This window comes from Micrasema longulum, unplaced genomic scaffold (genome assembly GCF_059751315.1).
Source record: "Micrasema longulum isolate JH-2025_06_02 unplaced genomic scaffold, ASM5975131v1 h1tg000683l, whole genome shotgun sequence".
Lineage (NCBI taxonomy): Eukaryota > Metazoa > Arthropoda > Insecta > Trichoptera > Brachycentridae > Micrasema > Micrasema longulum.
The window spans coordinates 157,930-230,018 of record NW_028277879.1 but is presented as its reverse complement, the minus strand read 5'-3'; the positions used below and the strand labels follow the sequence as shown (position 1 = coordinate 230,018).

Here is a 72,089-nt window from a genome sequence, read left to right as displayed (position 1 = left end):
AATGGTTTATTAAACATTTTCGGTATAATGTTCAACATTGCGTAAAACTGTTAATTTCTAATCTTTTGTCGGGTAGCACTTAGATTAAATTACTGCCTCGATTCATCGAGGCATTGGGTCCACCAAACGTCGGAGATTTGCGGGTATGATAACCCTGAACCACGAGTGGATGATGGCCACGATCAACTCCCTTTCATTGCTCGGATTCCGACGTATTTTATTTTCACTCACAAATGTACAATAGGATTGAGGTCAGGGGTGTCAGGACTATTGCCAAAATGGGGTAGGACAGTGATACGATGGTCACTGAACCATTTATGGTTGCTTCGTGCGGTGTGGCATGTCGCATCATCCTGCTGAAAAAAACACTGCTCAGGATACCCTTCAAACAAATCATCGATGGTGAGCAACAAAATTGGCTCCAAGACCACATCTTGATATTTTTGCTTTGATATTACTCACAGTGAGTGTCAAACGTCTAACACTATCCTTTGTCATGCTCTCTCACACCACGACACTCACGGGGTGGTCATGGAGCCGTGGTGCACTCAGGCAACTAATCTTCGGTCGGTCGACGACGAACAAATCTGACGCCGTTACTACCAAAGATGTAGATTCTACTTTCGTAACTTCTAATTACTTTCATGGACCAGTCATCTTCCGTACAATCCCCGCGTTCTAAAGCACAGCACAGACTATTTTGTCTCTGGTTTTGATTCAAACATGGCTTCTTTCGAGGAAACCTCACATGCAAACTATTTTTACAATGTTTCATCCTGATCGTTCGGTCAGCAGCTTGCACTCATGAGGTCTTCAAGATGGCGTTTGTGTATTAAGACGTTCAACATAGACAGTCAGCAGACTCTGCGAACACCTAGATCTGTTAATTTTAACAGTTTTATGAATCCAGTCGCTTCGTACCGTTGGAAAATTTTCCTCACACGAGACTTGGCGATATCTTCGTAAGAATAACCTTCTTCGTGAAGTACTCGTATTACTAATATTAATCGATGACCGATCAGCACGCTTGGGCATATTTGGGGCCATTGTTCTCAATATTCGAACTTTCGTCGCATTCAAATGACATAGGTCTGAAAAGTAAAGTGAAAAGTAGAAATACTTCAGTAACATAAGTTGACAAAAAGTATTATAAAATGTCTTGTAACAGTTGCTAAAACGTTCCTAATTGGTTGGCACAACAATCTCACGTGCCCTGTTGTTAGCTCACATAGAAAAAGTGCTATTTTATACAGCTAATGCACAAAAATGCTAATCTGAAAATTGGTTGGCTACGGTGAAACTCATGTATTATGTTTTTATTGAAGACTATAATAACAATTTAATTAAAAAAGTATGCTTTATATCAAGTAAAAACATTAAATATTAAAATAATAACATAAAATTACTGATTTAGAATAAGAGAACCATTTTTTTTACTAAGATAGCTAATGAATCCCAATTTTACTAAAAGTTTCCACAATTTGTGCCACTAGTGTATAATTCCAAAAAACTTATACATAATTAAATGTCTTAACAACTAACATAATATTTTTCTATGTAACCAATAAATTAATGTTGTTTTGTTGTGTATAAAAAGATAGCTTCTATTACAATTAATACTTTTTGTTTATGCATTTATAGTAGTCTTGACGATACTACGTCTAAATGGGTCGGCTCTTTTATGCAAACTTAAAAACAAAAAAGCTTGAATATAATAACATTTGGTCACAAACCAAAAGAATGGCACATTTGCGAAAAAATATACACTTTGTGTTTTTATAGCTTTCTGCAAATAATGAAACACGTGATTTTTAGATTTCCAAAATTTTCATAATAAAATGAAAAATCTGTGAAAAGTTGAATCGTGATATTTGTGTCACATTGTGTTTTAATGCCTCGAAGTATTCTCAATTCTCAAAAAATAAGAAAAATTTTAAACAATTGTTTTGTTTATTTTAACAAAGTTCAAAATATGTTCTTAATAACGCGTATAAATATTTTTTATGATTTTTTAAATATTTCAAATACGCCTCCCTGTTTCGTTTGGTGAATGGTGTGTACCCATGGTGTAACATTTATTTACAATTAACTTTGGTGTTTGATGAACTTTTGGATTTTGGAAGCGCTGAGATGGTTTGTAACGGAACTGTCACATGATGCTAAATAATTATAATATTCAATTTTTGACTCAGTTGGGAAACGAACTAAAAGATTCATGGTATTCTAAAACGGTAACACAGCTTCTCACTTTCCATAATTTATTTGTTTAAAAACTATTTAAAATCTATGTTTGTATCTACCTAATATAGAAAATGAATAATTAAATGGACACGTTACTAGTGCGTAATAAATAGCATTTCACATTTGGGGTAATTGGCTTCTTTGCTATCATTTTCTAACGAATTTTCATCATGATAGGACGTGGCGCTATGAAAAATAATGCCTTCATGCCAAAATGCTTCATTTAGTTCAGTACTCAGTACTGTACTACAGTACTGCTCTGATTTTTACCGCGAGTAAGAAAATATTTTTTATATCCGATTTCCAGTATCACTAAAGTTACAGCGTAACTATTAAAAACAGAACAGATATATCGTTTCATTCGTAAATTATATTTTTTCAATATTTTTATTAAAGAAGGTAAAAACATGAACAGAAAATATAAAAGGAAAAATAATGAAACCCACTAAACCGCGAAACCGCCTTGTCAGCAGATTTTTTATTTTTCCTTTACAAAGTGAAACGTTAGAGAAATTATTTAAATTTAAAAAGTAATATAAACATTATTAAGAACTAAAAGCACACCTAATTGTGTATTTACAAAATTTTAAATATCTATAGGTATCTAGTAACAAATTTGAGCCATAGAATAGCATTTACGGGCAGGCACCCTTGCTTTTTAAAAAGTTCGGGTACCTCTTCCTTATCAATTCTAGGTGATCTGTTAATTAATTTAAGAGCCGAGGTTTGTAAAGATTGAATTTTTTCAATGTTGGTTTTACAAGAAAGGCCCCAACTGGTAATACCAAGTAATAATAATAATAATAAATACAATCCAATTTATGGAAAAGGCAGATAATGGTTTCAAGTTACATATAAATAAATAAGAACTATCCTTCTTGTATGAATGCATGTGTATCGTGATATATTATGATATCTCATTTTTAATATTGTTGGGGGCTATGCAATATTTTCTATATATGTCGGATGTAGTTGGTATAGGAATAACGTGTCTATTTATTATACGTCTCTTATTCAAATAGACAATATGAATGCCATTATGTCTGCTTAAATGGTAAATGAAAGAATTTTAGATAAGTCAAATGTATATAAAATAAGATATGGGCTTTATATTTATTTATGACATGTGATCTTACTTATTTTAGGTTAGGTAATGGATATCTATAAATTGCTGGTAAATAATATATTACCCTAAAATTGAGTGCGCCTATAATTATTATCGTATATGTTTATTTATTTTATTAGTAAAACTCGTGTGTGGGTTAAATTAATGTTGGAATTAATATAAATTTATTTCGTTTAGAAAATCATAATTTAAAAAACAAATAATCGCAAATTTGATGGAATGAAAACTTTTGTATGGCCGTTTACCTAAAATGTGTACCGCCCATATTTATACCACAGTATAAAAAATAACATTAAAAACAAAAATCTTTGAATATACAACTTTGGTTAAAACGTCAATCATAAATAAACATTTAGTTAGTTGAAAGTTTCGTTAAAACATTACGAAATAAATTCAAAAGTACAAAGTGTTTTTAATTTTATTTACCTAAGTAAGTTGACATTAATTTATTATAATCGACAAATTTTGACCGGTTCGAATAAGGTATTTATTCAACTTTGTACTAAATAATGTAAGTTTTTTAGCATTTAAAATGTATACTTTATAATAATTAACCAATTTAATTAAAAATTAACATTATATTTAGAAGATATAATTATAATCTGTAATGGTTGGCAAACGTTTGCGTACCATGCAAGAGTTCTTGGATTTAATTCCCGGCATGGTTGACATGAAATATTTCCATGTTTATAAAGGTGTTTCGCATAACAATATTATTTTATAACCCCAGGACTGGCACCTGTGGTCGTATTCTGAATCATCCCTACCCCCTAGAGAGTGATTATTTTAAGGTTTTTTTTAATGTGCTGACACTGTGCCACACTGATGATTAAACGTCAAATGGTGTATAAAACTGCTTCAAAAACGTAAATAAAACTAATACGGTTTGTTCAATTTAACCTAATTAAGTGTTTTGGGTATTGCTTAAGGTCGCAATAATGTTCTAAATGAAAATCATCATGTTTAATTTCACGTGTTCATATTTTTTGACATTTAATCATCAGTGTGGCCATATGTGAAGCAAAAATTAATCTCATGGAAAAAATAAATATCCCAAATTAACCACTCTCTAGGGCTCTAGGGGATACAGAAGATTCATAATTGCACCCCTGAAGCGTAATCATAAGCGACTTGTCATCTTTTAACAAAAAATATTAAGAAACGCTACGGATGGTGCACCAATGCAGTGACCTATACAGCATTAGGTTCAGAAAAGAAATAATGAAATGAATAACAAATGTTCATACTTAGTTTAAGTCGTGTTTGCTGTAAATATCGATCGTCATTTTTAATATGTCAATTTTATGTACCTATGTATACAGTATGTGCACCTATTTCTGAGTCTCTTAGGAGTATACTATTTCAGCAGTCAGGTGGCAGAAGGGACCATTTATAATTTTATTTATTTTTCTTAATTTTCAACAGTTTTCATAAATATTTCAGAACATAAAGGAGAAAAACACAAATATTTTAAAAGGTAATTAATTATTGAAAACTGGACAAAAAGATACAATATTTTTGTTTGTAGATTGAATCAAAGTCGCATTTCAGCTCTCCTGGAGAGTTTTTAAAATTACAGAATGTCTTTTATTTTGATATTGTTAAATAAACTTCAATTATGTAAAAAAAATGTAGATGCACGTCTACATTTTTTTCAGAGTAATAATTCGCGACCCGCTTTGAAAAAGTCATGCGACAAGCGGGTCGCGAATTATTACTCCGAGGACAAGTGTGTATTGTATATGTCGCCGCCAAATATAAATCAGTCATTCAACAGAGCGCCAGCGGCTCAGCTGTTCATTAAATGCCGGCATTACCTAAATGGCTAGGCCGTTCGTTGAATGAACGTTTAACGAAAGGGTTGAACGTCGCACGGCCTCTTTGATTGTAATATAACAATAATAATTGTTTTACATTTTAATTTATTTTGTTATGTGAGTTAGGTTAAGTTAGGAAAGGTTAGGTTAAGTTTTATAATAAAAAAAACTTTTTTTAATTATAAAACTTAACCGAACGTAACCTTACCTAACCCGGTGGCTTTTGGTTCGACCATCTTCAAAGGGCTAGCTTACAACCAGCCAACACGTTGAACGTTAAGTTATCTTAATTCATTCAACGAACCGCCTAGCAATCCAGCTAAATGCTGGGATTTAATGAACAGCCTAGCCGCTCTTTAGAGTGGCTGATCTAACTTTTTGGCAGCGACATATACATTTAAGCATAGGAAAAAGTCATGTGACTCATTTTAACCAACCAAAGATAGATAAAGTTCAAAAGTATAATGAAATGATTTATTTATTATTCTCTAAGGCTTACAGGGTGTCTACCTACTTCAAAAGATAAAAGTGTATTTTCTATAAGATGTGTGGGTACTTCGTGTCTCATAAAAAATGCACATGCAAAAATATACATACTTAAGAGTAGTTTTATATTTTTAACGAAATAACCATGTATGTAAATGCGTATTTTAATAATATGCATATCCATGGCTTTCATTTTACCTAAATATTTAGGGGGGAAACTATTGATACTTAAAGAATTTGTTTCGGAAAAAACTTAAAATCCACCTGTTCCGTAAAGTATTTGAGTAAATCAGTAGCATGTGATATCTGATGTCAAAATAAATTGTTTTCGTGAAAAGTTTTTCTTAAATTTTAAGTCAAATTAAATTCAGTATTACATTGAATCACTTTCGTAAAGTGCCCTTAATTTTTGTAGGGTCAGGGTGCCGACAATTGATCACCCTTTTTATGGAAAGCTATAATTTTGTAATGTTTTGAACGCGAAAGCTGAAATTTAGTTTCACCGTAGCCGCATTGTATTTTTTTAGATTTACTAACATTATAAAGAGTTACAGCGGTTTTATTAAAAAATGGAAAATGATCCATTATGTACCGTTGGGTACAGTGGATCACAAATAAATCAACAGTGGATCATTTTTTACTTCTTACAACATAGGTACCCATTATATCATGATTCACAGTGTACTACTGTATTTGATTTACTGTCCCCTATGCGGCCATTTTGATTTTCTAGTCAAACAAACACAAATTACTAAATGTTATTAAATATTTGTAAATAATCACTTACCGACTTTTCTATGTCTACCGGTTTCGAGACGCACCCGTCTCTTCGTCAGCACACCAATTAAACTAAACCGGTAGACATAGAAAAGTCGGTAAGTGGTTATATACAAATATTTATTGGCATTTAGTAAAATGTTTGACCACAAAGTTAATGCTATGAATATTCATAATAAAAATTACTAAAATTGTTCATGATAATTATGATGTTATATGTAGCCAAAATACACGCAGTTTACAATCAAATCAATTCGGTAAGGTATCCAGAATAAAATATTTTTATTGGATTTAATTCTACATGTATTTTAAAAAAATATATGTGACGCGTTTCGTCTTGTTAGGACATTATCAAATTCAAATTTATGTTTGCAAGACGAAACGCGTAACATTTATTTTTTTTAAATACATGTAGAATAAAATCCAATAGAAGTGTTTTATTTTAGATGCCTCACCAAATTTTTATTTGCAATTCTACCAAGTATATGCATACACAATAAATAAGTAAAAATCAATGCCGTATGAAAATGTTACATCTTAATGAGACAAGAAATAAAGAAAGCTTTCTTTTAAAATTTAGTTTAGTGACACAAAAAATAAACGGACGCACCACTCGTACGTACTGTCACAGCGGTAGCGAATGGCAGCGGCTGGTAAGCCGGCTAGCGATGATAAATATGTTTACCCTGTAAAACCTTTTTCCGGCCTCGTGGTGTAATGGTCAGCGCGTTTGCCTACCATGCAAGAGGTTTCGGGTTCGATTCCCGGCATGGTTGATATGAAATATTTATTTAACAGAGTGTTTTCACACTTGAATTTCATTGTATTTCATAGTCCCTGGACTGCACCATTAGGTGCGGAAAGGAAATGATGATGATAAAACCTTACAGTGAGCAAGATTAAATTTTAGAGCTTATACTTTTACGTTCAGCGTACTTGCTCCACTGTACCACCCGAGCCGCTGTCAGCACCTTGACCCTACTCCTATTCTATTACGGAAATGGCGTTATGTAAAAATGATTAATAATAATTATAAAATTATTCATATTATTCAAATAAAATTTTACAAAATGAAGCTATCAATATCATGTTACTATTAAAATAAATCTTAATGTAGGTACTTTTTTTATCATATCGTCGTTGCACATCAAATATGGGCTATGTGACTCGGAGCACATTCTGAGAAAATCATCAAAATGCGACTTTTTGTCATAAAGTAATTAATATTTTAAATAAATATATTACTTTATTGAAAAACACTGTATTTTTCCTACTTCGTCCCATACACAGAAGTGTTATTTTCGGTTTGGTTTTTTTTTTTGATCGTTTTTATCGATTTTCTCAGAATGGGCTCCGAGTCGCGTGGCCCATATTTGATGTGCAACGACGGTATATATAACTACTTCTCATTTGAAGTGCCCGTTAGAGAGTTCTTATACGTAATTAATATAGGGATTATCCAATGAAATTTCATCGATAGATCAAAATCTAATTGATAATATACGTTACATTGCTATTGAGACTGATTTCTTTAGGAAATGAATAATTATGCGAACGAATTCTAAGAATATTTGAGAATGAGGAAGCTGTCAATGTCAAGAAAATAACAAACTGTTTTATTTCCCGTTTAAAAATATTGTTCTCTTCGTATTCAATTAACTTAGTATATTTGGTATTGTAATTATTTGTTAGATAGGCAATTATTCTTAAATATGCTGTGTATTTGTTGCTTATTATGGTCTTAAACACCCATTAACATCCAAAGAAGTATGTAGTTTATATTTTATTATTTATCGTAAAATTAAAGAGATCAATTCCTATTATTGTTATAAATATTTATATAAAAATGCATTTATTGATTATACAAGTTATTATTATTAAGTATATTTTAAATGTATTTATTTCGAAGAGATTTTAAGGTACGTACTCATCATTATAAGTTAAGGATTTGAAAGAAATGAGTATAAATGTATGATTTAGTTTTTTTACCATTTTATTTTTAAAATATGTATTTGTATCTACGAACCTACTACTATTATTGTCGCCGTGTAAAATTTATTCATAATGTTATTTTTCAAACAACAATTATAATTATAGATAAATATTTTTAGCAAATACCTTTTGAGAATATGTAAATACCAAATATAAATATAAAAGTAGGTTTTATATTTCATTTGATATGTGTATTTTAGTGATATTTTAAAACAATCATTCTTAATCAAAAATATTGTAAAATGTTTATATTTGAAGCACTTGCTTTATGGTTATTCATTATAGTTAAAAAACTACTTCGTTTTTAACCACTTATTATTTTATTTTTTGCCTACTGGTTTCGAAGCACAAGCTATTATATTATCCTATTTTCTTTTTTTATTATATTTAGTAGTAATAACACTAGAAATAAAAAAGTTATTTTTCGAAATTATATTTAGTAGTAATAACACTGTTAAAAATAAAATAGGATAATATGCATTAGTTAAAAAAAGCTCGTGTAGCTTCGAAACCAGTTAGTAAAAAAGTAATAATATCGAAGTGTTAAAAACAAAGTTGTTTTGTTTTTATTTTCATTTTATATCTCATGATGTTATAATCAATACATGCCTACATTGATATATGTATATAAAATATATTTAAAAGAAAACAACGAGATTTTATGAAGGTACCTATATTGATATATTGTAAATAAAACTTTATGATTATTTATTCATTTCAATTATTTACCTACCTTTTAAATTAATGTTTTTATTGTTCCTGAAAATAAAGATGTTCGTAAAACAAACAGAATGATTTTTTTCCCGTTTTATTGTTTTTTTTTAAAATTACTTGTATATTTTTAAAAAATCTAATCGTCATCATCGTTCCATATTTGCACACAATGCTGCATAGAGCGCTCCATTATAACTGGAAATGCAGCGTACGTCGAATACCTGAAGGTGAGGTGATCAGTCTTACGCTTTAGGTGCCAGTCCAGGGACATTGAAATACTGCAGTGTTAAACCACCTTTAAAATAAATATTTCGAGTCGACCCTGCCAGAAGTCGAACCCGAGACCTCACAACGAAAATTGGTCATACGACAAAATTCACTCGTTTATATCAAAACCGTACTGGATTTTTAACCGCGTTGCGCATCCTTAATGTACAAATAAGACATATTATTATCATAAGACATAGACATATTATTTAACTTGAAAATTTTGAATCGGAAGAATAAAGTTTATGGACAAAGAACTGGGTTGTGGTTCTATGGCTAATGTTGCGGGCTCACGGATCAGAGGTCCGAGCTTCGAATCCCGCTCGACCACGATTCGATACCTATTTTCTAATAGTAAGTCGTTTACAACTCGTTCAAAATAATGAAAATAAATCATGAAAACGCAAACATTTTATTTAAATAAATATTCAGAAAACATCTGCCATAGAAACAATAACAAACATTGAACTAGTCACATACGAGGGGGGACCCAAAAAAAACGGTAATTTTTACACCAAATTTTGATCACCTTCAAAATATTCTCCCTTGACCACAACGCACCGCTGCAAACGATCCTTCCATTGTTCGAAACATTTTTTTAATTCACTTATCAGGATGTTCTTTAGGCCTTCCAGCGATTTTTGTTTTACCTCCCCCACAGTGGCAAAACCTTAGAGTAATAATCAGTGCAGTAGTCGGGCCGGAGCGCACCGGAGCGACGCTCCGGTACTTTTTATCTGAGCAGAGCGGCGCTCCGGCTCTGGTCAGGAACAAATGTTACGTTTCAAAAAATATCTACTTAAGTATCTTCAAACAATTCGAAATAACAACAAACGTATTTATTGACGATAACTGGCAAAAGTCTAAACATCTGTGTGTGTGTCCCTCCCCCCCCTCCCACTTCACCATAGTGGTGGCGGTGCGCTCCGGTACTTTTTTAGTTAGGACTACACCACTGGTAATAATGCGTAACTTAGAGAGAAGCCCTATCACTATGTTTCATAGAACGCAAGCGATGTTGGTTTGTTGGTTAGCAACCATTTTGTTTTGTTTGACAACAAACACATAACGGTTCAGTCGGATGCTTTTGTCGGCATGCTTGGCTTTGTTTATAAATAACTTGGATATTTACGTTATAATAAATAAAAATCGACTATGGTGAATTGCAGTATATTTGGTTGCAGAAGTAGAAGGGTCAAAGGTGCTAAAGTAGTCCGTTTTCACAGGTAATTGATTCCGAATATTTTCCCATGATTAACATTGATTTATACTCGTATATATATATTTTATCTATACTACAAAATGGATTTCCCAATGGAGAATTTCAGAATTGGAGATTACAATTATATCCACGGAATGAAAGAAAAATAAATTGCAAGATTATTTTTTCTAAATGATAAAGGAAAAAATGATAATGAAGGTTTAGGGAATCTATAGGCATATAAGCTCTCAAGTGATAATAATTGTTTTATAGTAGTGTGGTACACGTATATCGTATTTATACTTTTTTAGATTAAAATTAATCAATACCAAACATTTATGTGTTAAATTGTTTAATTGGAGGAGAATACGGCATAAAAATGGAAAAACATATTTTTCAAGTAGGTACTAAGATATAAATTTACTGAAATATATAAAATATATTCGGGTTGGGGGGAACACGGGAGTGGCTAGTATTGCGGACTCACAGATAAGAGATCCAAGGTTTGAACCCCACTCTACCCCAACATGATTCCCATTTTACAATAGTTAGTCATTTAAGGCTCATTAAAAAGGGCTCCAAAATACAACTATTTGGATAAATCATAAAAATATAGTTACTTCTTCATTTTTCTATTATGGTTGTTAGTAACCGAGCATTTATTTTTTAGCATTCATCCATCACGACTAACAACAAATTTTCTTTTATTTGTTTACTATAAATATCATTCGCTTCGTCATATGGCACATTTTTTAATTCAAACACTACTTGAGAAAAGTTTCAATATTCCAAACACTAATTTTCGCATCAAAAACAGCGCAACACTAATCATTTCTACCAAATTATTGCCTATAGAAAATACCTGAAATTGTCTTTGCTTTTTATCTACGTTTACTCTCTGCCTTTGTCTCAATCTTGTCGATCTAGTCTTTTGTCGTGAACGTAAGGTCGAGGCGGAGGATAATTTTTCACAAAATTTTCCGTTTCTCCTCCAACATAAAAATGGCTAATAGTGAACCCGTGGTTTTTGATTTAGATCCAACGATCGAAGATGTTAGTCCGAAAGATTTGAAAAGGTGGTTGTGATATTCATGCTGTTATACCTAAATAATAACTTTATTATATCATTTTACAATGACAATGCCTCATGACTGGGGGTTTCCAGTGGTTTTAAATCATAAAAATAATGCGTAAATCAGTTATATTCAGTACAAATAAGGATCTAAGTGAATAAATATCAATCGTGTCTGTGTGTTTTCAGGGAGGCTGAGGATAAAAAAGAACATGGTAACCAGTTGTACATAGTGAAAAACTACAAAGCAGCTCTTGTGCAATATACTGCTGCCATCAACTTTTGCCCTGACAAAGCTTCGTACTATGGGAATAGATCAGCTTGCTATGTTATGCTTGGCCAATATAGGGATGGATTGGAGGATGCAAAACGAGCTGTCATGTTGGACAGTACCTTTGTTAAGGGTTATGTCCGCATCGCCAAATGTTGTCTCGCTTTAGGTTTGTTTACTTCAATATTAATACATCGGTAGTTTTTTCTAATTTTTTTTTTACCTGAAACTTGAAATTCCCATGTGGAGTAACAGTACATAATTTTCAAATTTCTTAAAAGTTGCTTTTCTTTTCTATGACTTCAAAATCGTGAACAATTATATTGTCCAAAAACATTTTATTATTACGCTACCCCAAAAATGATTACTCGTTTTAGATTGCTTGAAAATATAACATGGCTTCATTGTTATTGTGGTAGAAAAGATTAAATATGTTGTGCTGTGGTTGAATATTCTTATACCCTTGTTATCTAATGAAGTTCTTATACCCTTGTTATCTAATCTACAATACGGAAATTTTCATTAATAGTATTACTTATATTTTATTTTATTTATTTTTTTACAATATACGTGAGAGGTAAAACAGAGTATTCAAAAAATAATTACATAACAATGAAATACATATTAACAGTAACAATAGTAAACGGAAAAATCCCACAAAGGCATGGCCTGTTCGTGGATATACAAGATGTGTTTATGAATTTTTGCTCCTATAATAAATAGACAGGTATAATATATTTGTGTAAATATAAGAAAGAGAAATTATTTATTTCTACTAAATATGCATTTTTTGTAAGGTAAAAGGCGCTGTATGCCGTGTACATTAGTAAATAAATAAATTATCGCATATTTTTCTATATTGCACACATGTATAAAATAATTAAACAAAATGCAGTAATTCATCATTTTTTAATGAAACTAATTTCAGTAGAATTGCTGATACATTCTTTTAAATTGCTGTGCCTGATATCGCTAACACATCGTAAATCTGCACCTAAATATTTAATACATACAATAAACAATTATAATTGTGAATTTTCTAAGATTATTTTTGTTGTATATATTGTTTTTGTTCATTCAACAATCTCTCACTGAGGAAGTTCAGTTCTACGGGAAATTTGATATAAAAAATGTTTTCTAAAAATGTTTTGTAAAAATTGAAGCATTTAATTGTATGGCGAAATTTCTCAGAAATGTATGAAAAATTACTAAAAATTGTTTTATCAAAAATGAAGTACGTCGCAAGTTCTTTTGAATCAACCAATCAATTACAGTGTTGTTATGTGTTGTGATCTCAGAGTAATAAGCTGCCACAGCCGTAGAACCGCCCATACGGGCAAAAATAATTCTAGGATTATCATCACGAAGCTAGCTATTGTTTACAGCGAAACAATCGGCTGTAAGTACTCAGGTCAAAAATCGCAAGCGCAAACCGAAACCGTCTGTTACGTGTTTGTTGTTAAACAATAAACCTTACCAAAATTTTGCAACATTTTCATTCTATGTAATAGAGCGAAATGCCATCTCTACAGCTGTGACACCTTATTCCTCTGAGGTTGTGATAGATTTCAGGTTTCTGGGCATCCATTTCTTCAACATTTAGTGTATTTTTACACTATGGGGCTTTACTTTTAAATGTCAGCACAACTAACCTTTACTTTTAAATGTCAGCACAACTCACCAACTCATGACATCACAGGCGGAGTAATTTCAAAATCACAAAACTTATGATATAAAAACATAAAAAATATTTTTTGGCTTAGTTTGAACTTCCTTATTTTTAAATTTATTTTTTCTCTTAAAATTATCACATCCCAGTGTTTTTTTCCATAAAGTTTAACAATTTTTTTTAAATAATTCTCAACTATTCTAGAAATTGCTGATTTTAAAAGAACTTTCAAATGCAAAAACCCTCACACAATTTAATTCTGAAATTATAAGCACCTATACATAATCTACTCAAAAATACTTTTTATATTAAGTACTTATATTTTCAATTTGAGAATAGAAGTTTTATTTACATATTTTTTTAAAAAAGCATCCACAAAGAAATTGCCAAAACATTTTTGAATTTAATGATTTGAAAATAATCGATTAGATCGATCTAATCACTTTATCTTGATAAACCAAAAATGTGTAAATTAAAAGACAAAACTGTATAAAACATTAAATGTAATTTGTTAAAATGCTTTATGGAAGTTCATTATAAAATATTACAGAAATAAAAGACATGATACTCGAATTAAAAAAATTGTATTAAACAGTGACATGTATTTTAACAGTTTTGACAGTGGTTTCATCATGGTCTCGCAGATTTGTTTCCAATATGTTGTAAAAGCTATAAAACTGGTCACTGATTATTCCAATTTTGTGGATTTATCATCATCATCATCGTCAAACCCTCAGCCACACCCAGTGGTGCATTGGGCACTGATTTGTTCAATCAAATGCAACATATCTCTATACGTGAAGGTAAGGTGATCAGTCTCACTCTTCAGTTGCCAGTAAAATAATTCTGTGTAAAACCACCTTTGAAGAGAAGTATTTCATGTCAACCCTTCCAGAAATCAACCCCGAAACTTCAAGCACGATAGGCAAATGAACCACTACACCACGAAGCGAACATTTCTCCACTCAATTTCCTTTTTTAGGATTTTTACCTGAGACCAGCCATCAAGTCATATATACTTCTCCAAGAATCTTAGATTCTGATTCTATTTAACACACAGAACTGTATTCTTCATCCGCCCAGACACAGGCGAAATTGTGAATTCACTTTTATTTACTTAATTCTTTTATTTCTACACTAAAAAACTGCATATATTAAATTAACGCTTTTATGTCAGGTGATTTGGTGGGAGTAGAGCAAGCCATAGCACGTGTCGGGGAGATGGGGGGAATGGACAGTGTGGCTGCAGAAGTCACCGCACTGCAAGAAGTGAAGCGTCTCCAGGATGAAGGACAAGTTTCATACGATAAAAAGGACTTCCGTCGAGTTATGTTCCTGATGGATCGCTGCCTGGAATACTGTCCAGCAAGTTACAGGTATATTTATCCCTCACATTAATTTATCTTCCTTCCAAAATGGCCAAATTTATGTTTTTATTTTTATTTTATTTATTTGGATAACCAACAGCTATAATTATCTCATATTTATATAACAAAACAAATAACAAATAAGCCAATTACAGGTTTTCACAAGTAGCATCACAGTAAGTTAAAAAAGATTCTCGAACATAAAATGAATAGTAATTAAATGTAAATTTAAAAGAAAAGAAAAAAATACTATGAGTTATTTCGAAAGCAAACGCCGTATGTTATTAAGATTATTTGCAAATAAATCTATGTTAAATGATTTATTTATTACATTAAAATTATTAAAAGTTCGCCATAAATATGAATTTTGCCTATAATTAGATGAAACAAGAGGTATGTGAAGAAGAGGGTTATTTCTTAAAACTTTGGAAGGAACATTGATAGAAAGTTTGCAAAGTAGTTCAGGACAGTCAATTGAACCAGAGGCAATTTTAAGTAAATAAATTATATCCGCTATTTCACGACGTTTTTGCAGAGGCAGTAGGTGATGTTTTTTACATATATGAATATACTGGTCAGATTTAAACTCAAGTTTCAACCAGAAACACATGAACTTGACGATTTTTTTAAAAAATATTTTCAATGCGTGATATCTGCACATTGTACATAGGATTCCATATTTGTGATGCATATTCTAAGTTGCTTCGCACTAATGTACAGTAAAGGATTTTAAGTGTCTTTGCCATAGTGAACGACGTAGAGCTACGCATAACAAAGCCAAGCGCATGCGATGACTTTTTTATGATGCTGTCAACATGGGCGTCAAAAAGTAATTTACTATCATGGAAGACACCTAGATCCTTTACACATAATGAGCGTTGGAGGTTTTGACCCTTAAGCACATAGTTAGTACGTAAAATTTTTACTTTGCGACTAAATGTAATAACTGAACACTTAGAAGGATTAAGGTCCAAGCAGTTGGAGTTGCAGTAATCCTCTAGACGGTCGAGATCTGATTGCAGATCAAAGACGTCAGCTGGGGTCTTGATATATGGAATTACTTTATTTTCTTTAATCTAAAAGTAATGTTTTATATTTTTATCCTTATGTCCCAAAAACACGGAAATGAATCTTCTCAAGACACTGAATGGGCGTAAGGGCAAATTGAGTTGTAACATCTTTAATGATTACTGTGTGATTATTGTTCATAAAATGTATATTTATTACATTTGTAAATAAATACATATAGAGTGTCTTAAAAGAACAAAGTTTTTGTTAACATGTGACCTCTTATTTATTTGAAATAGGTCAAAACAATTGTAAATAAAATTTCATGTAATTTGAACGATGGGAACCCGTGCGGACTTACATCTAAACTTAGTCAGTACTGTATTTCAGTATTAGGTGAGCGCACACCTATGTGTCAGTGTGCTTATAAGGTTTTTGTAAGTAAACATTTAACGAGTAAAGTACCCAAAACATTAAATAACGGGTTCAAAACTTCTCTGTAATTGTTCTTGACTTTTACCACTGAGGAGTAACTGATCAGAGATGACTATTGAATGTAGATAGAGCTTTCTATTGTATTTTTTGGTGGTAATACAAAATAATAAAATATGACGAGACCTTTCGGGTGCCATCCACCGAGCTCTCGAGTATCATTATTTAGTTTTCAGCTAAAATTAAACACCAAGGACAAGACAGCACTTCTGCTGGCTTATCGTAACAACCCGTGTTAAAGCATGGCGTCAATGCATTTTGGCTGTTAAAGCACCCTGCAATTGCAACTGCTATTGTTCTTATGATTTACCCAAGTATTTCATTTTGAGGGCCATTTTCAACGAGTTGTAAATAACTCACCATTAGAAAATGGGAATCAAGTTGGGGTATAGTGGGATTTGAACCACGGACCTTTGATCCATGAGTCCGAGACATTAGCCACAGGACTACAACCCGATTTTATCGTTATGTGATTGGTTTTATGATTGGCGATCATGGCTATCTCCACCTTATTAACTGCTATCCTATAGTGAAGTGGTACTCTTTCCGTATCATCCTGATTATTTCGACTTCTGATATGTCCATCTTCAAGTATTTGTTGAATTTGGTCATGCAGTATCTTCCTCGGTCTTCCTCAATTTCTGCATCTATCAACATTTGTATCATCATTTTTTTTAGCTATTGAATCACTTTTCATTCGCTCTACATGTTCAAACAAATGCAAAACTCTTTTATTGATTGTATCAATAATCAGCCTTGCATTACGTATGGATATCGACATTAGTGCACCTATCATTCATAGTTTTGCTACACATTTACCTGAGAGATCGCATTTAGCCTGCTTTTATCCTTTTTTTTTTAGTTCCATACTTTACTCCTATACATCAGGTAAACCAACCTAAGGTCATCTAGTAAGTAAATACATAATAAAATGTAGATAGTTAAATATATATGTATATATTTAAAATTGCATTCAGTTTGCTCAAGTACATTGATTTCTTTCCTGATGCAATATCTGTATTTTGCAATTATTGTGTTTTTTCAAATACTTTTTTTTGTTTTTAATAAATATATTTATGATAAAATAGTATATGTTTCTTTTCCCTCTAAATAATATAATAAACCTAATTCAAAATACTTCCGATTACAAAGCACTCGAAAACTACATACAAAATAAAATATTACTAATCAAATTTATCGGAATTTTATAAATAGAAATATCAATTGTTCCGAGACAGCACTATTAGAAACGGTTATCAATATAATAACCACAAGTGTAAACGAGATAGAAGACTGACTATTTTTATTGGTTATTTACGTTCCAAATCCAAAAGGTCTTTTGTAAACTAGCCACGTCGGTTCTCATCGTAAAACTTATTATTGGCACTTGTAGTGTATTATCTATTCAGTGCATATATCACTATATTTATGAAAACAAAAAATCTACACCAGCAAATAGTTATTTTAAAGAAATGACGTATTTCACAAGCGTATTGTTAAGTGTCCCCCTCACCACCTTTTATTGATGGCAATAAAACTACTTTAACAGTTTCTTATTTTGTAAGGTGCTAATTAAAATAATTCATCAATCAAACAAACAAACCACTACGCCATTTAGGATAGACCGCCATATCACTCTGTCTTTGCATACAGGCCTCGCTTCCTTTACATTCACACATCTTCTCATGCACGCACGCCGATTATTCCTACTCTTGACATCTCCATCTTCAAGTATTTGATAGACTTGATCGTGCCATGTCTTTCTCGGTCTTCCTTGTTTTTTGCATCCATCAACATTCGCATTGTAGATCATTTTAGCCGTTCCTTCACTGTCCATTCGCTCTGCATGTCCAAACCAACGCAGCACCCCTTTCTTGATTCTGTCGATAATGCATGTCTCAATCTTACACGGTTCACGGATCTCGACATTTGTGTACCTATCATACATCGTTTTGCCACACATTCGCCTGAGGGATCGCATTTCGACAGCATTTAACCTACTTTCATCATTATTTTTTCAATCCCATACTTCACTCCCATGCATTAGAGTTGACACTAGAACTCCATTGTGAACTGCTATTTTTGCCTCCTGCGATAAACATTTGTTTGCCAAAGTAGATTTTAGTGCACCATTCACCCTGTTCCCGGCACTCACCCTCCTTTCAATATTTTTCTCAGTCTATCCATCCCTAGTTAACATACTTCCCAGATACACAAATTCTTCTACCTGATTCAGAATATCTCCGTTCACACTGATCTCACATTTAGTTATATTTTCACCCTTTTCAAAAACTTCACTTTTGATTTATCAACATTCATAAGCAAATCACTTTTCTTGCATACATCGTAGACTTTTGGCACCAAAAATTGCAAATCTTCTTTGCTGATAGCAAGACGCAAGGCATCATCAGCATACAAAAGACAATTGACAGTTAAATCGCCCATTTTTGATCATACTGTTATCGATGTATATGTTGAACAAACATGGTGACATTGCACATTCCTGTTTGACTCCTTTAGAAATGTTAAACCACAATGTGAATGACCCATTGACCTTCACACATGCTGTGCTCTCCTTGTACAGTGACGCAATAGCCCTTGTCAGGTTACCATTCACTCCATACTCCGACAAAACCTTCCACAATTTATCTCTGTCAACTCTATCAAAAGCCTTTTGCAGATCGACAAATGTGCAGAAAAGTTTCAGGTGTTTAGCCAGAAATTTTTCTGTTATATTTCGCAGAGTAAAGATTTGATCCATACATCCTCTTTCATTCATAAATCCACTTTGTAAATCCACACTCTTTCTTTAGTCACTTTTCTTACTCTCTCAATCAGTATTCTGCCATATATCTTTCCAACAGCGCTCAAAAGGCTAAAAGCTCTGTATTTTCCGCAATCCACCCTATAGCCTTTTTCCTTGTATAAAGGCATAACAACAGCTGTCCTCCAATCAGGTATTCCTCCTCTAAACATAGGTTAAAAAGCTTATGTAGCCATACAAAAATTATTTCTCCACACGCCTTTATAAACTCTGTGGCAATGTTATCATAACCTTGCGCTTTCCCATTCTTCATATACTTAGCAGCTTTTTTTTTTTTTTTTTTTTTATTTGAAAATTTATTTATAAACCCTTACGGATTATTACATTTAATTTCTTCCATACTTATCGCTTTCGAATGGTCATCTGCATTTATTAATCAATCAACTCTGATTAATAAATGCAGATGACGATTAATATTTATTGAAATGTTTCCGTTCTTACATATAGTTTTTACTTATCATTATTTAACTCAAAACTATTTATGGCTAATAGTATATATAATTAAATATTCATTTTGTTTTAGAATAAAAATACTGAAATCGGAATGCTTGGCATTACTTGGACGATGCCAAGAATCCCAAGAGATTGCCAACGATGTCTGGCGAATGGATAACTCTAATGCTGACGCTCTATTTGTTCGTGGAATGTGTTTCTACTACCAGGTACCTTGAATTATCATCTATCCAAAATGTAATATCAGTAAACCGAAATATCATTGTGTATGATTATTTCAACATTTTATTATTAATTATATCTTGTTTAGGATGACGTGGAACAAGCCCTGAAACATTTCCAACATGTCCTGAAACTGGCCCCAGATCATCGTAAAGCTATGGAATTTTACAAAAAAGCTAAACTTCTTAGACAGAAGAAGGAAGAAGGTTAGTTATTGTATAATTATTCTGGGCAAGATCTATTTGCTACCTTTTTCAAATCTGTTTTTGAAAAGCCATCAGATTTATCGAATAATCTAACGGATAGATGAACTAATTCACCAACTAACATCAATAGCATAGAAGTTTATACTGATTTAGTTTTAAAGTACATAGAGAATCTCGATTCCATATAGGGAGCTGAACCTGATCTAATTCCACGCATATGTATAATTAGCTGTGCGGAACAACTGGAAAGTCCACTTGCGTTGCTTTTTAATAAGTCATTAACTGATGGTATTGTCCCGAAACCACGGAAAACTGATTTAATTTCTCATACTTATAAATCAGCGGCCAAAAATTATAGACCGATTTCCAAATTATAAATTTTTTCAAAACTATTTCAGAAGTTAATTTACGATCAAGTATCTAAAGCACTTTCTTTTAGTATTTCACAGCATGGTTTATGCTAGATCTACCATAACCAATTTAGTTTATTTTACTAATTGTCTTCTAAAATATATGGACAACTGATTATAAGTTGATTCAATCTACACGGACTTTAGTAAAGCCTTCTAAAGTTATATTATAAACAATTAAACTAATTGGCATAAGTGGTGATTTATATTGATGAATGTGTTCTTACATTGGAAATAGGTCACAAGCTGTAGTAATTTCCGGGTACAAATCCAGCTGGTTTTCTGTTACTTCTGGCGTTTCCCAAAGATCAATTCTAATTCCCTTTTCTATTTAACATATTTATCAATGACATTCAGGAATGCTTTCTTCATGCCAAGTCTGTACTCTTTTACTCTTTGCTGACGATAGTAAAATATTTCAAATACGGAATAATATGTTCTGTTTATGTAGTAGCAATATACAAAACATTCCTCAAAGCCTCAATTAATTTGTCAGGGAAAATTTACTCGCAGATCAGAGGTCCAAAGTTCACTACCCTACTCTACCCAAACTAGATTTCTATTTTCTTATTTTCAATTTTATTTATTTTTCACTAGTTGAAAATGGCCCCAAAATTGAAATATTTGGGTACATAAGAATTCAAATATTTATTTTTCAAAAATACATTTAAAAAAAAAGTTCTATATGTAATTTCAATAACAATTCTTACTGTCTATAGGTAATGAAGCTTTCAAAATGGGTAAATGGCAGGATGCATATGACCTGTATAGCGAAGCATTAGCAATCGATCCCCACAACAAAGTTGTCAATGCCAAACTGTTCTTCAACAAAGCAACCGTTTGCTCCAAGTTAGGCAAAGTTAAGGAAGCCGTTCTGCACTGTTCCGATGCCCTCAACCTTGATGAAACATACCTGAAAGCATTACTTAGGAGAGCCAAATGTCACACCGATCTTGAAGACTTTGAAGAAGCTTTAAGAGATTACGAAAAGGCCTTTAAAATGGACAAAAGTCCAACCAACAAAAGACTACTCCACGATGCGAAAATTGCTTTGAAAAAATCTAAACGTAAAGACTATTACAAAATTCTAGGAATCGAAAAGAATGCATCTGAAGATGAAATTAAAAAAGCATACAGGTACCTAATAAAAAATTTCATTAATGATTTGTGTATATAAAATTATTTTTTTTGACCAACTTTTAAAAAGCTCATTCTTGTCAGTTCATGCTGCTTAGATTGATAGAAGATCCAACTTTTTGTGTGTAACAAAATTTTCACATGTCAAAAACTTAATGTACCTGAGTTATTTTTTCAGCATAGTAAACGCTTATGTTTCATCCCATTATCAATGCTGTGCTATGTAGTTTGGGATGTACTAACAAATCTCCATAATCCTACCCGTACGCATTGAACTACTTATTTTACACTTCGAACGTGTGAAAATATGATTTGACATAAAGAATCAAGACAATTTGGCATTCTTTTTGGACTAATTTATGATAAAATTATAAACAAATGAATTCCATACTAAAACACCTACCTCTTGCTCATCTGCGGCCGGCGCCATTCTGTTGCCCAAGGCCAGTCAAGTGTTAAGAATACTGCGTCATACACTACACGTTTGTCTACTCTTCTTCTAAGTCTTAAATGAATTTTTTACACTTATTTAACTAAACACTTAATATAATCTAATGGTTTTGTGATATTTTGACATGACACCAAAGGCAATGTTACACTCGACACACATTATTTTTGATAGGATTTGTTTTTTAGATTTATTATGTGACTGCAAACAAACTCTACATCATCGATAGGGTCTAAGAATTGTTTCTGCGCTAGGTATAGTTCTCAGCCAATGTTTTAATATTTCAATTTTCATAACTCTGTTTAGGTTATTAGATTGAGAAACAGATGGAATGCTTTTGAGTAAGTTGAACACTTCAGAATTATTTGTCTAATTAATTCTAACTGAAAGTCTGCTATTAGAACTTTATAAACAAAAGGAGTTCATGAAAAATTTATACATGAAAGCCGACTTTCCTGTCCCACTTTATTGATTTCCTCATGGATGGCAGATTACTCAACATATCTTTTTCTTCAAATCTAAACAAAACAACGGTAGTGTTTAAGTTATCAGCGCAGATAATGTACGATATGGAAGGGGATCGATACTGAGCATGCACAAAGTGTCCTGCGTGAAATTAAAATAGGTACATGCACGATGTGGAAGTTGGCGGAAAGATACACTGTGACATTGGTTTGGTTCTAAGCCAAATTTTCAATAAAAATCACCAAGTTTGGGACAGAATCACATAGATGTCTACAGAGAAAGAATCACATGTCCATCTCAAAGCATTTTCAAGCGTACTTCATATGTTCGCAATAAAGGTCTAAATGGCGTGTCACCGTAGGATGTCACTAGCGCTGAAAGAGTCAATATAAACTTGAAATTTAATTTTTCTTACTTTTAATTATCAAAATATATGTTATTTTCTACACAATACAATAGTTATAAATCCTGAGTATTTTTTTTTTGTAGAAAACGGGCTCTCGTTTTACATCCAGATCGTCATGTTGGAGCTTCTGAACCAGAACGTCTCGAGCAAGAACGGCGCTTCAAAGAGTTGGGAGAAGCTTATGGAGTTCTCAGTGATCCTAAGAAGAAAACCCCTTATGACTGTGGACAAGACTTTGACCAAGGTATTTAACTAACACATCTCGCAATCTCTTTCACCACAATTACACAATATTGCTATAATGTCTACAACCGTTCTGTTGTATACTAAATTATGGCTGTTTATTATTTTTTTTAATAACACATAAAGGCAAATACAGTAAAACTCCTTTTTTACGTTTTTCAAGGAAGCGAATAGGAATAGGAAAAATAAGCGCATAGGAAAAAAAGCCATTTACATAACAATAAAATTAGTGTTCTAAATCATAGGTTCCCAAAGTTGACTAGGCTCCGACCCGTCTAACAAAAAATTTCAGTCTTGGGACCCACCTCTTAGCTGTCTTAGAGAAAAGAGGACATAAATATTGGTAATGCTCAGATTCCCTAGTCAAAACGAGAACTACTTAATGCTGTTTTATTTGTTCTAATTTAAATAATATTTTTTATAAGTGTTACCAATATGATTGAAAGACTATTGGAATAAGAAACACAATTTTTTTTTTTTTTAAATATATTACTTAAATACCTACACTTGCAAGGTTTTTTTACAAAGTTATTTCAATGGAAAGGATGTATTCGTTTCTTATTTTTCTTCATTATAGTTTTATCATCAACTTCAGTTACTTTTAATCGCATCGAGTTTGATATATCCTATTTATTTTGGTATTTAGTTTTAATGTTAACCATAGCCGAAAATCCAACCTCACTAGATATGAGGTAGTAAAGAGGAGGAGGACTTTCGTAGCTTCATCATTCATAATTATCAGCAACTGAGAGCCAGAATTTCGTTAACTGTTTACGATTGAAACTATTTTTTGGTGACGTATCTTCTGATAAATCAATGAGTTCTTCACTTGCCTTTTTGACATACTAGTTGGTAAGTCGTCTTTTGAAATGTGTTACAAATCCAACGTAACGAATCAAACTTTTTCGTCTCTTCCACAATAGTTGATAATGTTAATAAAAAGTTGATAACAGTGATAAATGACTGAAAATTTTAGACAGTACGCTCAGGCTGCACTTGGTTTTCAATAATACAAGTTTTAAGTTTTTCAAAACAATCATACTTAACATTCTCAATACAACTTTTCCGCAACATAACTTTTTCATGAACGCGCGAATTTGAATGAACTGCAAAAATGTCTGATCCGTTTGATCCTTGCAAATACAAATTAAGTTCTTTTCATTTCAAAAAAATATCCGCCAAATAAGTGAGCCCGAGAATGAATTCTTCATCCAGTAGATGTTTAATTTATTCAGTTTTTCCTTCCAAGTAAATTGAAACTTCATTACGCAATTCCACTAATCGTGTCAGTACTTTTCCCCTGGATAACCAGCGAACTTCTGTATGCAGAAGAAGAGATTTATGGCGGCTACCCATTTCTTCACACAGTTTTTGAAATAGGCGGGCTTGTAAGGGTTTTGTTTTAATATAATTTACAATTTTCACAGCTGTATCAAGTACTGTTTTGAAATCATCGGGCAATGCTTTGGAAAGCAGCGCTTCTCTGTGAATGCTACAGTGTGTCCACAAAGCACAGGGACTTTATTCAAGAACTCTCGTAACCACACTGCTATTTTTCCCGCACATAGCCCGCTCACCGTCAGTGCATATACCGACACAGTTCTTCCACTGTAAATCTTTTTCTTTTATATGGGAATCTATTGTATTGAAAATTACCTCAGCTTTTCCACGACTTATTGGCTTGCAGAACAAGATCCTTAAGCTAATGAGATACGAGGCATATACAGCATTTTCATCAATATTAACAAAATGGGAAACAATATTTGTTGAAGATTTCATATTCAACAATTTACTTTGAAAAAACTCCACTGCTTGTTTTTATAGTGGGAATGCTTTGTTTCTACATGACACATCAACTTACTTGAGCGCATACTTTCGTTTGCTAATATATAGTAGCAAATCACACATTGAGGACGCGGATCTATCGTATCATGATTCCAAGTGGTCATATTTTCTCACAACTTTCCGTCGCTTGGTTTGGAAGTTCGGAAGTCAAACTCCTTGCCACTTTTGTCACATAAAAGATCTTCTATTTTTCCATTGCTTTGTTCACACTTTTCCATTATTATCTTACAGGTTAATAATTATTTTTGTATATATTACAATGATTTACACACACGCTGTCTAACACAACACAATGCGAAATGAACTTCGCAAAAACAATAGACATCAATCTCGCTCGGGACGTTTCGCTAGGGACGGGCTCACGACATGTGTTTCGTTCGCCGCGCTGTCGACGACTGAGCTGTCAGTATGGCTGGCACTAACTCCAGCGCCAGCTGGCGATATTCCACGACTGCTGCTATCTGTAGTGCATTGGCAATTCAAATTATTATTATTTTATCACAATATTTTCCGTAACTTAAGTTTATTTCAATTTTTTAGGAATTATAAATAGCTGAATGAAATATCAAATTTATCACTTTCTATTTTTTTAATTCATGTATACAGTGGCGAGGGCCCACTCAGTATTTTGACCTATTTTCGATGATTTAACTAAAAAGATTTTTATATTTTGTATTTTTTCAAACATTTTATTATTTTATAAAAAATATCTATTTTAAAAACAAGTTTCAATAATTTTACCTGTAAATACTAAAATTTGACAAGAAAAAAAAAAAAATTTGCATACAATACATAAAATGATTTTTCCAATAAATGTGGGGAAATTTTATTTACATGGTATCCCTTTTTTTTTTTTACATAGTATTACTGAAAATCAATGGAATTTCAACTGTCATTTTTAAATTGCGGAAAAAAATATTCCTTTTATGAACTTTTTGAACTATCTTCTTTTCACATTATGTTTAAAACATTTAATATTTCTTTTGCCACATTTTTAAAGTTTCTGCATCCTAATTTATTGATACAAAGACTCAATTGCTCCTAAATGTGTGTCACAATTTAGTAACATGTCAATATGACCTTTTTGTTCAAATGAAAACTAACCCTGACGGAAATCAGAGTGTCACTAAAATTGTATTCGTTTGAAAAATTCATCAAAATTTAATGCTAAATATAGCCTTTTATAAAATTATACAATTAAACAAAAAGGTCAATTACGCTGCACCTGCTTTGAATTTAGTTTAAGACAACAATTTACCCTTTATTATAGTCCTTAAAATATAACTTGATTAGAATGACAGCTGTCAAACTAATTTCATTAGTGATGGGAAATTACTGATCGCCGATCAAATTGATGTTATCAGTTTTTTCATGCAATCATGAAACTCTGTTTCCGAAAATTGATATAAAAACGCAAAAACAAGCCTATTTTAGTGTGTTTAACACAATTATTCACCAAAAAATAAGACATTTATCCTATTTTCATGTACAACATGATACTTATTATTTTTTTTATTCAATCAATTTACATTGATCAATTTGTCCCATCTATAACGTTTTTGCAAAATGATGTGACCTTGTAAGAATGTCATTAATAATTAGGTTTATTTTAGTTTTAAAGCTGATTTAATATATTTATGTTGATTTATGTGTCAAGCATTGTATTAACAAAATTAATTAACACGCCAGATACTAATGGTTTTTCGTTTGTCAATATAAACAACTCCTTAGACGTCATTACAAAGTTATGTCGTCACTTTTTCTGACAAATGTCATTCTAATCAAGCTATATTTTAAGGACTGTAGTTGTTTACCTGCTTTTATTCTTCAGTTTAAATATATAAACTCTGATTTAAGCACTCGCATATAGACTGCAGTACCGTTTTTAGTTTGACATAATTTTGGCCTTTTTAATTTTTTTTTATGTTAAATCGGTGGTGATAAAAAATGTAAATTGGGGGGAATATTTGAATTAGAATATATGGAAAAAAATGGGACTGGAACATTTTAGAGTAAAAAACGGGAAAATGTAAAATTAAGGAACGTAAAAAGAAGGTTTTACTGTATTTATAAATTATTTAACTTTTATAGTCACTAATACCATCATTATTTTTAATGTCAGTTAATACCGCCTATTTTGTTAGAATCAATTATTATAATAGTATCTATGTTAGTCTGCCAATGAATTTGCCTACAGTTTATTAAACATGGTGAGCAATTTTAATTACAAACATTTTTATAAACATTTATTTTTCAGAAATGGATCCGAATATGATGTTCCAAACCTTCTTCAGAGGTGGTGGTACTCCCTTCAACTTCGGAAGCTCCTCAGGATTCCCCGGTGGAGTCAGCTTCCAGTTTGGTTAAAGCTTCACTCAGACGGACACAATCCTAACACAATACACATTGTTTCAACAATTTTTAGTGGGAATTAAATATAGTTTCCTAGGCTTAAGTAATTTTTTAGCCGAAGGGAGTTTTTATATGAAAATCTTATATAGATTAGTTATTTATAATTATTGTGAGAGGAAAAATGATTATGCAGTACGTATTGTAATTGAATGCGACAGTCTTTATAAGACTAAAAGGCCAGATTCAAAATATTGTGGAAGAATACTTTCCATAGCTAATGTTGTGCCGGAGAATTCGCACTATGTATATATACACCAATCTCTCGATTTTGATGATTAGTGGCCACCTTTGTAACAAGTCAAATAGAGTCAACATTATAATATGTAGTATCTTCTAGCTAGGTAAGGTTATTGTTCCGTTGCAAATATGATTACTTATTGCTAAATATTTAAAGACAATGTTTAGCCTCTAAACACCTGTTTATTTTTTATTAATACGTTGGGAAGTCTAAAATACTTCATTGACAGTGTCAATATAACTGCCTTATAACGTCACTATATATCGCATATATACTACAACTAGGTAACTTCGAAATCAGTATTTGTAAGTTACCCACTAAAAACACATCTTTTATCCTCCACGAATACCACAAAGAGAAAAGTCAAGCATTCAAATCATCATAATATGTATTAATTGAATCACGACTTGCCTATTTGTAGCATTCACGGAGGAAGATACAAATATGTGTTAACTCAAAAATGCTGACTTTAATGTTTTCTAGTTGTAGGAATTACCCCACAATATTATTATTCTACTATATGGAAGTCCTAGAAAAGTGTTTTAATGAGGAATATACAGTGTTCTTTTTTTACCTTGTTCACATGACAATGATATATATGTAAAGATTTCATGTGTTAAATTTATCGACAAAATCCTGAGTCATTTTTAGTTTAAATAATATCATTTTCAGCCAAGCGAGACTTTTTAATGTGATAATTACGTGTAATAGCACAGCTTTTCTCTGTATTATTTATAAAATGTAGAAATTGGTTAGGATTCCCGTGGTAAATAAATACATGATTTAATACTTACATCAGTTTCATAGAAATTTTAAATGAAAAGTAGAAATAAATATTTTTGTGTGGTTTTGTCGTAAATACTTTTTTTAGCATTTCATATAAACAATTGTGTATTAATAATTTAAATATGCTACCATTATGTCTCAAACAAAATCTGTGAATAGTTTTTTATATTTTAGTTGGCTTTTTTTTTAAACTTCCAAAAATACTAATGTCCATACAATTACGCTTTAATAAAATTACATACAGTAAATTATTCAACAAAAGTAGTTTGATCAAAGAAAAGGAGTGTTGTATTTTAGTATGCTTAATATTAACCTGTCAAAGTGATTGTCATTTATAATATTAAATGAAGACATTACTGGTAAATAAACAGTTGAGATAAAACAATGTAGTACATACCATTTTAATTAAAAACATATTATTTAATACAATTATTGTCTTAATCCTAGCAGTAGTATAATAATACATAATATTTAAAATATAATTATATACACACTCATTTTGAACATTAGCTTACGAGCTCTGCATATTTTATGCAAAGCAAATCATAATATAATGTTGCATACAATATTTATTACATGCAAAATTCTGATAGATTAGAAAATGATGACGCTGACACCATGTTTTATTTCAATTGACATGGGTACACCTCTTGAAATTAGTCAACAGTTGAGCTTAATATATGACTGACGTGCTCTGTACGCATTAACATCTTTCCATTGATTTGTTTTAAACAAATATTCCCCTATTACAGACCACTTACCTTAAATTATGTACGGCCAAATGTAAATTTTCTGTAAATTACGAAAATTTCTAAGCAAAGGTAATTTGAAATACAAACTGAACTTTGTCAGTATGTGAAGTTAAAAAGTAATCTATTAGTCAAATTACTATCTGGCCATCGCAATAGAAATTTTCTTTAAAATACTACCAAAAACCAAATTACAATCATTTTGTCACAGTTATATTTTTTTATCTTTAAATTTTCAAAATGAGACTTTATGGGCCAAAAAGTCATAATTACATTACATAATATATGGTGACTTGGTTTGATGAACGCCCACATTTTTTTGTATTGTGTTCATTTTTAAAATGTGTACTCAAGTTTTAAGCACAGATTCTTAATTCTGTACCCTCCCCCCTTGCAAAGCTACATATTAACATGTGCCCAACTGCAAATTATTAATTTACGTAAAAACATATTCTAAACAAAAAGCTTTTCCTGTATTTGTTGACTCTGAAGATATATTAATACAAATGCCCAATCCATGATACGTTCAAACACTGACAATGTGTATGTTTCTTTTTCAGAACTATACGATTTTAGACTGACCTCAGCCTACCTTCAATCTTGAATTTGCTCACAATCATAAATAAATTGAGAAGTCCAGTAATGAGACATACATTTTACTAAAAAGTTTATCATTTTAAATTTGATATGTGTGGTACTACATATGTAAAATATATTATACACTTTGTTAATTGTGATTCAATAGAAAGTGAAATAAACTGGGTTTAAAAATATCCCGCTCACATAATATTCATAAAGTGTATTAATTGCTTCTCAGAAAACTGAAAATATAATCCAACATAGCACTTGCATGATTCAGTGGCGCAGTTACTGTTTTTTACTAACTGTATTATTTATTTAAATTCATGGGTTTTGTAAATGAAAATATATTATCACATTCCAATCTCTGTTTTACTTACAAAAAATCCTAATAATACTAAACAGTTCAATTGAACTTATATAATTATAATACATATCGTCGTTGCATAGGCATTATCTGTTAACATATTTTTTTAAATAATGGATGTACTGTACAAGTAACAGTTTGGACTGTATTCCACAATCCTGTAGCAAGGGGTAGGTGTTGGCCGTGTCTCGCTGCCGTCGTCGCTCTCGGGGTCATAAATCCCGAAAGTTATGATGTCTTGAAATCCCTCTCAAGTCCGGTGTCACTGCGTAGGTCGGTGGAAGATACTAGTCCTGGGGTGAAGCGATGGTCAAGTCCAAGGTGTAGATCCAGTAGTAGAGCTGGAGGTCGGGCGGAGTGACGAAATAATACAATCTGACTAACGTGAAGTCTCGAGGCGAACTCAATATTTATTATTACAAATGTACACATTATATAGGGCGTGTTGCGGGCTCCCGCTACCTGCGTCCGAACCGGCGTTAGGCTAATACGGGAGTGGGGGGGGGAAATACCGCTCCCACTATTCCCGGCCGGCGCGCCTCCTCCAAAGTGCTTATAGGGAGGTGCCGGCGCTCGGCTCGGTCACTTCGCTGGGAGCCGCCGCACGCGCCACATCAATTACAGAAATGCCTTTTTAAAGGCAAACATTAGTTTCGTTTACAAAAAAATGCCTTTTTTAAGGCAGTCCTTAGTCTCGTTTACAAATGCTTTTTTTAAGGCAGTCCTTAGTCTCGTTTACACAAAATGCAAATCCCATTTTTAGAGCAATAATTGGTCAAACGTCTAGCTTCAGGCCCTTTTTAGGGCCTGTAACACAAATTTCTACTCTATAGTACTCCGGTATCGCTAAAGTCAGACCCGAAAGTGGAATATTCATCCTTTATTGTAGGTCCAACATTTAGCCTACAGATACCGGGGGCCCTAACTATATTATTGCATATTTTATTCATATTTCTAACCGTCCGTTACAATGGAGATAATTTGAACTATGTACCCATGTTAACAGATTTTGCCGACGCAATGACAGCACGACGACGCAAATGTAGATGATACAGCGATAGAATATTAGGAATATTTCACCAATCAAGATCAATTTATTAATACATATGTATTTAGGATGTTAATGCAGCCGGAAAAATTAGAAAGAAAACCACATTCTTACAAATAAATTTATACGTAAAAAGGACTACCCATAGAAACATTATTTCATGATTAAATTGCAGGTTTTATTCTAGGCCAGCACAATAAGAGATTTTTTTATTGTCCTTCAGTTCAATGGAAATAAAATAGAAACCGTCTGTTTTTCTGTTATAGGAAAAATGTTGGCCCTTCTATATGCGTTGTAGGAAAACATGGAATATCATTTGCAGAAAAGTGGTAAAATAAAAAGCTCTAAATTTATTAAGAATAAACATTTATTATTTTTTCAAACTCTCGATAATTAAGTCAGTATACTTTTCTATTTTCAAAAATTATTTGATTTTTCTCAAGCCTGAGTGTTCTGTGATGTAATTTACCACTGTAATTGGGCCTCCTGGCCTGTTGTGGTACAAAAATAAAATAAAATAAAATTATTATAGAATATTAATGAAAATTATTTACTGTTAATTTGTTTTATAAAAAAATATTCAAAGTTGCCATTTAGCCATATATATTTCAAGGTATAGATATTATTTGATGTAGGGACATTTATTATCCGGACTGTTTTTATTTTCCGTATCATTGTTTTGTTTAGATATTGTTCTACTCGGTATATTTTGGAACCTGGCAACAAAGATGAAAATTAATACATATACAATAAGTATTACACTATGCAATCGCATTTTTATTAGATAGACGTTGATAAAATATATTATGCATGTGTCGATTTTAAAATACTCCCATCAGAAAAAAATATTTATGGATAGGAATTAATGAAATATAAACCTGAAGCAAAAGACACTACAACAAAAAATATTACGGACAAAATTTTTGTTATTGCAGCTATTTCGATAACACAAAATCTTTGGTAGATAACACCTTGGTACATTTATATTCTGATAATATGTAACAGTTTTTATCTAGGTGTATTTTGTTTAATTTAATAATTTATTTAATTTAATTTATTTATTGAAGTATTATTTATTACACAGCACCATTTAATGAGTGAGTTCATAGGTTTTTAAAATTATATATATATGTGTGTTAATAGACTATCAAACTGAGAAAAAAAAAAAAAAAATTATGTATCGTAGAATCAGAGCTATGATTTTTTTTAAGTTTTGTAAATTTTGCTACCCTGCCAGTGATATCACAGTTCTAGTTGGTGAGTTCTGCTGATTGGTGAGTGACTTCCTGAGAACCAGAAATCTATTGGTTGAATCGGAAGAACTTAGGACATAATTCAAAGTATGTTGTGTAATTCATTTTTATTAATTTTTTCATACATTTTTGAGATACTTAGCTGTACAATGACAAAGTTCAGCCCTATGGGAAATTGAATATAAAAAATGTATTCATAGTTAAAATTAGAGCATTAAATTGTAATGGCGAAGTTTCTTGAAAATGATAAAAATTAGCCACTTTGAATGACGTTACTAATTCTTCCAAATCAACCAATGATAAAAGAGTTGTGATGGATTTCCAGTTTATGGTAATTTAATTGAGCAATCAGCGGAACTCGACGAGAAGAAGGGGAAGAGATCTTTAAACTTCACATGTGAATTAATTTTTAAAAAAACTCATAGCCTTGATAAAATAAATTTAAAAAAACGTTTTTAGCTTAGTATAATAGTCTAAATAAAAAAAAACCACTGAGCCTCTTAATAAATGCTCTAATTTTTACCACGTTTGAGGAAACATTTTTTATATCCAATTTCCTGCAACACTGAACTTCATCATTAAAACAAGCACAAATACAGCACGGCAGAAATTAAGTGTACTAACGTAGTACCAGCCATTATGAATACGCTCGCTGACTTTCTAACCAAATGGTCGTATAACTACATAAAAATATTCTCTTGCACAAAATACTCACAGCATTCTTGAGTAAAAAATCAACCTAATCAATAATAAATATTATGTACTTACTTCTTCATTTTAAAATCGGTTTTTTTTTCATTTTTTGCAGGTTTGGGTTTGGATTTAAATGTCATAACATATTTTTTTACCAAATCCACCTTATTTGCTTCCGGTGGTCGCATTTTCAATTGCCATAAATCTCTTTCTTGAATCCACAGGCGCTGGTACTCGTAGGCAAGTAGTAAATACATATTTGCTCTTCCTTCCTAAATAAAATAGTAAATTTCTATAATTTATTATTATACAAAATTATTCAATGATTTTTTACTCTGCTCTATTATAGTACAGTTAATATATTTCAGTAGAAGACTAAATTTAAAAATACATACCTTTTCTACAACTCGTTACTGGCAAGTTTTTTTAGTTTAGTTAGGTGTAAAATTTTAAAGATTTTGTGTAACATTTAAATTAGTTCTTAGTGGAAGTTCATCGTAATTAATAAAAGTAAAATTTTAATAAATGACAGCTTAGTTTTATGGACCGATGACCAGTTTCATCGCTCTCGCAACATCGTCGGACTGGTATGGTTTCCAAAAAGTGTACACATGAAATGTGAGTATGCATAGGGTGTTTATTTTTTAAAGTAGTTAAGTGTTTTTATTTATATATTTTAAGGGAATAATATTTATTTACGAATAATCAAAAGAGAATTAGGAAGTTTGGTGGTTTTTTTTATTAGTCAATGAACTATTAAACCAAGCCAAAAAATTTTGATGTATCGTATTATCATCACTATTATGCAACTCGCCAAAGATAACTAGTGACGTCACACGTAGAGTAATTTCAAAATCACAAATTTCAAAAATCGTAATTACGATAATACAATATAAAATCTTACAGTCTGTTAATAAATATAAAAAAATCGCTCATAATTACTTACCATAAACTGCCATGGTACCTGTTCGTACTTATAATAATCTGATGAAACAATATGTCCATAATAACTCGCAGTACGTATTGGTAATGTTCTTTCCCATTTAAGTTTACCCATTTCCCTAAACCATGAAATAAAATATATAAACTTGTGAACCTTTTAATAATGCATTTTTTACTGAATGTTTAACTCTATTCTAATTTTGAAATATCTTTTTATACAAGCAGGCACTTATAATTTATTTTTTAATTTTATTTTATTAATTTTTCACGCCCATAAGGCTTTTACATACATGGAAGCTATATAAAACATGAGTATATAAGCAACATAAAATTTGAAAAAATACAATATAATGAAATAAAATATAGGAATATTGTTTAGGAGTATGGTTGGTATAAAAACAAAAAGATGAGTTTATAAATTAGTACCTAAATAGTAATATTTATACTGCATTTTTTTTTCTCAATATAATTTTTAAAAATAACTGTTTGATATTCCTTTGACTACAGTGCAGATTATCGACTCCTTGGATTTGTGAAGTTTTGTGTGAATTTAGTCAGTTATACGAGGGTCGTTTGGCGAGCTAGGCCTAAAAGAATGCACTATTTTCATTGTTTTTATCATTTATTTTCCAACACAGTCCCCTTTTAGGGCAATACACTTCAAGACAACTTTCCAACTTCTTCATCCGTTCCGAAAAGTCATTTTGCTTGAGCTCTTCAAAATAGTGTAAGTTTTCGGTCATTACTCCATAGTTTGTTGGAAAAACGGCTTCCTCCGAACTATTTTTTTTGGTCCCAAGAACAGGAAAAAGTCACAAGAGGCTAGATCTGGTCAATACAGTGGGTGGTCGTTTAATTTGTAGCCTGATTGGTTTAATTTTTCCTGCACGATGGCCGATCTGTGAGCGGATGCATTTTCATGATGGAAGAGAACTTTTTTTTTTGCGAGCCAAACCAGGGGGTTTTTTCTTCACTTCGTCAAAATAGTCCAATATTACTGCATAGTAATCTCCAGTTATTGTTTTATCCTTTCGCAAATAACCAATAAGAATAATGTCTTTCGCTTCCCAAAAAACAGTCACTATCACCTTACCATTGAAGTAGTGGACCCACGTTTCATCAGCAGTGATGTATCAACGAAAAAAATCCTACAGGTGATGTTTTATCTTCGCCAAATCTGTCTCACGTGTGTATTTTTGGTCGATAGTGAGCAAATGCGCCATCCATCGCGCGGATAGCTTTTTCATATCCAAATGTTTGTGTATGATGGTGTGTACATGCTCAGTTAACATGTTTGCAACCTCTGCTAGCTTACGGATTTCGATTCGACGGTTTGCCAGTCATATATCATATGGATTTTGTTGAAGAGGTGTAGTGATGATATTTGAGAGCCCTGAGCGGTCATTGTTAAAAACATTAGTACAACCAGGAATAAATTCAGCTTTCCGAAATTTAACTTGCTAACGGCATGCAAACTCGCCATAAAATGCATCCAGGTCGGCATTGATTTCTGCATTATTTTTCCCTTTCGTGGGAAGAAACTTAATCACTGAACGATATTTTACTTTTTCCATTTTTCACGAAACACACAAGCTGCTTGCTTGCGACGGCCATAAAGCCCATAAAAACCAAACTAATTGTTATTTTTGCTTAAAATTTTGACAGATGTCATGTGTTGGATGGCAGATGTCACGTCAGATATAACGCCATCTATCGAAATCGAAGGCTAACTTTCCGTCAAACGACCCTCGTATATTAGTAAGTAAAATTTTATAATAGTGTGATAATAGCGAGTTGTTGTACATATTAAATTTAAATATTTAAATAAATCACAAAAACAAAAATTGCAAATATAAATACTTTAAAAGTCTAGGCTTATACGAGTACATCCATCGATTTTTGTGAAGTAAAAACTTAAGCTTTTGAAGAAATATAAATTTCAAATTCAGTTTTATGCTTACAATGATTTTAACTTCTCTAAATATTTATATACAGGTGTTCTTTAAACCCTGTCACATCCGAAACCACGATGATCAGCACGGGCAAGAAGACATATTGGCATATTTAAAAATATATTTAGAACGAAGAAAATTTGTAAAAATAAACTATTAAAAAATAACAAATGGTTGCTTACTTCTGCAGGGGAGAAGCGAAGGGGGCGTGGCCGCGTGGTTAAGGTGTGTCAGACTCCCCCCTCCTCGTTTCTCTCCTGCAGAAGTTAGCAACTATTTGTTTTAATATTTTATTTTTTTAAATTTTATTCATTCTAAAAATTTATTTTTATGTGCCAATATGTCTTCTTGCTCATACTGATCATCGTGGTTTCAGATGTGACTGGGTTCAAAGAACGCCCTGTATTTATTCTTATAAAATAAACGTATGTACATTGAGTTTCTCTTCGGACATAATATTTTGGTGGAACTGCATTTAAATTATAATAAGAAAAATGCTTTCTGCTTATTTTCCTTTTTTTTTTTTTAATAAAAAGGAAATATTTGCGTTTTTATTATTTACCCAAATATTTCGATTTTGAGGCCATTTTCAATGGGTTGTAAATAACACACTTTTAGAAAATGGTAATCAAGTTGGGGTAGAGTGGAGTTCGAACCTCAGACCTCTGATCCATGAGGCCGCAACACTAGCCACGGGACCACAACCCGATTTGATTTATAAAATTTTCACCAGCGATCGAGTTTCACCATTCTGATGTCAGTCACGACAAAACCTGGTCACTGGCAAAAATTTTATAAATCTAAGTGGAAATACTTATATAAAAAATATAAACCTTTAGTACTTACTTTTTTAATAGGTACTCTGAATTTCTCCAATAAATAACTTAATCCCCATCGCTCCGAGATAGTAAATATATTAAGGAAGTATTTAAGTAGAAAGTGTATATTGTAGATTACTGTACGTGCTACATACGTCACTTTTAGATCAGCAATGTACGTACAATAATCTAATACCTAAAATATAATACAGGTCACAAAATGTATAGTAAGTAACCGGTTATATTTCTCAAACCCTTATCTGCCAATATTGTACAGGACACTTCATTAGCAAAAGTGATTCAGATGCCAGTCAAGGTAAAGCACTGCTTTCAAACAAACCATCATGCCGTTTTCCATAGGGGTAGGCAGAGGATAGAACACAATATCGCTGTCTCCATACATACCTTGACTCCTCTAGATTCATGCACACACACTGATTCTGACATGTCAGCCTTCAAGTACTTGAATTAGGTCACACGTCTTTCTAGTTTTCTGCATCCATCAACATCCGCATCATAAATCCTTTTTTCGCTCTACGCGTCCAAACCAATGCAGAACTCATTTCAATAATACTAGCCTCAGCCACACAGCACACAAATCTTGACATTTGTACATTTCTCATACATAATTTTACCACATTCGCCTGTAAGATCGCATTTTGACAGCATTTAGCATACTTTCAGCATTGTTTTTCCAATTCCTTACCTCACACTCGTACATCAGGGTTGGAAGCAGAACTCCATCGTGAACTGCAAATTTGCCTCCTACGACCGACATCCAGCAAGGTTGATTTTAGCACCCTGTTCCCGGCGTTCGCCCTCCTTTCAATATCTTTCCATCCCTAGTAAGCATACTTCCCACGTGTTAACGGTCTTTAAAATATTATATAAAGCACCTTTTAGATTTGTTAACTGAAGATGCATGTGCATGACAAAACATTTACGCCACAATATAATAATCTTTGTTGAATTGCAAATAAAAAATGTTTTTTTTTACTTTTGGTTTGTTATGTATGACCCATACTAAGAAAAGAGAAAGTGTACAAGAGATAAGGTTGTGGAATATATTCAAAGAAAAAGCAATAATTTTGTTAAATTTTTAATAAGTTTTTTTTTGACAATATTCAAGTTAAAATGTCAGAGCCGCTCCAGGTGCATGTTTAGAGCTTTCACAGAAGTTACTGCAAGACGTTATCACAAATGTATCTGAAACAAAAGTAAAAACAAACTATATTAAACTGAAGTCATACTCCCCATTTTTTTTTTTTAATGTCGAAAACATTTTTTTAGTAGTTTGTTAATCGACATAATTTATTATGGCATTTTTTTATAAAACTAATATGGAAATAAGATTAAAATATTTCAATTTTCAGACCATTTCCTAGTCAAATCATTATTTATAAATTATTAATAAATTATATTAGAAAAACGGGAATCGAGTTGTGGTAGTGGGGTTATAGCTTATCTCACTCAAAACTTAACCTAAAGTCTGTTGATTTTGAACATTTAACTAAAATTATTAAAAATTAAAGGTACTGGTTAATTATTTTTTTCTCTAATTCCACATTAGTGATATGAGATGCTCACATTCACTTTAGGGGATTTTTCCGATTTCTGTATTGACAAAGGCTAAAACTTGTCCATTTATCGCGAAATAACCTTACCGTACAACACAAAACCTGGGCTAATTTTAAAGTAAATAAACAAAATAACACAGCAACTTTTAATCATTATTACTATTTTTTGGGAAATAATTATTGTTGGCAAGAAGTAGTGACCCAACAACGTTAAATTAAAGTATATATCAATGGTAGCTATGTAAAATTTTTGAACATGTAATCTTGGCGGTACAGCTGGTTAAACATATGTAGATTTGTCTGTGTTATAATTTTAAAAAACTGTTTTTGAATTTAGGATTTGGCCAGAACACCCAAGTAGAGATGTGAAAAGGCCATAAAAAAACGAAGAACGAATTTAGGATTATAGCTTAGTGAACTTCATGTGGACATTAGAAAGTTATGTTTAATTGGCTGTCCGGAAAATATAACATTTTCAGCTGAATTGTTGTGGACACATTCCAAATAGACATGGCGCAGGAAAAAATATTGTATGAGATTCCTAGTACCAATGATTGATTTGCAACTTCTTGGCGTGGAGAACCCAAATTAATATACCCAAAACAGAGCTTAGTCTTTCTCAAATGACAGAAAAAATGGCTCTACTCTGGGAGTAAGTAAACAGTAATTAGCACTAACCTTTCGGATTCAATCCCAGATACAGCAAGATGGTAAGGAATAAATCTGGAAAGAAGGGACAAAAATCAGACAATTGGACATGACGGGACTCAGATCATTGTGAAAAATCAAGTTTTTTTTTTTGTATGATCGGAAAAACGGGCATAAAGCTCACATGTTCCCAATACAGAAGACAAAGTACTTATAGATAGAATAGCAATATAGTCAAGTCAGCAACAAACACAACCCATAATGACTGTCGGCAATAAATTTTGAATGACTGTTTAGATTCCTTAAATATATCCAACCCTTTGCCGACTTGGAATAAATGATGAAACGTTCGTTGAATTCTTGATAGGGGTGTGTGGTAACCAATATTTGATTTATAAAGATTGCCAAAAAAAAATGGTTGGTGATGTTGACTTTGTACAGAAAAATTAATATGTGTAGTTAAGTTTTGTGCGTCTACGGATGAATGTATTATTTTAAGTAGGTTAAGTATGTCTGATGATTTACGCCGTAGGATAAACTAATTCAATGGAAATGTTTTAGCTTATCATTGCATATTGACCAAATGATAGGGGAGAACTCTAGAATACTTCGGCAGAGAGATTTATACAGTGATGAGAATAAGTGGATTTTTGAATGATTAAGTTATTCTTAAGATAAAACCTGGTGTTAAATGTACAAGACTTAATACTAGGTGTTGAAATATAATAAGAATTAATAAAATGATATTCAATATTATAACGAAACAAAATAGGCAGGCATGGCTCGGTAACCACGAGTCAGGGACACGTTAATTTACGTGGCAGAGAATTTACTCTTTTTCAAATTAACGTAAAAATAAAGAGAATGGTGACGCGTTGATACTAAATAAGACAAAAACGCTCTTGATGATACCTCTCATAAGTGATTGACATTTCTATACCGGTATGGCGTACAAAACAAACACGTGGTAACAAATGTGTCTAAATCGGTATTTTATGAGTCGGAGGCTTACTGAATACTCGAAAACGAGTGTAAGCGAGTAACACGGTGCTTACCTTAGTTTATTTGGACCTCGCACGCATCTTCCTGCGTTTACGCTTCAACCTCCGCATACGCTTCTTACGCCACTGAAAATAACAAAACACGAATTATAAAAACACTGAACCACGTATTTACGAAAGGTGATAAACACTATCGGCGGTTTAAAAGATGATAAATACCTTAGCTCTCATATTTCTTAAACCTCGAGGATTAAACCTGGAGCCAAAAGAAACCTTCACACGAGCTGATGGCGTGAATAGAAATGGCAGAGAAAACGACAGATATTCCGAAAGCCAGCGAAATCTTAGAGAATATAGGAAACGGAAGTAATATCAAAGTGCTGCCACTACATTAAAAAAAAAAAAAAAACATCAATAAGTAGGTACTATAATGATAAATACAAATCTAGAATGTAACTGAAGGACGCATAACAAAGTATTGAAAACGCATAGTTTTTACAAATCATCGTTGCACATCAAATATGAGGCTGTGAAAGTGAAGTGATGTTTCGGAAAAAACTTAAAATCCACTTGTTCTCTGAATCATTTGAATAAATCCGTAGCACGTGACAACAAAATAAATTAATTTAATTAAATTACAAATTTAAAAGCTTCAATTAAATTAACTTTACAATAGAATCACCATGTAAAGCGCCCTTGAGGTATTTTATTACGAAAATGGCGCTTTATAAGTTATCCATAATAACATAACATGTGACTCGGAGCACATGCTGAGAAAATCGATAAAAACGATAAAAAAAAAACTAAACCGAAAATAACACCTCTGTGTATGGACGAAGTAGGAATAATATAGTGTTTTTCAATAAAGTAATAAAGTTATTTAAAATATCAATTACTTTATGCTAAAAAATCGCATTTTGATGATTTCCTCAGAATGTGCTCCGAGTCACATGGCCCATATTTAATGTGCAACGACGAAATAGTATTAAACTTTTTTATTTTTTGACGATAAAACCGATTAAATTCTTTGCAAATGAAATAAGTTGACACACATATTTGTATAATGCACACATAAAAATATATTTTTGCTTTGCCTTATTCTTACGGGATACATAAATTTCGATAAATTTCCAAACACTCTTCGTTTTAAAATTTGTCCGTAATTTTTTTTGCCGTTTTTATTTTTTCGTTTTGTTGTTTTTAAATACAAACATAATATGCATTTCATTGTGTAGTTTTTTTTTGCAGGTACCATGTTTTGGTAAAGGACCCGAATAAAGGAAATAAATATTATATTTCTTTAATTTAATGAATATGATGAAATTCAATATAATTAATTAATTTTTGCATAAATTTATGATCAATGAATGATTAATTTAAAAAAATAATCTTATGTACGTACATCATATAAAGGGGTAACGTTAGCTAAAATATTGTAACTAAAATAAAACCCATTGAAAAAACAAATTCCTTATGATTTCTACTCATTTATTTCCTTTTACTGTATTTTTGATAATGCTAAAATAATATAAATTGACATTTGATACATTTTTAAAAATTGTATTCCTACATAAAGTGCATCTCTATTGGTAAGAAGAGCAGAATTGGACATTTGTTAAAACGATTAAATATTTGAAAATAAATTATTTAAAGTTTTAGAATTAAATCATGCTAATGAAAAGTTACATCATATTTTTTAAGTTTATTGGAACAATTTTTTTTACAATTTCAAGACACAATCAGGCATTTTTGTTTCAAATTCAATGTCAAGCTCTTGTCGAAACTCGGCTGGTGGGTAAAGAATGACTAAATACGCTTTGAACATGAGTTCAGTGTCATAATTTTAGAGGACCCAGAGTGCATCTATGTGTATTAATGGATTGATGGTTTTATTTAAGAACATCAAGTGTGGTTTTATGGATACGCAAAAGCATTATAAAGTAAAATTTTGGCAGTACAATTGATATAAAAACACGGTCTGACTTTTCATTATGCAAACGTATTCTTCTATTTTAAAGATATTTACCATTGGCTTGTCCATATTGTTTCGTATTTGCATAAATTGTTCATTATGGGAACTAGAACCAGATCCAAAAACTTATAAAAACGCCCAGTTCTATTTGTTGTCTTTGGGCGGACGATATACAAATATGATAACTTTAATAATAAAAAAAAAGTACCTATACAGAAAATTTCATTCTGATACTCTGCCTAAAAAAAATGTTCAAATATCTATTTACAAAATTCCCTATCACCTCATATTTTCACATATGATATATGTATATGTATTTACATGTAAATGTACATATTAATTTTAAACTGCATACAATAATTGATTTCAAACTTTAGATTGTGTTCATTTAATCTATTATACGAGCATATACTAAAATTTAGCAATATCAAAGCATTGCCGGGTTTGTGTTGGTATTGAATCGGTATTCGGTTCGATTTAAAATAAGTTAGGTACCTACCGTCATGAATTATATACTAGCTACAGTCTACAGAAAGTTTTTTTTAACAGCTGATCTCAGGCGTGTAAAATGTGAACGTGTTCCATTTCATTATTAATGTCCCATGTGCACCAACATAACAATACTCATTAACCGAATTAAGTCATATTCGCGCCAAATTTTCTGTCTTCTCCAGTGATTATTTGTTGTTGTTCCATACTAAAATTAGAGGTTCGAGAACATATAATTTACTGAGGTAAGTTTATTATCTTAAATTATGATTTGATTTCTTTTACTTCTTTCAATTGGATATTTCAAGTGTATATATTACTGTTAAGTGCGAAAAAATAATTCACATTGTATCATTTAGTAAAATGTCACGGTAGTAAAAAAACAGTGCTGCCAACTAAAGGTTTTGCGTCTTTGTGTACACTTTCACTGCGACGATTTCTATTGATTATTTGTCATAATTATTATATTCTAATGTTATTTTTGACTAATCTACTTAATAATCATAACCAACGTTATAAATTAAACACCATTGTTTAGATTTTTTTCAATTGCGTCACCAAAGAGGGGTTATTTTTTAACAACCAAAATCGCGTAAAGATGTCGCCCAGGACATTTGACTGTTACGAATTATCAGTGCATTTTATGTGGGATTTGCGAAGTTTAATTGACTCAACCGATTAAATCGGCACGAGTGGCTTTTTTCATAATGGTCACCACGCGTAAGACATCAGATAGTAAGGTTATCGCAATGGATGAAAAGACCGGCGGGGCGGCGGCGCCGCCGAGGACTCTACTGGATGAGGTCAACTCTCAACTCATGTGTGTTTTGTGCCGTGGATATTATATAGACGCTACTACCATTGTGGAGTGTTTGCATTCGTTTTGCCGCAGTTGTATAGTCAAACACCTCCAAGTTAAAAGTTATTGCCCGATCTGCGAAATGATGATAAATTCGGCTAAACCTAACATCAAGCCCGATAAAGCTCTACAAGATATTGTTTACAAACTGGTTCCCGGTCTTTTCCAAAGAGAAATGCAAAGGCGACAAGCATTCTACGCATCGCGGCCCGGCCAAGCCGCCAGCGCCACACCGGAGCAGCGCGGCGAAGACACTGAGAGGATTATCTTCAGCCCCGAGGACGTGATCTCCTTCTCCCTGGAATACATGGACTGCTCGGACCTCGAGAGTGCTTCCAGCCGCTCGTCGGAAAGCGGCAACGAGTCCACTCCTAACGAGGCGGGCGCTCCAACCCGCAGGTACCTGCAATGCCCCGCTGTTGTCAACATATCTCATCTCAAAAAGTTTCTCAGCATGAAGTATGATGTAGACGTTTCAAACTTTTTCGTTAATATACTGTACAAGAGAGTCCCCCTCCCGGATTACTATACACTGATGGATATTGCGTACATTTATAACTGGAAGAGAAATGAACCTATGAGATTTTTCTATCAGATATCAGACTTTGGGGCTATTAGGGACCGGTTTGGGTTTTTTGGTTTGAAGAGACCCGGAACCCTCGGGCGAAAAGATGAACCTTCCCCCTCGAGTCCTGCGCCATCCCAACTTACAGAGGCTTCGGATGCCTCTTCGGGAACGTTCAGCCCCGTTCCTGATGACAAGGCTCAAGCCGAATTCCCCCACCAAAAAGATGGCCAAGGAAAATCTAGCCGTGAGTCGAAAATACTAGAAGACACTGAATCTCAAGATGGCGAGCGTACATCCTCTCAGTCTTCCTCATCTGTAGATGTAGAGAAATCTGAGTTTCTCAATTCTTTTGAACTTACTGCCAAATGTGACCCTGGTTCTGGAAAGTGTTCAGGTTCTCCCTCTAAAGACATTGACAATTCCGATCCCAAAATTAATACGGTCTCTCTGAAAGCAGTCTCACCTAAAAAAGTTCTCAATGATAAATCAACTGTTAATACGAAAACTGAGTCTGAAAAAAGTCCAGGAAAACGGAAATCTTCAGCTCCTGACCAACCAATAGATGGAAAAAAAATTAAGTTAACTCCCGAAAAGAAAGTTAGTGACAATATTGCGGTAAAGGCACCAAATTTACCTACGTTACCAGTCAAAGTACTTCCTGCTGCAATCCCAACCCTCTCTTTACCCAGAATTACAACATCCTCTCCTGCAGCTAAGCCTGTTCAAACTACTGCTACCAAAACCACAGCTACCAAAACTGCCGCTTCACCGATTCCTCCTGTTAGCGTCACAAGTGCCAACAAATCTGACATTAAGTTCTCCAAACCTGCCGTAAAAACTGCCGCAATCACTAATACATGTAATCTGATTCCCAAGAAGCCTCTCCCTATGAAATCTAGCCCTATCAAACGGAAATTATCAGATGATATTCTACAAGGTCAACCGTCTTCGTTGACACCGAAGGCTGCAAATATTTCAAAACCCGATTTGTCTAAAACTGAAACTCCCCAAAATGTAAAAATTACTGATATCAAGCAAAGACCAACTCCTAATTTGACGGATAATATACCCTCAACGGGTCTTTTACCAAATCCAAAAGTAAATATTCTTTCTAGAATACCAACCAAACCTGATTGTATTCCAAAACAGCCAGAAGTTAAAAAAGAAACAAAGAACCTAACTGTCGCAGGCCCTAGAGCCCCTATAAAAATGCCAAATACTAATGTACCTAAGTCTCAAGGTGATCCTTTAAAATCATTGTTTTATTCGTGTAATATAAATATCCCTTCTTCATTATCTATTACATTAACCGATCAAAAGGAACAAAAAACAAGTAACGAGTTGCCAAATGAAAATGAGTCCAAAATCCAATCTCAGGGGAGTTCCACTCCTGTGTCTTCTAGTCAGGTACAAAGCAATTCATTACAGAAGTCGGCTAATTCTGAAGTGCATAATTATATTGAAATTTTGAAGTTGCCCGATACAGATGCTCCTGTTAAAGTATCTGAAGAAAAAAATAATAAGAGTGTCCCGAGTACTAAACCTTCAGAAACTCCAACAAGTGGTGGAAAGGGACCCGTCCCAAACTTAAAGCCTATATCAGATTCTAAGCAGTCAAAAACTCTTCCTATTTCAAAACCTCAAACATTTCAGCAGACATTCTTACAATCTTTGCAACAACAGTCTGAAAAACCAAAATATATTAAAACAAGATTAGATTTTCCCAAAACCAGTTCAGCCACTGCTGTCAAAGTACCCGCTGAAGAAGTGCCAACTTCTGTACCTGAAGCTACAACCAATCCAACACCCAGCATTACAAAACCGTCAAATGTGCCCGTTGCTAAATATAAACCTGTTCCTATGGCTCAGCCCATTCGGAAACCCAATCTTTCTCCTCAGCTAAAGGTTGCTAAATCTGACAGCGCTTTAGATTTATCCACTCCTCATATTGTAAATAGTCAATTAGGGCTACAGCAAGCTAAAGCGTTAGAAACTATGCAGTCCATTAATAATCTTGCCAAAAGGCAATCCTATACTCAGAGAATGACTTCTCCATCTCAAGTTTTTTCCCAGGAATCATTTAAAATGAATTCTGTAACTGCTTCACCCATCAGAATTCCCGTGCCTCCACCTCATACAAAGCACTTAAAGTCTAGTTCCTCCTCCCAGAATCCTGCAGCTAGTAGTCCTAAACATTTACCTGAATATTTTCAACCGTCCAAATCTATTAATAACTCCAGAATATCTAATAACGGCAGCCCAGTCCATGTACCGAAATCACTAAGTTCCCAACAAATAAGCGCTCCTTACACCTCAGGCTCACAACGCTCGCAGACTCGATCTCCTAGTTCTTCACCCAAGCTGGTAATAGCTTGCCCTTCACCAAAAAGTCAGTCTCCTGAGGATAACTACATACTTTCTCCTAGAGGAATAGAAGCATCCAGCCAATCCAATCTGATATCTAGTTCCCAAATATCCAGCACAAACAACACCTCCAAGGAAGCAGCTAGTGCGAAAGAAACTTTGAAGGTTTTAAAATTACCTAAAGCTCCGGGACCAAGTAAGACAGTTCCTCCACCTGCCAGAAGTAACAAGAGCAGTGAGCCTTCCATGTCAGACCAGCTTCTCGCCCAACAAGCCTACTTGCGCCAGCAACTAGAGTTGCAGACCCAACTGGGCCTATTGCCCCAGGGGGCTGCTGTGCAGTGGTTCAATAATCCTGTAGCGAGAGCGCATTTTGAAAAAATTATGAAAAATATGACTCCTAATTCTCAGATGTCTTTTTCCAACTATCACAATGTAAAGGATAATAGTAAATAATTAAAAAATGAAAAATCCCTTTTTTTAAAACTTATTTTTTAGGAGTGTATTTATAACCAAGTTAAAAAAATTATTCTTGGGTTTGTGAGTTTTTGTACACAAATATTTTTTAAATTTTAGGTGAGGTGTTTTTTTTAAAAATCTTGCTGGTCTTTAATTAATATAGTTACTAATTTTCAGACCTTGTGATGTAATAGTGGTGTCTTGTCTTATTTCCTAAAATCTGTGTTGTGTCTGATTTTCCACTTCATTCATTCATTCAGTACATTATAAATTTTAATAATCCCGAGTGATGTTTTATAATTTTTATTTGTTTGAAGATGTATGCACATAAATTGAATTTTAATATAAGCTTGTTTATTTGGCATCTCTCAGAATGATAGGTTATTTAGTTTGAAGAAAACACTTGTTTCCTTTTTATTTATTGACGCGTTTCAATAAAACAGTTTCCCAGTAAAAAATTAAGGATGGTACTTTATATATTTTTTTATGCATAGGTATGTTCTAATTTTACAAAATTGTAATGTAAGCTGTGTAACATTAATATACAATTACACGTATATATAATTTTAATTTTGTGCTTTTATTTCAAATACCATTAAATCACAATAGTTATTCCCCGAGTCTCTTTCTGTAATGCTGTCTCAAGTATTGGCAAGTGATAATGGGATGATCACCATAAAGAGCAATAATATTTTCAGTCACATTATAAATTTATTATACAGCATTGGAATCTCGTTTTACACGGTTTTGAAATAACAGTCCAAAAAATTAAACTAAAAAAAATTTGGACATTAATTTAACAATGTGTAATGGTAACATAATTAAACTATTCATTATTGAAATGAAATGATAGTTGTACTGAATAAATCTTTGTTATGCTTTTTTGATGTCACGTTGTATTTAATAAGCACAGCAACCTAAACCTTTTTTTTTAAATACCTAATTGATTTTTATACAAGGATTGATTTCGTCCAGCATTATTTTTAGTATACTTTTTAAAAAAAATACATGGTACTGTATGGAATGTATCCCCCGTGTAAAAAGAGGTTCCAGTGCTTTTAAAAAGGGAAAGGAAACGATGTTACACACTTCACTTATCCAGATACCCAGAGCCTTCCTCATGCCTGTTACGTATTTGAAAAAAAGAATTGCAATTTGTTATACTGGAGTCCAGTGTATCAGTCTATAAAAATGTTTTTTGCACCATAATATGCCTGATGAATTGCAGTACAGAAAAACCATGTTTGAGGTAAATCGCATTGAATTTTTCTGATCTCAATAGAAATAGAATATTACAACGCATTACATCATAGAGGCCAACAAGTATTTTTAACCAATAAATGCTGGGCTTTTTACCTAAGTCTACAATATTTGGCACCAGTTTGCCAATGAAAATGTGTTTAAATATATCATCATAGTAATTACAGTAGGGCCTCAACAATCCGGACAGGCAAAAAACAGGACCTTGGCGGATTACCCAGGTGTCTGGATTGTGGTCTACAATACTTTAATGGTAATAAAACATATGTGTCAAACTTAAGAAATTTCTTTAATTATTAAAAGACAACCTTGACAATAGTAAATAATAAACATGTAGGAAGGCTGCGTGTTCGAAGTGAAGCTAAATAAACAGGAATGAAAACGGAAAAACAGGAGCGTGACACTCGACACACCTGCCCCATCCGTCCGGATTACTGCGATCACCGGATGAGCAGGGATCCGGATTGGCAAGGCCCTATTGCATTCTTGAATATTGTAACTACATAAAAACCTTGCCTTATCTATGGATTATCTTAATTATGGAACTAGCTACTTTAAGGGTCAGATACAATATCTGTTTGTTACTAGGAGGGTAGGCTAAAAAGTAATGCACACATGCTTGTAGAACACGAACAAAAACAAAAAGCAAGATCGGGCAAAACGAAGTTAAGTACAATTTTTAAGCTTCAAAGTTATATACAGTGAAACCTCTATCTATCGTTTTTAAAGGGACTTATTGAAATAAACTATGAATGCGGGAAAACAATGAATGCGGGAATAAGAGGTCAATACACAAGGAGATAAGATCGGGTAAAGATACCGCCCTGGCAATCTGCATTACCATTAGCAGGTTCAAATTCTAAAAAAGATGCAAGTTTCAGGTGTAAATAAATGTGTTTAAATAAAATTAGAAAGCAGAACAAAAACAAAAAAATATTAAAGTTTATTGCATTGGAAATAATCTTTCACCGACGTTTGTTTTTTTTTACAGTTTTATTCCCGCAAGTCAACATTATATTTTCGGCTTTGCAAATAATATTTTTTTCGGCGTCAGTTATTGAATGTGAGTAGTAGAATGTTTTTAATCTTTTGAAGATAGTGCATGCTTCTGAAAATGAAGGTACAGGCGGCGGCTCCTCTTCATCAATATCGACCTCTTCAGCTGTTTCCTTCAACCTTGCGTCACACAAGCTTTCAATAGTTTCTATCCCACATGTTGGGATATTGTCGTCAAATGTAACAAAATTGTGGAAATTCGTCTGTGTATCAAGTCTTAGCCAATCATCTTCAGAAACCTTAACTTGTTTTAATTTTCATTATATCTCTCTTTCTCTTTCAAACGTTCTGTGCATTAGAACATACTCAAAATATGAAAATAGTCAAATACGTATCGTAATTCAAACGATGAATGCGGTAAAATGGTGGATAGAGAAACAATTGATGCGATCAATTTTTGTATGTTTTATATGAAATTATTTCGGAGTTGGAAGAAATAAACGACACATCCGGAAAAACGATTATTCGAGGAACGATAGATGGAGGTTTCACTGTATTTACTTTTCAACATAAAACATTTCTTCCAACGTGTACTAAGTTTTTTTCATTATGTCAATGAAAAATTCTTCTTTCAAAAAAAGAAGGCAGCTATCAAACTTGATAGCTGCCTTCACCTCATCGTTCGAGGTGTAATGGTAACCCTCAAGGTCTCTCTTGAGTAGAAGAAAAAAAATTGCAATGTCGGCATTCCAATCGACATTGTTCTCGTCTGTGAGACGGCGTGGTACTTATCGTGCATAGATTTTACGGCATTCCAATTCTTCAATAATGAAGCCGACGTGTTCCTTTGATATTCCGATATGGTTTACGATACGCTTTAGAGTGATTCGCCGGTCATTTTGAATTTGTGATGTTTATCGTCTGTGGCATGACGTTCGCTGCGTGTTTCATCAACAATTTTGGCTTTTCCAGGCATGCAACCACGAAATTTTACTACCCATCAATTTACAGTACACCTATCAACAGCATTGTCAATATAAAATGCCTTCAAACAAAGATGAATTTCAGTAGGAGTCACTTTTTCAGCAGTTAAAATTCGATAACAGTAAGCTGTTTAACTCGCGTTGACATAGCACTAGAACACGTATCCATACTTCCTCTTCTCAAAATACACTGGATGTACGCAGTGCCTTCAAACTTGCGCATGCGTATAGAGGGGGAACGTAACTTCCACATGCCAGCCACCTGGCACGTTTCTGAAGGTCATTTTGTTCGCATTCTACAAGCATGTGGTGCATATAAGGTATTCGACTATTTATGTAAGTTCTTTGGTATCTTAAAAAAATGAGATTACATTCTGGTTTATAGTAAATTTACCAGAAAATATAGATTCCACTTGCATCTAGCCCGGCTTCCTGGCTAAACATAGTAAGTATGAATTTTCTTATGGAAATTTTCCCACCTTATTGCTTTATTCCAATAAATTAGAATTCGAAACTTGTTTGCAAAATGTTGATAGATTTTGATTCAGAGATGGATAATTTTTTGAGGTCTATCTAGGTCTAAGCATTTACAGGGTTACGTATACATTTACAGGAACATCCATATTTTTCCAATGTCCCGTCTGTTGATTTTTATGAAATAAACGATCTGAAACCTTTACTGATTTAGGTGAGATTCCACCGTAATATTTTACTTACCAGGAAATAATAGAAAATAGTAAAAGAATTGTATACTTCTTAAACCAGTTGTTATCAATAATATTTAGACATCCAAATCCTTGAAAGCAAATACTGGCTTAACAACTCAGGAACTAACCTAACTTAACCACACACTGAATTGAAACAAGATTCTATGCAGTGGCATAATAAGGGCACACCACCCCCTAAGAAGTTAATGGCATCGCAATCGGGCGGAAAGGTGATGGCTACTGGTTTTTTGGATATAGAGGGTATCCTGCTGATTGGCTATAAAGAAAATGGTGTCACTACAACTGGAACATACTGCACTAATCTACTGGAGCAGTCAAAAGAAACTGAAGTCGAAAAGGAAAGGAAAATTGATCCAAGGTGTCATGGTTTTCCTAGACGACGTGCCCTAGCATAAGCGCAATGTTGCAATGGTTGCTCTTTGCAAATGTGGCTTCTAAATATTAAACCACCCTACCTGCAGTCCAGACCTTGCCCCGTTCGTTTATTATTTATCCCACATTTAAAAATGAAATCTTCTATGAAAGACGTTTATTTCAATTACTTGAAAATGTCTGTATATGCTCTAGTATTAATAGAACTAGAAAGAGGCAAACTCTGGCTATATTAATGTTTAAGTAAAATATTTCTTGTGTTTTGTTCTAGGTAATGGCGGCTGTACAATCCACTTTACCTTTCCGAGTTAGGAAGAAGACAACTTTAAAATTCTATTCCTCGAAAGCTGATGGCATCGACCATAAACAAATTGACATTCCCTCGAAGAGAGAGCGTATTATCCCAGCTTATTCTCCGAAAGTAAAAAAACTGGTAGAATTAGATAGTGAAGATGAGAATATTGATATCACCAACTTACGAGAATGCCAAAAAAGAAAGAAAAGAACATATGCAACTACTAAAATAGCACGTGAAAATTTTGACTCAAGTGACTCTGAAGGTATATATTTATTTATTTTCTAAATTATTGTCCTAAGAAAAATGTTTGTGCTTGAGTGCTGCAAGCCAAGTGAAAATGTAATGGGTCAGTATTTAAAAACAAAAAAATATATTTCTTAATAGACTATCAAACTAAAACTGCTATACGCTTTTTAAAAGTTGCTTTACCGAAGTTTTCTCTCTCAAAATAAATAAAGCTTTGGGTTGCAGTGTTTCACAATTTTGATTTGGTTTTATTCTTGATTCAATAACAGTGTTTTACCCAATTTACCTTTTTTTGTATGTTTAGTCACGTGATGCAGGTTTGATATAAATACTTAATAGATTGTGCACTTTCTGTCACTTTCATATCTCCGTATCAGTGAAATAAAGACAATAATTGCAAAATTATGAATTTTCAGGAGGAACAAAAAATGGTTTATAATTAAACTTAAAAGAAATTAATAAATTTTATTATGTAATGATTTTAGTGTAAATATGAGTTGAGTCAGATCTATATACAAAAGTTTTAACTGGCTTAAATCCAAATTAAGAAACATTTATATTTATGATTTATCTAATGTGGCAAACGTCAATATTCAAACAGTAGAAAAATTGACACCTAGCATCCAAAATGGTTATACACTTACGTCGTTGAGGCATTAATTTTGAAACTAATGGCACTGTTAAGATAAAGTGCCATAAATTTCAGTTGCATCATTGTTTCACTGGAAAGGCAATACAAAATGCAACTAAAATACTACGAGACTGCTTATCTAATTTAAATTAGAAAAAATAAAATACGTTTTTCCTATTATGTATTACAGAATGTTCACCAACCAAGATATCTAGAATGGTGCGTCAATCAAACCTCAAGAGAAGTACTCAGAAGTGCCAGTCAGTAGAGGATCCTGATAAATTTAATAGCAATCCAAATGATGCTGGAAACAGCAATAGTCATAATGCAAGGTATGTGTTACATTTAAATTGATGTGCATAAAAAGCAGAAAATATAGCTTAGAATATGAACATTTCTGTCAACTATTTTACTACACCCTTAATGATAATAAGGCCTTTTAGTGCAGTCAATAGTCTTTTTGAAATATTTATTATAAAAATGTGTTTTTACACAGATATTTTATTGTCTTTGGACTGGCACTTGAAGCGTAAGACTTGCCTTCATGAAACAAAAAATGTTCAAGATACGCTGATATTGGTGTACCAGTTCAGTGCCTTATGAACCATTAGGTTCGGATAAATGAAAGTTGATGATGAATACTCTCAAAACATACTATATCTGAATATGCGTGAATAGTAGAAACAAGATCAGACCTCTCAGTAAAAAATGTTTGTAGTACGGCAAGGAACTTAATTTTTTCTAACTATATTTACAAACATTTGTCTTCAAATAAAGGTGTGTTTTTTGCATAATTATTACTTCTATCTATGTTTTTAAACATTTTGTTATGTATTTGTTCTATTCTAGAGCCGCATTACATTCTTTATCATCAACAAACCTACCCGGAAGAGCCAGTGAACTTGAGAGATTGGAGAACTTCCTTTCTGATCATTTGGAAAATGAAAAGTCGGGGACATTGTATGTTTCTGGACCCCCAGGAACAGGAAAGACAGCTTGCTTATCAAACATTCTCCAACGACCTAAGGTATTTTCCAAAAATCTTCAAAATGGCATAACTGTTCAACCTTTGTTGTTTTCCATCTTGTAGTAGTTCCTAAACCATGTTTTTGATATCAATGTTTGTTTTTTTATAATTTATATGATTACTAGAACATTAAAATATTTTTAATAAATCTCCATCTACGAGCCACTGAATGTGGGACTTGTTATGTTTTTTATGACAAATTAATGTCTTTAAATATTTTTTTTAAATATGCATAAGTATAAACAAAAAATAATGTTTTTCGAGCATTTATAATTTGGATTCAGATATCCGTATAAAATTATTAAAACCGACTCGTTTTTAAAAATGTGCATATTTTATTTGAAATTGCAAAAAAAAAATTATGTCCAGAGTTTTAATTATATTGTAATAATTGTAAATTTTAGTTTAAAAAAGGATTTACATCTGCCTATGTAAATTGCACTACTATGCGTTCTGCTGGAAGCATATTTGGAAGAATTTGCCAAGAACTTAAATTAAAAACCTATGGATCCACAGAAAAATGTTTTTTAAAAGCGATCAACAAGCATTTAGCTTCTAAACATAGCATGATGTAAGTATTTACTAAAAATCAATTTGATATCATTGTTTTCACAAAAGAAAAAACATTTTCAACCAACATTTTTTCAGTTTACTTGTGTTGGATGAGATCGACCAATTGAGCAGTAAGAAACAATCCGTTCTGTACACCATTTTCGAGTGGCCATCCATTCCCAGGGCTAATATTGTCCTTGTTGGAATAGCAAATGCTCTGGACTTGACAGACAGAATCCTTCCGAGACTACAGACCAGGTGCGAACTGAAGCCAGAGTTGATGCATTTTGCTCCGTACACGAAACAACAGATTGTTGAAATTTTCTCCGAAAGGTTGAAGGAAGAAGTGTCTTTTGATTTCTTTTCTCCAATAGCTATTCAGATGCTTGCAGGTTGGTCTAAGAAATATGTGTTTTATTTTAATTTATTCATTTTAATGCCCATAGACTTTTACATATAAGTGATAAACAATGTGCATTGAAAACAAATAATACCATATATAAGAACATAACAGAAAAAAACTGTAAACATAAAGAAAAAAAGTTTAAAAAATGCAGTGCATATCTAAAAGACACTATTTTTGTACTGTATGATTTAATTGATTGCTGTTTTTTATTTTTTTTATTGATGTATTGTTTTATGATTCATAGTTATAATGTATTATAGAAATCAAAGACAAGACATCTTCGAGACTTGTCTCTTTATTATAAAATTTAATGTACAACAATAGTTAGGATAGAGAATTCAAAATTATAAAATAGTAATTGTATTTAATTATTTTTGTCTCTTTAACCAAGTTCTTGATTATCCAATCCCAGTGAACCTAATGACTTAATTAGGAGATCTGAAAAATAACGTATTAAAAATTAATTTGTAAATATATTATATGCATGTGTATTATTGGTTATCTCAAAATTTGTGGATTTAAGTATCACTTGTCTTTTATTTCTATAATAAATTACAATGAACTTCCAACGAGGATTTTACTAACAAACTTGAATGTTATGATTTACATTGATGACTGTAAATGTTTTGCTAATTATTGTTATTTGTTTGTAAAAAAATATCCCATTATTAAATCCAAGAACATTTAAGTACACTTATGTTTTAACTAAACCACTTTATGGTGTAATCTTCTCTAAATCTATATTATTTAGAATAAATGGTTTGAGGTGTTTTTCTCACGGCGAAACATAAATATCATTGAATATAAAGTTTTACAATAAAAATAACAAGGTACATGCTGTGAAATATATTTTATAAATTCATGAACTTATTATGGCTTTTTAAGGTGTACCAGTGTTAAGCCGTAGTAATAAACATGGAAAAAAATAGTAAATTAGAAGATTTAAAAAAAATTAAAAATAAATAAACATTTGAATTCTTATGATTTTCAGAAATATTTTAATTTTAAGGGCCATTTTCAACTCATTATTAGAAAATGGGAATCAAGTTATGGTAGAGTGGGGTATAAACCTCGGACATTAAATGTGTGCGTCCGCTGTATTAGCCGCAGGAGCACAACCCGATTCAAATAATAACATTTGTATTCTATAATAACAATATTAAGAATAACAAATCAAAGACAACACTGAATACTTAATTACTTAAAAAAATAATCAAATAAAATAGATATACAATGTTATAAACATAATAGTAAAGAAAAGAAAAAATGTTGTAAAAAATGTAAAACATCACTTCAATAAATTTAGCTGATTTGAAGTAGGTATTGTTAGTCAAATGTTATGTAATGGAACGAGACTTAATGCTTAAAAGTCCGTTTACAAGTGGATAATACAGTATGGTTTTATCCTAGGACTCGACCATTGTCCATGTACAAACAACAATTTGTAGAACAATATTTTTTTTTTATATTATTTTTTATTTAACTTTTTGTACATAATGTTATTTGTACATTGGCGGGCTTATTGCCAAATGGCAATTTCTTCCAACCAACCAATAAAATAAAAGTTTTAATTTTATAATTCAAGTTACAGAACATATTCAATAGAAAAAAAAGATTAAAAATTTAAAGATATATAAAAATAGAAATAAACGTATTTGTTTATAAATTACCTTAAATCTAAACTATTACTCAATGGGAAAAAGGAAAAAAGAGGAAGAAGGAAAGGAGGAGAGATTAAGGAAGAGAAAGGAGATGTTTCTTCAGACGTGATTTAAACAGAGATAATGTAGTAACATCTTTGATGGTGGATGGAAGATGATTCCACAGTCGAGCCGCATGGACACTATATGAGTTAGAGAAGAAAGAGGAATTGTGTATGGGTATTAAGAGAGTGCCTCCAATATTGTTCCGAGCCATTGTCACGGAGATAGACAGGCAGGCTATCTCCGCGGAATCCCTACCACCACGCGTGGTCGCATTGTCCTCTGACAGAACCCTATTACAATAGTGATTTGCTCGACGCGTGTGCGTCGCTCCTGCATATTTTTTCTGCCGAAAATGAAGGCAGAAAAAAAAAAATATATTTTTCAGTTTGTTCTTTAACAATTCCATTACATCTTGATAAAAAAAAATATATATTTTGTGAACTCGGTTGTAATAAATGGCTTCGTGTATTCATTTTAACGGCGCTCGCATTTGAACTGCGGCCGAATTTTCGTATTATCCCTGCGTTCTGTCTAGCGCGGTCGAGGCTGGTCACCAAGCTGGAAAAAGACAATATCGTCGTATCTATTGTATTGTCCACGTGTAAATGATACTTTAGAGTTAGAAGTATTTTATTTTTCTAAACTATGGTTTCTATCCTATTATTAATGTAAATTCTGTTTCAGGTAAAGTTGCCGCTATATGTGGTGATATTAGAAGGGCGCTCGACATAGGGAGACGAGTTGTGGAACTCGCTACTCCCAAGACCCTCTCCAACCAGAGGTCTAACTCTGGAACTACAGTGGAGCTAAAGCAAGTCATGGCTGTCCTGAATGATGTGTATGGAGCTTCCCAGAAGTTGGAAGATGAAGTGGATGAAAGCTTTCCCTTGCAACAGAAACTGTTGATTTGCTCCCTTCTCCTAATGCTCAGTAAAGGGAAAAATAAAGACATCACTTTAGGGAAGCTGTATGATGTATATAAAAGGTACAAAATCAAAAGACGTTTTTTTTATGAAAATAATATGGCATTCTTTTTCATTAACTTTATCTTATGGAATATGGCTGTTTTATTTTCATAAAATTATCTCATTGATGGGCGGGTTAAATCCACTTCAATTTATCAACGTCTGAAGTGAGAATACAGTTCTGTATGTGAAAGAGAATCATAATCCTGGACTAATGTTTTCAATTCGATGGCTATTCTCAGGTGAAACTCCTGAAAAAATAAATTGATTGTGGAGATAAGTGTGTAACGGTTAAAGCTTTCGCCTGCCACGTTTGAGGTCCGGGGTTCCCGGTAGGGTCGATGTAAAATATTTATTTTAAATGTGGTTTCACACTGCAATTTTTCACTGTCTCCGGACTGGCAACTAAGGCGTAAGACTGATCACCTTACCTTTATGTTTATTTTGTGTACCATCAGGTGCAGATAGAAGAGGGATTTGATAATGATAAATTCAGTATAAAATTTATATTTGAAGCACTAGCATTGTGGGTATTCTTTATAATTAAGACCGGTTTCAAAGCTACACAAGCTTCTTTATCAAGGTATAATTAAGTGGCTAAAAAAAAGTTATTTTACATTTATTTTATTATGATAAATAACCACAAAGTTAGTCATTCAAATATCATCATCATCATACCATGTCCCTAGTTGGAGCATATGGTGTCCACGAAGATCCTCCAGGCATCTCTGCCGGCTGCCAGCTCCTGTGCATCCACTCAAGTCAGATTCGCGTCTCTTAGTTCTGACATGAGCTGCTGACGAACAGTCTAGTTTGCTGCGTCCGTTCTCTTATTACTTCATTCCTCACAAAGTCAAACCACCGCACGCACACCCAAGATTCTTCTGAGACACCTATTCTCAAAACTCAGTATTTTGCTGTGTTATGCCCTAGTGAGGTGCCACGATTCGCATCCATAGAGAAGAATAGGAGTTATACAGGCGTTTTATAGGCGGCATTTGGTTTTCACTGAGTAAATATCCGATCTCCAGACAGCCTTCATACTGTTGAATGTGGCCCCTGCTATTCATAACTGCACTCCCAGTTCTTTTTGAAAGCTGCCATTTTCCGTAAAATATACTCCCAGGTATTTGAAACTCTCAAATTCGAATATAAATTTGACCGTTTGTCGTTATGCAATTTGGTATTTATTTTTACAATAGTGGATAGTTCAACAGGTTGTGTACCAATTTGTAAGCACAAATATGTCAGTTTGAAATCTCCGGTTGCAAAACTAGTAAAATATTTATACTTTTCGCTCGTGCCAGTGTTCTTTCGAGCTGAAAATGTACATTTTATTATTGTTTTTTTATTTACAGAGTGTGCACAAAACGCAACATCGTCGCTGTGGACAGCACCGAGTTCGTAGGACTCTGTGGGCTGGTGGAAACACGCGGCATTATTCGACTGAGTGGGAAGAAGGAACCGCGGACCCACAAAGTTGTCTTACAATGGGACGAGTCTGAAGTTGGTAATGCTCTGAGTGACAAGCAGCTCATTTCAGACATAATAAATGACGTTTCATGTTTGACTTAAACTAATTTAAACCAAATAATCTTTCAAACATTTTGACTTACATGTGTTGAATTTGTTTTTAGTGTTTTAAATGTGTGAAGACTTTAGTATCAATGTCGTGCAATCCCCATTTTTTCAAATCGGGTTTTTTGATTGGTTATGATAGAAAAAAAAAAATCTTAACAAATAACCAAAGATACATATACTAAAAACGGCCATTTGGATTAGAAATTTCGATATTGAGTATGTACCTTATATTAAATATGGATATTCGCCCACCATCTTTGTATCAAAAGTGGACATTTCATACATTATGAGTCCTAAAGTGTCATGGCCACCGTTATTTTGTCATCTTTTGACAGTTCAATATCAACCGCCGAGTGACTTTGTCATTTTTAGAGTTTAGAGAGAGTGTTACTAAGTAGTACTGTAGTAAAAGTATAAAATAAAAATGTATTTCTATAAACGGAACATAACCTCCACTTTATCATTTATTTATTTATTTACATATTTATTTATTTATTGTGGATAACTTATATAGCGCCATTTTCGCAATAAAATACCTCAAGGGCGCTTTACATGGTGATTCTATTGTTAAGTTAATTTAATTGAAGCTTTTAAATTTGTAATTTAATTAAAATAATATATTTTGTTGTCACGTGCTACGGATTTATTCAAATGATTTAGAGAACAAGTGGGTTTTAAGTTTTTTCCGAAACATCACTTCACTTTCACAGCCTCGCACCTCTGCTGGTTATTCTACATACATAAGGTTATTGTACATTTTTTGAGACAATAAGTCCCAACTCCATGGGACTAAAAGTTCTGTGTTGAGATGGGAAGAGCAATTATATGACACAGACACATGAGTATTCGAGTATCACCACAAATATAGGATTAGAAACTAAAAAAATATTTGAAAAAACATATATATGGCACAGCAATATGGTAAACCATAAACTCTTGGAAAATCATCAAGGAGTTTCCCACTCAAATCCCTCCCACTAAGGAAAATCCAGTCCTTAACTCCTTTCTTGAAAATATTTTTTATGAAAATTCATTGTTCTATGAATCTTGACTAGAGTAAACATCCTTTCAAAAACAGACATTTGCAGTTCCATGGGTTTAAAAAACGGACGATTGCATGTTTTGGCTTAAAAAACGGTCCAGGACATTTTTTTAAAATTCAAATAATACTTAAATATTTGAGGTTCACAAAATGAATCTCTACCCATTTATTTTAAGATGGTATAAGAAATATAATGGTAAAATATATTTAATATTGGTTTCTTGTTCATCTGAAACTGAAAATCATCTCTACTGAAAAATTATGAAAATGGCTATTGTCCCACTTTGATACTAAGGTCCTCAGTGTCTTCAAACGGGGACACACTGAAAACCCAGGGTGAAAATGTAACTTTTTAATCCTCAAAAAATAATTGTCAATTTTACCCCATTTGACAGTATATTTTCTGACATGTTTTTAATATTAGACAATTTTTTAATGTTTTATTTTTATTTTGTCATACATTTTTTAATACATTTAACATAAATATGTAGGAATATTATTTAATTTTGATTGTGAGACTAGTTTATTAGTTTATTTATTTTTAAGCATGATTTTTTTAGATGTAAACAATTGTTTTAGGTTTTTTGTTTGGTGTTTTATTCTAAAACAATATGTTTTATCTTTGAAAATGTTATTGAATTATTATTACATTGCAAATGGAATGTTTGTATGGTTGCAATTTTTATTTTTTTAAATGTGAATCATTAAGACTACTAATTATTAATTGGATATTAAATCGATTGTGCCTGAGGAGAAAGGTGTCCTTATGAGATTTTGCAAAATAGATTCTCAGAGTAGTGTTATATGAGAATCGGTTAAAACTAATGAATCTCCAGTTAATTTGTTTTTGTTATAGGCATAGAATTAGAAAAGTCCAGAGACTGCATACGCACATCAAACTGAATCCAACTAAACTACTCACAAATGAGCACTTTTACGTTTTGGCCATTAGGTACTCTGTAGACGTCGCTTAGTTCGCAACTGCCGATTTAAATTTAATTATGCCATGTTATGTCATTTGCAAGTGTCAATACTGCTGGGATTAAAAGGTAAAATGGTAGGATCACAGTTCATGTGTAAGAAGTGAATTCGCAAGCAATATTATGATCGGGTTGTGGTCCTGTGGCTAGTGTCTCGGACTCACGGACCAAAGGTCTGTGGTTCGAATCCCACTCTACCCCAACTTGATTCCATTTTCTAATAGTGAGTTATTTACAACTCGTTGAAAATGGCCCTCAAAATTAAATATTTGGGTAAATCATAAGAACGCAAATATTTCTTTTTTCAAAAAAAAAAAAAAAAAATTATTTAAGAATTTTATTATTTTACCATCTGTCAGATTGTTAAATAAAAGTACTTGGTCATTTTGTTAGTATTGCTAGGGTAGTCAAATTTTTTACCCGGCTTTCTATTAATAAGCCTCAGTGTATTATTAAATGGTATTAATTTACTTAATTACCAAATTATTATTTAGTGATTTTTTTACGTTTGCCTAGTAAAAGTACCTGGTTTTTTTTATAGTCCAGTCAGTAAAATATAACACAAAATTATTTTATATTTGTGTATATTGTTCACGGTCTGGCAACATTACGGGGCCACTTCACGCATGCGCGCAGTTGGGATGTCGGGTAGAGGGGGGGCTTTTGGATGCATTACGATGTATACAAACTTGGTTCTACGCGCCTTCTGGTATATTATAATTCTATAGTTATAAAATCAATGTTTTTTTTGTCAATAAACGAGTTACTCTTTAAATATTTTCGATTTCATAAATGTACAAACATTGGCAGAATGGTGAATATTATGCAGTGTGTAAAGTGGCCACTTAAACCAGCCAATGACGGATTATAAGCCTTATAAACGCATCATAAGCCTTATAAACGCCTAGATTTCCATATTCCCTTCTCTAAAATGTTATCCATCTCCGTAGTAACAGATTAATTTATTTCTGTAAAACAAAAACAATTCTAAAAATTCATAGGTATATTGAAAATGTCAATAATTATTGTTGCACATAAAAAATATGCTTGGCCTTTTTTTGTATAATTGAAAACCAAAATACAATGATTTTCATCTGTTACATGAAGATGGTCAGATGAATATTACAGTGTAAATCTACATTTAAAACAAAAACTGTATATGAAGGCAAGCCCAAAATACAGTTATATAAACAAAATAGTCTTTGTAATAAACAATAGGGAAATATCTTTTTTTTTTACAATTATAATTTTTTTGTACTTATAAGTAGCATAAAAAATATTTTTCAATCTATAATTTTTAAATACCACCTAAACACCCATTGCATTGGCCACACTCCGAATACGATTCAGTTAAATTTTTAGTTTGTTGATAATGTTTACCGTTGTATATATTTCACGAATCTTCAGGTCACAATTGTCAAGGCCAGTCTTGTTGCGTTTTTGTGGAGGCGTATTTTTTTAACAATTTCGTTTTTAAAATTATGAATGAAAAAATTTGTCCACAATGTCCATATTGATTTTGAAAATACAGCAAATGTAAAACTCTGCTTGTTAATATGAATTCTATTTATTCTAAATTAATTGTAAAAAAATATAATGTTTTTACAACTGCATTTCAACAATGTAATAGTGAATATTTCAAAATAAATATTTTCACAACTCTTGTAAAATTTCTAGGTAAATAAATACACAAGACTGAAGTAATAAAGATTTTTAGCAATAAAAAATATCACATTTCATTGTGACGCACCATACGCTTTTAAAAAAAATAATTGAATAGTAAATAAAAATCTGAAGTTTCATATTGTTATTGTTTGTATTATTTTGTTATTTATTAGTGCCTTCAGTTTTTTAAAAAAAAAAGGTTTTTTAATAATTATGTTTGATTTTGTGTGTATTGAAACCTCGTTTCTTTAAAACCTTTCATTGTTAAATTTTGTGTCTGCTGTTTAATGTTTTCTGATTATTACTAAAAATGATTTACATACATTTACTTAACAAAATAAAGAGTTGTGAAGTACATCGCCTGTGTTCATGACAAAGACTTCAAACTACTGAACTACTCTTACGCTTCAGGTAAGATGATCAGTCTTACGGTTCAGGTACCAGTCCAGGGACTATGAAATATTCTAGTGTAAAAACATCCTTTAAAATAAATATTTCATATTAACCATGTCGGGAATTGAACCTGAGACCTCTTGCATGGTAGGCAAACGCGCTGACCATTCCACCACGGGGCTGACAAAAAACTTTTTTACTATTTTAAATGTGTTTTTAACCAATTATGAATGTCGTATTCACATTCAATCTGCATCAAATTCCTATTGGCTTAAATCCTTTTCCTAGAATGTGTAGATCCAAAAACAAATTTTCCAAAATCCTTTGACACAGTTGACATGTTAAAAAAAAAAAAGTTTAAATGCCATTTCTTCAACCCTTTCGGGCCTAAGAAGTGTATCTGGGGGCTTCAGGTGGCATATTTTTTAAATGACTTTAGCTAGTTATATTGATTTAATTTTTTGCATAATCCTACCCTATAATGTTTTTATGAATGTATGTATGTGTATGCGCATGGGTGTATGTACGTGTGTGTGTATGTACATGTGTATATATGTGTATATATATATATATGTGTGTATATATGTGTATGTCTGTATGTATATGAATCAAAATGTGTATCCGAATAAGTTTATATTTTGTTTGCCTGTGCTCTATATTAATTTGTTAACTATTATAATATATTGAAATGTAATTGCCTAGCTTGGAACGGGGTATGTACCCTTGTTAGCTGGGCAACGTGAACATGGAATTGTATTTTGATAAAGAGTGTGAATAAATAAATAAATAAATGTAAAGAATGTATCAAAATCTGAAACACATTTTTCAGCTGAATTCTTTCAAAATAATTCACATTTGTCTTTGCTTTCCCCCTGTGCAAACAGCAAACATTACATTTTAGTAATCTTAGATATGTTGGTCAGTTTGCATCTGTGCTCTTTGCTATTCAGGTGTATATTTTCAGCCATAACCACAAAAATCCGGATTTCGTGCTTTACATTTTACAGGCATTTCGCCTCCCAACTACCCGCTGCACCACCACGCCACCGGGTGGCGCGACAAAAGTCAGTGCTGTTCAACGCGTCACAGCAAAACTAGAGTGATGTCATACAGCATCCTCTCCGAACAGTATTTTATGAAAAAATGTATGAATTTCTCAGAAAATTAGAAATATTTTAAAACAGTTTTATAAACACTACCATGATAATTATAATGGAATTTAAAAAAAAATTATGGCCGTATTAATAGTATTTTAGCTGGGGTATTCTTGGTACCCCCAGGAACTTGCGGATTTTTTCACCTTTAGGCCCGGAAAGGTTAAAATTTTAATGTCATAAAAAAATATCTGATGAGCAATGACGAATAATTAAATGGACAAGCATGTGAAACAGCAGATGCATGGTAGATGACATTTCAATTAGTTGAATAATGTTGTATAGTTTCATTCATAAATGCAATCCAATTTGTTGAATATCTAGATAATAAAATATATTTTTAACTATATTTTTCACAATTTTAGAGTACATAAATAATAACATATACAGTGATGTATCTTTGGTAATGAGTTACACAGAAATATGAACTAAGGAAATATACATACATATTTCTTTCTATATTATATTGAGGGCAAAGCATATTTGGTAAATGTAAGTTGCAGATGTTATAGAAAAAACTTGTTTATTTATTCATATATCGAGGCTTTACTAGAATACATTATGTCATCAAAATATGTAAGTTCCGAGATAAACGCATTTAAAGCTTTTTCATTATTTCAACGCATTATTTCTCGCACAATTTTATTTTATTTATTTATTTATTAAAGTTTTGAAAGAGCAATCTTTATTCTAGGCATAGCATAAAATTTGAAAGCACTTCCGCCTATATTTAAAAATATTTGAAATATATCGTGGGTATACTGGCAAAAAGCTTTTAACTCTCAAATCCTTGTTTTGAGAAATCAAGCAATTAAGTTTTGTTCCAATTTTACTCTTTTATATCTTATTTAAGATGAATGATTTTATTTATTATTGTTAGATGTTAAGTGCTCATTTGAAAACATGTTTTTAATTTTTCCGTTTCTTAATTTTATATTAAGTAAATATGAAGTTATTTAAAGCTTTTAGCCTGAATAAAATACCCGGTATACCTTAAATTTATTTTGAAAACTACAGATATATGAAATTTAGTATGACTTAGTGTATTTTGCCAGTTTGTAGAGCGTTAAAAACTTTACAAAACCGCATCATTAAGTCAAATTTGCATATTTTCGAGTTAAAGTTTTTTGCCACGTATAACGTTTACCCACGATATAAATGTTGTTGACTTAATGCATTCTGTCAGTATAGCCTCGATATACTTAATACATCAGTGAAAAGTATTTGTTATTATAAAGTATTATTTAGGGATGAAAATATAGTTGGGTCGAACTTATATTAGTTGAACACCTAGAAACTACCAAAATGCACTTTTAGTTACAATTTGAAATTAATTTTGCAAGTATTTTGTATAAATATGAATACCAAATTTGTTTGAATTGTTTTTCCAAATCGAATTTCTGTACATTTGAATTCATAACATTGTAATCTCAAATATACAATCTTCTGTTTTAAAATATTGTACTGTACAAGGAAACGCAGTAACTTTTTAAAATTAAACTTAATTATTTATTTAAAATAATGCTATTTTTCAAAGAAAAAGTTTTCAATATTACGTAGTACAGATTCCTTAAAGATCTAAAACCTCTTTTGTGATTTTTTATATTAAATTATAATGTAACAAACTGTTATTTTTATGATTTTTAGAAGTACATTACAACTCAGCATGAAATTGAATTTTATAAATAAAACATAATTTAAAAAAAAGTATTCTTTTATTTTGTTGGCATCGCGTAATATTATTTATTTATACTTTCTATTTTCTAAAAAAATTTGCTTTTTTGAAAGAGGGACAATAAAACGATTTCTTTATATCAATAATAAATTTTATGTATTTATCGGTGAAAAGTTAATAAAGTTATGTCTCTACAAAAATTAGAGCATGAATGAAGTGTTTTTAAGGATGTTTGCAGCTGTAGGAAAACATATTTTTCATTGAAAAGTAGTATGCAATTAATCTAAAAAGAGATCAAATTTTACAGGAAGAGTTGAGGAAATGTGGATGTTTAAACATGGGCAGAATGGTGAATGTTACACAGTGTGCAAAGTGGTACTTAAATCAGCCAATGACAGGTCATACGCCCCGTAAATGTTTAGACTTCTATATCCCCTTCTCAAAAATGTTTTCCCTCTGTTGCAAAAATGTAGATCTAAATGACTCCCTAGGGAGGAAATCTAGCCTGTCTACACACATTTGGACATACTCAAAACATCGTGTATATCTGTTTAAAGCGAGTGCTTTCAAAATCATGTTACGTAAATGTTTAAATTGTTTTGGTAGACAATCAGCGTAAGAAAGAAGAACACTGTTAGTGTAATTTAATGGACGTGGAACTAAAGTAATATGATAATGAACAGTTTCGATGTATTAATATAAATTATTTTAGAAAATATGTACCGTACCTACAGGGTATGAGTATGCCATCTAGCATCCCATGAAAACGAATCCGTTTATCATTATACCTACTCTAGCAAAGAAAATAGTTAGATTGATTCCGAAGATAAAGATCCTGCTTGCATTTATTGCTTAGAGCCTTTTAGTCATTCTAGATCAAAATAATGATGGCGTAGCTGCCAGCTTTGCCTTTTGCGGAATGTATTAGTCTACCAAAAACGGCAAAACGTTTTGAATGATATTTCGCTGTGCCAAAGGTCTTATGTAAAAAAAAAATTGCATAAGAGGTAAAGTGTTCCTAACAATTGCATTTTTTCCCAGAATAAAATGATTTTAAATAATGTTTTTCATAGGTGTTTTTAATATTGTGTTCTTGTTTATAATACAACAGTTTTCAATTATCAATTACTGATTGTTTTATTTTCGCTAATGTTTTTTAAAAATATCCAGACCACCTTCCCCAACGCGGATTTGAAATTAATACTTGCTAAATGAAATTTGTGTTCTATAATTTTAAGATAATATAGGTACCACGATCCACGGCGAGAGTATAACACTCCCAAAACGTACGAAATAAGCTGGTTTAATGCTATGCAAAATACCTAACAGTCTTGTGAACTTTAAACCTCGGTGTCACGACATTTTTTCAGTTTCGTGGTTTTGGCATTGACCCGGCGATAGCATACACAAATAATAAATACGTATAAACGCGATTCCGCGTTTGAGCGCTGAAGTCACCAATTTCGTTAGATTGATTAATGAAATGTTTTCTCTCGCGCACTACGCAATTTTTATCGTAATTAAACTGCCCATAAAAATATGAAAATAACCTCTTGTCACCAGTCACCAGTCACTGGTGAAGTATAATATTATTATACCGAGCACGACAAGTGAAAGCAATAGCCCGCGGAGCACAAAATAAACCGGTTAACAACACTATGTTGAACTTGACAATTATTTTTATTTTGCATGCATAAGTAGTCAAGAAGGTATGCAATGTCACAATGCCAAAATGAGAGTTTGTTTCTTACGCTTTTATGAAAATAATTATGCGAGAGTTGTCGAGATTTCGTCTTGAATATTCATGAAATATTTAAAACATTTACTCCGAGTGGTCTTTAATCGTAATTATTGGTATGGCCTCGTGGCCGCAGTGGTTAGCGCATTTAGCTACCGTGTATGAGGTCTCAGGTTCGAATCTCAACAAGATTGGAGTAAGTACCCGCTAAGTGAATAACAGCATTTATCGATACTATTCCTGGGCGATTACCTTTCTTTCCCATCCTTCCCTTGACCCATCCTTATGGTACCTACCTACCATCAAGATAGAAGATATTCAAAATTAGAAGATTCGGATTTAAAACAAAAAACAAAACAATATTTTTTTGACTTCACATAAAATTGCATAAAAAGTGGTTGGATTCGTCGCGCGTCGTTGAAAACATTGTTACATTTTATAGATTATTTTGTCATCTAGTGCCCGAAATTGAAGAACATTCACATAATATTAAAGGTAGGTATCCATTCCATGCTCCTATCCTTTCTTCAAATATTTCCCTATCACATAACTGAATGAAATTCGTTTTTCATTTACAGTCCGCCTTTTCGTTAACAGTACCTACGTTTTTCTTCATTTTATTTTTTATTAAATAACTATTGCCTAACATTCTGACGTTTTAATTTTTCATCATTACCTTATTTGTACCAGTCGTTGCATAGGGCACCGAGATAGCATACCAATCGCGGCACGAAGCAAGATGATCGATCAAGTCTTATTCTTCAGGTACCAGTCTTTAAAATATTGCATTGACAGTATAATGATTTGCTCCTTTTAAAAAATATATTTAATTTCCCACGTGCTATTCTTATAATATCACAAAGATATTGCCGTACATTGATTTAGAGTTTCCAAACAGATAATCTAATTTTTAAAGTTATTAACGTACTAGAACAGAAATTTATTATACGATATAACATGATAAAAATAGATTAGATATCACGTAGGAATTTTCTATGCTTCCACCTGGAAGCCTGCAACGACAAAAACATTTCTCATTTGCAAGTTTGATAAATTAAACATGTACATATTGAAGAATGTGCTAGGAGAGTGCACTGCATATTTTGTTACATGGTAATTATTAAAAGCCTAATTACAAAATCTTATACAATCCGTTTATTTGCAAATTTATAAATATTCAACGTGTATGGGTAATATTATACATAACTTTCTTTCCAATTTTGCATTTAGTGCTTAGAAAAGTGAGAGGATGTTTTTTCACTAACGGATTTTGGGCAAATCACATAAATTTTTAAAAACTGTTTAAATCGTGTTTTAGAATGTCAAATTCTGGTAGTATGAATACCAATGACTTTTTTATGTGACCATTTATATTTTGTTTTGATAATATTTTTAGATTCAGTGTATTTGTTTAAGTTGTTCCGTGTCCATTTCCGGGCGAAATTAATAATAACCGTATAATATTATAATAATACATCCAGAACCACATAACTTAATAATATAGTTATGTGTTTGAAACAGAACAAGAACCCTCGATGAGATGATGAATATTTTCGATCCAGTGGCTACTCTCGGATTGCCACCTCGTAGTTGATTGGTTAGTGTGTTTGCCTATCCTCTGAGGTCGGGGAGAAATATTTGTTTGATAGGTGGTTTTTCAATGCATTTTTAAATAATCGATTGCTGGACTGATGCCTGAAATATAAGACTGCTTTTCCATTTGTGCGTGATCGCTGATACGCCGCGATTGAAATGCCGATACAGTTCCCTATGCAAAATTTGATACGGATAATGGAATGATAATATATTAATGTTTGTCGTTTCAATAAAGCAGGAACTGACAAATGCGGAATTATTTGAAGAGATGTTTAAGATTAATATTATTTGTCTGTTATCATGAATGCTTAAGAACCCACTTAATACTTATCTTGTACATACGTACTTATTATAAACATCTTGCATAGAAATAAGTGAAGTGTAAAATGATAATTATTTATGACTCTCGATTGTTTATTTGGCATATTATTTAGTTCCGTGGAGGATGTGTCTAATATTACAAATAAGAGCTTTTTATTTACCTTTGTTGATTATAATTTGATGTTCCTTGAATCGAAATAACTTTTGATTTGTTTGTAGTCACGTGAGTCGACAAGGTAATCTCGGTGAGGTCATGTTATAATCGCGTCAAACATTTCATGGGAACATTTATTAATCGTTTTATTTTGTACATTGTTTACTATTAGATATTTTTTACACCTGTTTCTAGAAAGTTTGTACATAATATTGTATTTATATTAACCTAGCTAAACATTTTAAAGATGTCTGTCCATGCGGATGAGGGATACAGTTCTGTATTTGAAATAGCTCTATGCGGTCTGCAGCTGCACGCATTATGGGATGTTTATTGTACCCACAGCTTGTGATGATTTGAACAAAAATGGTGCTATGTAAATCATTCCCACTACTAGTAATAATAATGACCTAAGTGGAATTGTTTAAAGTACTATTATTTACGTGGATAGTAATTCTACCATTATTTTGGAAAATTCGTCGCTAACATGTCATTTTGTTAACTCGTGGTAAACATATTTTGATTGAAAACAAATTAAAAATAATTGAAGTTAAATTTGTACATTTTAATATTCGTGTATCTTACCGCGTTTTGTACGGAAGTACATATTATTTTACTATAATTTATGTTCTTTAATTGGTTTATGAGTAATTTTTCGGCAAAAATAAAATTATGAGTGGCGATTATTATTTTATTTTTATTTTGAAGTAGAAGAAGAATCTTGAAGTAGGGCACACAAACATATTCTTATGCGCGCTCTAATAATAAAATTGTAAATGTATTTCATTTACAAGTTGTTTGACACAGTCGTCACAACTTCAGTTTGAATACATAAATACACATTTGTGTTTTTTCCCATATCATAATTTTTATTTTATTTAACTCTTGAATAATGTCAGTACTCTTATATGGGTGCGAATCCTAGCACCTTACTAAAGCTTAAAACACAAAACTTCCGAGTTTTGAGATTAGGTGCCTGAGAAGAATATGAGGCATACTGTGGTTCGATTTCATAACTAACATTGAAGTCCGAGAACGGACGCAGCAGCTTTCCATAACGAGCGTATTGAGGGTGCGGCGGTGGACCTGGTCGGACAAGTGCTGCGGATGCCTCAGGAGTGTCTTCACCCAAGCTGCCTCTTCATTACACCCCCTGGCTCCTGCCGTCCTGGAAGATTGTCGATGATGATCTTTCGGCTTTATTCAGCAGAACTAAAAGACACGGGAGGAGGCGAGAGAGCTGGCTGGCGATGAAATCTACCGGAGGCGTTTGGTGATATCCACATGGTCCGCTTGTGGAAACTATATATTTTTTATTGCCTTATATCTACAGGTTTTGTTCTAACACTATTTAAATTTTGCGGAAACTCTCCCACAACACACATGATGTATTTGGCAATCGTCAGTTGAGGCAGAAAACGACCGCGAATCTTCAGAAAATGAAATTGTTGGCAAATTGTTATTATAACAAGATCTTGCGAAATTGATCGCAGTTGACGGTTTTGACGATGACGTTTTGACATTCAGATTTATTGACGGAAGATAAAATTGGCGAAGCACATTTGGTGTAAACGACTTCTTATTTATTTATTTACCGGCATTGTCCATTTATACAATTTATGAAGATGAATAAAAAAATTCAAGAATAGTTGAAAACATTGATTAACAAAGAAGCATTGACAAACACAGGGGACATCAAGACAAGATCTGGGCTATTTATTTAGTGTTCGTTTAAATCGTTGTAAACTTAAACCGAATTCCAGATCTTGCCTTGGATTGGAGAATTAAGGCCATTGTTTATTATATGCTGATCTTGACGTATAAATAGATTTTTAGAAGAAGAATATTGATGGATGTTGTAAAATAAAAGAATTGTTTTAATGAATTGAATAATAAGAGGCTTGAGCCTAGCAAAAAAAATTGTAATACATATTTTTAAATGCAGACCTATCCGCTGAAAAAAGACGAAAATTCAAAGTTGAGGTGGAAATTTACCTGAAAATCTATGATATTTTAGCAGCAAAACAGAATCATATTTTTTTTAAGATGGCGGAAAGCGCAGATGATCTAAAAGATATATCAGAAAGAAAAATTTTTAAAAGTGAATATTTTTGTACTGGCTCCGAGTCTCGTATAACACGGTTTCACATAACTCCGCAATTTATAGGAACCTACCTACCTATTGAATAGACGTCAGAAAATTCAAACATGCCCGAGGAGATAATTTAGCAAGTGTGGTCCCGCTGCCCACAGTATGTATATAAATAACGTGGCTGTTGGGATGCTGTAAACTTTAATCAATTTTATAAATTTCTCTTCTTCATATTTATTTCTCGGAGATTGTACAAAAAGACACGAACAACCTTTGTTACGTGGTTCTCATTCTAACAGGAAGTAAACATTTACAAAAAGAGCACGCATTACTTTTTAATCGGTATCAAATACTTTTTTGTGGGACGTGGTATTTTTATTTTGGCTTTCATTTGTAGCGTATTTTTGAAAATTTTCTAACAGGTGTTTAAAAATATTCAACATCCTGATAGAAAGGCCGGATTCGCTCGATTTGATAACTTATTTGTTATTTTTCATGGCGTCGATGGTGAAAATATTCATTAATTAAAAAGTGTAATAACCGTAGAATATTTTTAGATCCTTTTAATTAGGATTTTCTTTTCTTAAGAGGTTGA

At 32.4% G+C, this 72,089-nt stretch overlaps 3 protein-coding genes and 1 long non-coding RNA gene across 4 annotated transcripts; 2 read left to right on the top strand and 2 right to left on the bottom strand.

The window, feature by feature from the left end:
* The first annotated feature begins 11,527 nt into the window (after positions 1-11,527).
* Positions 11,528-30,287, top strand: Tpr2 (Tetratricopeptide repeat protein 2). Its single transcript, XM_088229588.1, has 8 exons — positions 11,528-11,697; positions 11,883-12,133; positions 14,811-15,009; positions 19,848-19,986; positions 20,088-20,205; positions 21,335-21,752; positions 23,155-23,315; positions 27,417-30,287. The coding sequence occupies exons 1-8, from the start codon at positions 11,624-11,626 to the stop codon at positions 27,524-27,526; spliced, it is 1,470 nt and encodes a 489-aa protein (XP_088085714.1). The 5' UTR covers positions 11,528-11,623; the 3' UTR covers positions 27,527-30,287.
* A 1,542-nt stretch (positions 30,288-31,829) lies between these two features.
* Positions 31,830-34,413, bottom strand: LOC148279670 (uncharacterized). The gene is made up of 3 exons (XM_088229589.1): positions 34,231-34,413; positions 33,360-33,556; positions 31,830-32,054 (listed from the first exon to the last, which is right to left on the bottom strand). Exons 1-3 carry the CDS (start codon positions 34,339-34,341, stop codon positions 31,961-31,963), a joined length of 402 nt encoding a protein of 133 aa, XP_088085715.1. The 5' UTR covers positions 34,342-34,413; the 3' UTR covers positions 31,830-31,960.
* A 3,669-nt stretch (positions 34,414-38,082) lies between these two features.
* On the bottom strand, positions 38,083-41,133 carry LOC148279669 (uncharacterized). Its single transcript, XR_015822815.1, has 5 exons — positions 41,119-41,133; positions 40,442-40,608; positions 40,277-40,348; positions 39,252-39,296; positions 38,083-38,202 (listed from the first exon to the last, which is right to left on the bottom strand). It is a non-coding gene; the product is annotated as an uncharacterized LOC148279669 (long non-coding RNA).
* Positions 41,134-43,013: 1,880 nt separating this feature from the next.
* LOC148279668 (uncharacterized) lies at positions 43,014-59,570 on the top strand. The gene is made up of 8 exons (XM_088229587.1): positions 43,014-46,909; positions 51,544-51,832; positions 52,638-52,779; positions 53,297-53,474; positions 53,879-54,045; positions 54,123-54,418; positions 56,823-57,123; positions 58,462-59,570. Exons 1-8 carry the CDS (start codon positions 43,391-43,393, stop codon positions 58,676-58,678), a joined length of 5,109 nt encoding a protein of 1,702 aa, XP_088085713.1. The 5' UTR covers positions 43,014-43,390; the 3' UTR covers positions 58,679-59,570.
* Positions 59,571-72,089: the final 12,519 nt, after the last annotated feature.

Excerpts from the sequence above, each read along its gene's own strand:
- Tpr2 (XM_088229588.1), top strand. The coding sequence starts at position 11,624 with ATGGCTAATAGTGAACCCGTGGTTTTTGATTTAGATCCAACGATCGAA. Across the intron at positions 12,134-14,810 it reads CAAATGTTGTCTCGCTTTAG|GTGATTTGGTGGGAGTAGAG; the intron begins GTTTGTTTACTT and ends CTTTTATGTCAG. Across the intron at positions 21,753-23,154 it reads GAAATTAAAAAAGCATACAG|AAAACGGGCTCTCGTTTTAC; the intron begins GTACCTAATAAA and ends TTTTTTTTGTAG.
- LOC148279670 (XM_088229589.1), bottom strand. The coding sequence starts at position 34,341 with ATGGGTAAACTTAAATGGGAAAGAACATTACCAATACGTACTGCGAGT. Across the intron at positions 33,557-34,230 it reads AGGTACCATGGCAGTTTATG|GAAGGAAGAGCAAATATGTA; the intron begins GTAAGTAATTAT and ends TATTTTATTTAG. Across the intron at positions 32,055-33,359 it reads ACCGATTTTAAAATGAAGAA|GTTCCAAAATATACCGAGTA; the intron begins GTAAGTACATAA and ends CTTTGTTGCCAG.
- LOC148279668 (XM_088229587.1), top strand. The coding sequence starts at position 43,391 with ATGGTCACCACGCGTAAGACATCAGATAGTAAGGTTATCGCAATGGAT. Across the intron at positions 51,833-52,637 it reads TGACTCAAGTGACTCTGAAG|AATGTTCACCAACCAAGATA; the intron begins GTATATATTTAT and ends TATGTATTACAG. Across the intron at positions 54,419-56,822 it reads AGCTATTCAGATGCTTGCAG|GTAAAGTTGCCGCTATATGT; the intron begins GTTGGTCTAAGA and ends ATTCTGTTTCAG.